The 72,089-nt window shown below is 45.2% G+C and overlaps 3 protein-coding genes and 1 long non-coding RNA gene across 4 annotated transcripts in view; all 4 read right to left on the bottom strand.

The window, feature by feature from the left end:
• Positions 1-37,414: 37,414 nt before the first annotated feature.
• On the bottom strand, positions 37,415-39,826 carry LOC123164805 (G-type lectin S-receptor-like serine/threonine-protein kinase At2g19130). The gene has a single exon (XM_044582382.1). It carries the CDS (start codon positions 39,824-39,826, stop codon positions 37,415-37,417), a length of 2,412 nt encoding a protein of 803 aa, XP_044438317.1.
• An 11,257-nt stretch (positions 39,827-51,083) lies between these two features.
• LOC123165223 (S-locus-specific glycoprotein S6-like) lies at positions 51,084-51,561 on the bottom strand. Its single transcript, XM_044582856.1, has one exon. It carries the CDS (start codon positions 51,559-51,561, stop codon positions 51,145-51,147), a length of 417 nt encoding a protein of 138 aa, XP_044438791.1. The 3' UTR covers positions 51,084-51,144.
• A 7,481-nt stretch (positions 51,562-59,042) lies between these two features.
• On the bottom strand, positions 59,043-65,034 carry LOC123167551 (uncharacterized). The gene is made up of 3 exons (XR_006483962.1): positions 63,574-65,034; positions 61,271-61,405; positions 59,043-59,924 (listed from the first exon to the last, which is right to left on the bottom strand). It is a non-coding gene; the product is annotated as an uncharacterized lncRNA (long non-coding RNA).
• Positions 65,035-68,734: 3,700 nt separating this feature from the next.
• LOC123171301 (uncharacterized) overlaps positions 68,735-72,089 on the bottom strand; it is a 7,939-nt gene continuing 4,584 nt past the window's right edge. The window contains exons 3-10 of the mRNA XM_044588863.1: positions 71,982-72,021; positions 71,364-71,591; positions 70,433-70,590; positions 70,146-70,352; positions 69,908-70,070; positions 69,776-69,837; positions 69,352-69,688; positions 68,735-68,821 (exon numbers count right to left, since the gene is read on the bottom strand). Of these exons, the coding sequence (XP_044444798.1) occupies positions 69,604-69,688; positions 69,776-69,837; positions 69,908-70,070; positions 70,146-70,352; positions 70,433-70,590; positions 71,364-71,591; positions 71,982-72,021 (943 nt within the window). The 3' untranslated portion in view covers positions 68,735-68,821; positions 69,352-69,603. The remainder of the gene's footprint in view (positions 68,822-69,351; positions 69,689-69,775; positions 69,838-69,907; positions 70,071-70,145; positions 70,353-70,432; positions 70,591-71,363; positions 71,592-71,981; positions 72,022-72,089) is intronic.

Raw genomic sequence — 72,089 nt, 5'->3', positions numbered from 1 at the left:
AGTGTTGTCCACGTACCCTCGTAGACCGAAAGCGGAAGCATTAACACAACGCGGTTGATGTAGTCATACGTCTTCACGATCCGACCGATCAAGTACCGAACGCACGGCACCTCCGAGTTCAGCACACGTTCAGCTCGATGACGTCCCTCGAACTCCGATCCGGCCGAGTGTTGAGGGAGAGTTTCGTCAGCACGATGGCGTGGTGACAATGATGATGTTCTACCGACGCAGGGCTTCGCCTAAGCACCGCTACGATATTATCGAGGTGTAATATGGTGGAGAGGGGCACCACACACGGCTAAGAGATCAATGATCAATTGTGTGTCTAGAGGTGCCCCCTGCTCCCGTATATAAAGGAGCAAGGGGGGGGGGGGGTTCGGCCGGCCAAGGGGAGAGGCGCGCCAGGAGGAGTCCTACTCCTACCGGGAGTAGGACTCCCCCCTTTTCGATGTTGGACTAGGAGAGAGAGGGGGAAGAGGTGGAGGGGAGGAAGGAAAGGGGGGGGGGGCGCCGCCCCCTTTCCTTGTCCTATTCAGTCTGGGGGGAGGGGCGTGCGGCCCTGCCCTGGCCTCCTCTCCTCTCTTCCACCTAGGCCCACTAAGGCCCATTAAGTTACCGGGGGGTTCCGGTAACCTCCCGATACTCCGGAAAAATCCCGATTTCACCCGGAACACTTCCGATATCCAAACATAGGCTTCCAATATATCAATCTTTATGTCTCGACCATTTCGAGACTCCTCGTCATGTCCGTGACCACATCCGGGACTCCGAACAACCTTCGGTACATCAAAACATATAAACTCATAATATAACTGTCATCGTAACGTTAAGCGTGCGGACCCTACGGGTTCGAGAACTATGTAGACATGACTGATACACCTCTCCGGTCAATAACCAATAGCGGAACCTGGATGCTCATATTGGCTCCCACATATTCTACGAAGATCTTTATCGGTCAGACCGCATAACAACATACGTTGTTCCCTTTGTCATCGGTATGTTACTTGCCCGAGATTCGATCGTCGGTATCTCGATACCTAGTTTAATCTCGTTACCGGCAAGTCTCTTTACTCGTTCCGTAATACTGTTGGGAATCGTAGCATAATTTAAAATTTTCCTACGCTCACCAAGATGCATCTATGGAGTCTACTAGCAACGAGGGGAAAGGAGTGGATCTACATACCCTTGTAGATCGCGAGCGGAAGCGTTCCAATGAACGTGGATGACGGAGTCGTACTCGCCGTGATCCAAATCACCGATGACCGAGTGCCGAACGTACGGCACCTCCGCGTTCAACACACGTACGGTGCAGCGACGTCTCCTCCTTCTTGATCCAGCAAGGGGGGAGGAGAGGTTGATGGAGATCCAACAGCACGACGGCGTGGTGATGGATGTAGCGGGTCTCCGGCAGGGCTTCGCCGAGCTTCTGCGAGAGAGAGAGAGAGAGGTGTTGCAGGGGAGGAGGGAGGCGCCCAAGGCTTAGATGTTGCTGCCCTCCCTTCCCCCACTATATATAGGGCCAAGGGAGAGGGGGGGGGGGCGCAGCCTTGCCCCTTCCTCCAAGGAATGGTGCGGCCAGGGGGGAGTCCTTCCCCCCCAAGGCACCTCGGAGGTGCCTTCCCCCTTTAGGACTCTCCCCTTTTTTCTTATCTCTTGCGCATGGGCCTCTTGGGGCTGGTGCCCTTGGCCCATATAGGCCAAGGCGCACCACTTACAGCCCATGTGGCCCCCCGGGGCTGGTGGACCCCCTTGGTGGACCCCCGGACCCCTTTCGGCACTCCCGGTACAATACCGATAAAGCGCGAAACTTTTCCGGCGACCAAAATAAGACTTCCCATATATAAATCTTTACCTCCGGACCATTCCGGAACCTCTCGTGACGTCCGGGATCTCATCCGGGACTCCGAACAACTTTCGGGTTTCCGCATACATATATCTCTACAACCCTAGCGTCACCGGACCTTAAGTGTGTAGACCCTACGGGTTCGGGAGACATGCAGACATGACCGAGACGCCTCTCCGGTCAATAACCAACAGCGGGATCTGGATACCCATGTTGGCTCCCACATGTTCCACGATGATATCATCGGATGAACCACGGTGTCGAGGATTCAATCAATCCGTATGCAATTCCCTTTGTCAATCGGTATGTTACTTGCCCGAGATTCGATCGTCGGTATCCCAATACCTTGTTCAATCTCGTTACCGGCAAGTCTCTTTACTCGTACCGCAATGCATGATCCCGTGACTAACGCCTTAGTCACATTGAGCTCATTATGATGATGCATTACCGAGTGGGCCCAGAGATACCTCTCCGTCACACGGAGTGACAAATCCCAGTCTCGATCCGTGCCAACCCAACAGACACTTTCGGAGATACCCGTAATGCACCTTTATAGTCACCCAGTTACGTTGTGACGTTTGGCACACCCAAAGCACTCCTACGGTATCCGGGAGTTGCACGATCTCATGGTCTAAGGAAAAGATACTTGACATTGGAAAAGCTCTAGCAAACGAAACTACACGATCTTTTATGCTATGCTTAAGTTGGGTCTTGTCCATCACATCATTCTCCTAATGATGTGATCCCGTTATCAATGACATCCAATGTCCATAGTCAGGAAACCATGACTATCTGTTGATCAACGAGCTAGTCAACTAGAGGCTTACTAGGGACAGGTTGTGGTCTATGTATTCACACATGTATTACGATTTCCGGACAATACAATTATAGCATGAATAATAGACAATTACCATGAACAAAGAAATATAATAATAACCATTTATTATTGCCTCTAGGGCATATTTCCAACAGTCTCCCACTTGCACTAGAGTCAATAATCTAGTTACATTGTGATGAATCGAACACCCATTGCGTCCTGGTGTTGATCATGTTTTGCCCTAGGGAGAGGTTTAGTCAACGGATCTGCTACATTCAGGTCCGTATGTACTTTACAAATATCTATGTCTCCATTTTGAACACTTTCACGAATGGAGTTGAAGCGACGCTTGATATGCCTGGTCTTCCTGTGAAACCTGGGCTCCTTCGCAAGGGCAATAGCTCCAGTGTTGTCACAGAAGAGAGTCATTGGGCCCGACGCATTGGGAATCACCCCTAGGTCGGTAATGAACTCCTTCATCCAGACTGCTTCCTGTGCTGCCTCCGAGGCTGCCATGTACTCCGCTTCACATGTAGATCCCGCCACGACGCTTTGCTTGCAACTGCACCAGCTTACTGCTCCTCCATTCAAAATATACACGTATCCGGTCTGTGACTTCGAGTCATCCAGATCTGTGTCGAAGCTAGCGTCGACGTAACCCTTTACGACGAGCTCTTCGTCACCTCCATAAACGAGAAACATATCCTTAGTCCTCTTCAGGTACTTCAGGATATTCTTGACCGCTGTCCAGTGTTCCTTGCCGGGATTACTTTGGTACCTTCCTACCAAACTTACGGCAAGGTTTACATCAGGTCTGGTACACAGCATGGCATACATAATAGACCCTATGGCCGAGGCATAGGGGATGACACTCATCTCTTCTATATCTTCTGCCGTGGTCGGGCATTGAGCCGTGCTCAATTGCACACCTTGCAATACAGGCAAGAACCCCTTCTTGGACTGATCCATACTGAACTTCTTCAATATCTTGTCAAGGTATGTACTCTGTGAAAGACCAATGAGGCGTCTTGATCTATCTCTATAGATCTTGATGCCTAATATATAAGCAGCTTCTCCAAGGTCCTTCATTGAAAAACACTTATTCAAATAGGCCTTTATACTTTCCAAGAATTCTATATCATTTCCCATCAATAGTATGTCATCCACATATAATATGAGAAATGCTACAGAGCTCCCACTCACTTTCTTGTAAACACAGGCTTCTCCATAAGTCTGTGTAAACCCAAACGCTTTGATCATCTCATCAAAGCGAATGTTCCAACTCCGAGATGCTTGCACCAGCCCATAGATTGAGCGCTGGAGCTTGCATACTTTGTTAGCATTCTTAGGATCGACAAAACCTTCCGGCTGCATCATATACAACTCTTCCTTAAGGAAGCCGTTAAGGAATGCCGTTTTGACGTCCATCTGCCATATCTCATAATCATAGTATGCGGCAATTGCTAACATGATTCGGACGGACTTCAGCTTCGCTACGGGTGAGAAAGTCTCATCGTAGTCAACCCCTTGAACTTGTCGATAACCCTTAGCGACAAGTCGAGCTTTGTAGATGGTCACATTACCATCCGCGTCCGTCTTCTTCTTAAAGATCCATTTGTTTTCTATGGCTCGCCGCTCATCGGGCAAGTCAGTCAAAGTCCATACTTTGTTTTCATACATGGATTCTATCTCGGATTTCATGGCTTCTAGCCATTTGTCGGAATCCGGGCCCGCCATCGCTTCTTCATAGTTCGAAGGTTCACCGTTGTCTAACAACATGATTTCCAGGACAGGGTTGCCGTACCACTCTGGTGCGGAACGTGTCCTTGTGGACCTACGAAGTTCAGTAACTTGATCCGAAGCTTCATGATCATCATCATTAACTTCCTCCCCAGTCGGTGTAGGCACCACAGGAACATTTTCCCGCGCTGCGCTACTTTCCGGTTCGGAAGGGGTGACTATCACCTCATCAAGTTCCACTTTCCTCCCACTCAATTCTTTCGAGAGAAACTCCTTCTCTAGAAAGGACCCGTTCTTGGCAACGAAGATCTTGCCTTCGGATCTGAGGTAGAAGGTATACCCAACAGTTTCCTTAGGGTATCCTATGAAGACGCATTTTTCCGATTTGGGTTCGAGCTTTTCAGGTTGAAGTTTCTTGACATAAGCATCGCATCCCCAAACTTTTAGAAACGACAGCTTAGGTTTCTTCCCAAACCATAATTCATACGGTGTCGTCTCAACGGATTTCGACGGAGCCCTATTTAAAGTGAATGCGGCAGTCTCTAAAGCATAACCCCAAAATGAGAGCGGTAAATCGGTAAGAGACATCATAGATCGCACCATATCCAATAGAGTGCGATTACGACGTTCGGACACACCATTTCTCTGAGGTGTTCCAGGCGGCGTGAGTTGTGAAACTATTCCACATTTCCTTAAGTGTGCACCAAACTCGTGACTTAAATATTCTCCACCACGATCTGATCGTAGGAATTTTATTCTCCTGTCACGTTGATTCTCAACTTCACTCTGAAATTCCTTGAACTTTTCAAAGGTTTCAGACTTGTGTTTCATTAGGTAGACATATCCATATCTACTTAAATCATCAGTGAGAGTGAGAACATAACGATATCCTCCGCGAGCCTCAACACTCATTGGACCACACACATCGGTATGTATGATTTCCAATAAGTTGGTTGCTCGCTCCATTGTTCCGGAGAACGGAGTCTTGGTCATCTTACCCATGAGGCATGGTTCGCACGTGTCAAATGATTCGTAATCAAGAGACTCCAAAAGTCCATCTGCATGGAGCTTCTTCATGCGCTTGACACCAATGTGACCAAGGCGGCAGTGCCACAAGTATGTGGGACTATCGTTATCAACTTTACATCTTTTGGTATTCACACTATGAACATGTGTAACATCACGTTCGAGATTCATCAAAAATAAACCATTGACCAGCGGGGCATGACCATAAAACATCTCTCTCAAATAAATAGAACAACCATTATTCTCGGATTTAAATGAGTAGCCATCTCGAATTAAACGAGATCCAGACACAATGTTCATGCTCAAAGCTGGCACTAAATAACAATTATTGAGGTTTAAAACTAATCCCGTGGGTAGATGCAGAGGTAGCGTGCCGACGGCGATCACATCGACCTTGGAACCATTCCCGACGCGCATCGTCACCTCGTCCTTTGCCAGTCTCCGTTTATTCCGTAGTTCCTGCTTTGAGTTACAAATATGAGCAACCGCACCGGTATCAAATACCCAGGAGCTACTACGAGTACTGGTAAGGTACACATCAATTACTTGTATATCACATATACCTTGGGTGTTGCCGGCCTTCTTCTTGTCCGCTAAATATTTGGGGCAGTTCCGCTTCCAGTGACCACTTCCCTTGCAATAAAAGCACTCAGTCCCGGGCTTGGGTCCATTCTTTGACTTCTTCCAGTAACTGGTTTACCGGGCGCGGCAACTCCCTTGCCGTCCTTCTTGAAGTTCTTCTTACCCTTGCCCTTCTTGAACTTGGTGGTTTTATTCACCATCAACACTTGATGTTCTTTTCTGATCTCCCCTTCCGCTGATTTCAGCATTGAATATACCTCGGGAATGGTCTTTTCCATCCCCTGCATATTGTAGTTCATCACAAAGCTCTTGTAGCTTGGTGGAAGCGACTGGAGGATTCTGTCAATGACCGCGTCATCCGGGAGATTAACTCCCAGCTGAGACAAGCGGTTGTGCAACCCAGACATTCTGAGTATGTGCTCACTAACAGAACTGTTCTCCTCCATTTTACAGCTGAAGAACTTGTCGGAGACATCATATCTCTCGACCCGGGCATGAGCTTGGAAAACTAGTTTCAGCTCCTCGAACATCTCATATGCTCCATGTTTCTCAAAACGCTTTTGGAGACCCGGTTCTAAGCTGTAAAGCATGCCGCACTGAACGAGGGAGTAATCATCAGCACGTGATTGCCAAGCGTTCATAACGTCTTGGTTCTGTGGGATTGGTGCATCACCTAGCGGTGCTTCTAAGACATAATCTTTCTTGGCTACTATGAGGATGAGCCTCAGGTTCCGGACCCAGTCCGTATAGTTGCTGCCATCATCTTTCAGCTTGGTTTTCTCTAGGAACGCGTTGAAATTGAGGACAACGTTGGCCATTTGATCTACAAGACATAGTGTAAAGATTTTAGACTAAGTTCATGATAATTGAGTTCATCTAATCAAATTATTTAATGAACTCCCACTCAGATAGACATCCCTCTAGTCATCTAAGTGAAACATGATCCGAGTTCAACTAGGCCGTGTCCGATCATCACGTGAGACGGACTAGTCAAGATCGGTGAACATCTCCATGTTGATCGTATCTTCTATACGACTCATGCTCGACCTTTCGGTCCTCCGTGTTCCGAGGCCATGTCTGTACATGCTAGGCTCGTCAAGTCAACCTAAGTGTATTGCGTGTGTTCCGAGGCCATGTCTGTACATGCTAGGCTCGTCAACACCCGTTGTATTCGAACGTAAGAATCTATCACACCCGATCATCACGTGGTGCTTCGAAACGACGAACCTTCGCAACGGTGCACAGTTAGGGTGAACACTTTCTTGAAATTATTATAAGGGATCATCCTACTTGCTACCGTCGTTCTAAGCAAATAAGATGCAAAAACATGATAAACATCACATGCAATCAAATAGTGACATGATATGGCCAATATCATCATGCTCCTTTGATCTCCATCTTCGGGGCACCATGATCATCTTTGTCACCGGCATGACACCATGATCTCCATCATCATGATCTCCATCATTGTGTCTTCATGAAGTTGTCACGCCAACGATTACTTCTACTTCTATGGCTAACGCGTTTAGCAACAAAGTAAAGTAATTTACATGGCGTTATTCAATGACACGCAGGTCATACAAAATAATAAAGACAACTCCTATGGCTCCTGCCGGTTGTCATACTCATCGACATGCAAGTCGTGATTCCTATTACAAGAATATGATCAATCTCATACATCACATATATCATTCATCACATCTTCTGGCCATATCACATCACATAGCACTTGCTGCAAAAACAAGTTAGACGTCCTCTAATTGTTGTTGCAAGTTTTTACGTGGTTTGTAGGTTTCTAGCAAGAACGTTTCTTACCTACGTATGACCACAACGTGATTTGCCAATTTCTATTTACCCTTCATAAGGACCCTTTTCATCGAATCCGTTCCGACTAAAGTAGGAGAGACAGACACCCGCTAGCCACCTTATGCAACTAGTGCATGTCAGTCGGTGGAACCTGTCTCACGTAAGTGTACGTGTAAGGTCGGTCCGGGCCGCTTCATCCTACAATGCCGCCGAAACAAGAAAAGACTAGTAGCGGCAAGAAGAATTGGCAAACTCAATGCCCACAACTTCTTTGTGTTCTACTCGTGCATAGTAACTACGCATAGACCTGGCTCATGATGCCACTGTTGGGAATCGTAGCATAATTTAAAATTTTCCTACGCTCACCAAGATGCATCTATGGAGTCTACTAGCAACGAGGGGAAAGGAGTGGATCTACATACCCTTGTAGATCGCGAGCGGAAGCGTTCCAATGAACGTGGATGATGGAGTCGTACTCGCCGTGATCCAAATCACCGATGACCGAGTGCCGAACGTACGGCACCTCCGCGTTCAACACACATACGGTGCAGCGACGTCTCCTCCTTCTTGATCCAGAAAGGGGGGAGGAGAGGTTGATGGAGATCCAACAGCACGACGACGTGGTGATGGATGTAGCGGGTCTCCGGCAGGGCTTCGCCGAGCTTCTGCGAGAGAGAGAGAGGTGTTGCAGGGGAGGAGGGAGGCGCCCAAGGCTTAGATGTTGCTGCCCTCCCTTCCCCCCACTATATATAGGGCCAAGGGAGAGGGGGGGGCGCAGCCTTGCCCCTTCCTCCAAGGAAGGGTGCGGCCAGGGGAGAATCCTTCCCCCCCAAGGCACCTCGGAGGTGCCTTCCCCCTTTAGGACTCTCCCCTTTTTTTCTTATCTCTTGCGCATGGGCCTCTTGGGGCTGGTGCCCTTGGCCCATATAGGCCAAGGCACACCCCTTACAGCCCATGTGGCCCCCCGGGGCTGGTGGACCCCCGGACCCCTTTCGGCACTCCCGGTACAATACCGATAAAGCGCGAAACTTTTCCGGCGACCAAAATAAGACTTCCCATATATAAATCTTTACCTCCGGACCATTCCGGAACCTCTCGTGACGTCCGGGATCTCATCCGGGACTCCGAACAACTTTCGGGTTTCCGCATACATATATCTCTACAACCCTAGCATCACCGGACCTTAAGTGTGTAGACCCTACGGGTTCGGGAGACATGCAGACATGACCGAGACGCCTCTCCGGTCAATAACCAACAGCGGGATCTGGATACCCATGTTGGCTCCCACATGTTCCACGATGATATCATCGGATGAACCACGGTGTCGAGGATTCAATCAATCCGTATGCAATTCCCTTTGTCAATCGGTATGTTACTTGCCCGAGATTCGATCGTCGGTATCCCAATACCTTGTTCAATCTCGTTACCGGCAAGTCTCTTTACTCGTACCGCAATGCATGATCCCGTGACTAACGCCTTAGTCACATTGAGCTCATTATGATGATGCATTACCGAGTGGGCCCAGAGATACCTCTCCGTCACACGGAGTGACAAATCCCAGTCTCGATCCGTGCCAACCCAACAGACACTTTCGGAGATACCCGTAATGCACCTTTACAGTCACCCAGTTACGTTGTGACGTTTGGCACACCCAAAGCACTCCTACGGTATCCGGGAGTTGCACGATCTCATGGTCTAAGGAAAAGATACTTGACATTGGAAAAGCTCTAGCAAACGAAACTACACGATCTTTTATGCTATGCTTAAGTTGGGTCTTGTCCATCACATCATTCTCCTAATGATGTGATCCCGTTATCAATGACATCCAATGTCCATAGTCAGGAAACCATGACTATCTGTTGATCAACGAGCTAGTCAACTAGAGGCTTACTAGGGACAGGTTGTGGTCTATGTATTCACACATGTATTACGATTTCGGGACAATACAATTATAGCATGAATAATAGACAATTACCATGAACAAAGAAATATAATAATAACCATTTATTATTGCCTCTAGGGCATATTTCCAACAAATACATAATCCTGCAACTAACTCATTAATTACAATGCTTGCAAGGCTTATAGTGATGTGTATTACTGAGTGGGCCCAGAGATACCTCTCCGACAATCGGAGTGACAAATCCTAATCTCGAAATACGCCAACCCAACAAGTACCTTTGGAGACACCTGTAGTGCACCTTTATAATCACCCAGTTACGTTGTGACGTTTGGTAGCACACAAAGTGTTCCTCCGGTAAATGGGAGTTGCATAATCTCATAGTCATAGGAACATGTATAAGTCATGAAGAAAGCAATAGCAACATACTAAATGATCGAGTGCTAAGCTAACGGAATGGGTCAAGTCAATGACATCATTCTCCTAATGATGTGATCCCGTTAATCAAATGACAACTCATGTCTATGGCTAGGAAACATAACCATCTTTGATCAACGAGCTAGTCAAGTAGAGGCATACTAGTGACACTCTGTTTGTCTATGTATTCACACATGTATTATGTTTCCGGTTAATACAATTCTAGCATGAATAATAAACATTTATCATGATATAAGGAAATAAATAATAACTTTATTATTTCCTCTAGGGCATATTTCCTTCATATGCATCAATAGATGCATGCGGCCATCATTATTTATTATTCCATCAAGGTCTAACAAAAACATACATCAAGCCACCCGATGCCACCATTCACACCTACAAAACTCGATAATGTGGAGTGCTCTCACTCCCCATATCTAAACCGGCGTCGTCGCCGATCCTTCCACATAACGTATCGGAACGAATTAACAGGTGCAGCAGACCTAAAGCGTACACCACATGCACATCATTTTAGACGCCGCCGTCATCTGTGGACCGCTGACCCATCTTCAGTAGAGAGATCTGCGTCATCCTTGCCAGTCCGTCCATCCGTCGACGCCACCACAGCGCCCAACGGCGCCACCACCCGCGCTCGTTCATGCAGACGTGAAGATTCTGGTAGATCTGTCATGCGTAGCACCTGCCGACCAGGCATGACACAGCGTAGCACCTGTCGGCCAGGCATGACTTGACATCTCCACCGAAGCTCCGTTCAAGACGAAGCCGCTCCACCTCCTGCCTCAATCTTCCAGCGTTGCTCCACAAACGATGCTCCCAATGAGAAATGACACTGTACTACCGCCATCGTTCGATCTGGAAGACCAGATCCTAGGCGTTTCCTGGGCCTACTGTTCTGGGGGGCGCTACTCTAAGAGAAAAATCGTTGGTTTCTGGTTGATTGGGCAAAAGGAACCGGCCCATCAGGAAGCATAGTAGAGCTTTGTGCGGTTCCCGTGGGCAGGTGATGGTTTGTGTCCCGACGACTTATGGGGCCATCTTACATGAGATCAGGGAGCATAGCAATTTCTTTTACCACATGTAATATTGTCCATGAGTTTAGGAGCTCGAATTTCGAGGCTCACAATTTAGAGAAGCATGTTTTAAATTTAGGGGTGGCCCGCCATGTTTGGCCGGTATCCTCCATTTCGTTCATGTAAACATTGGCTCAAGTTAAGTAAGGGTCAATAGCTCCTGTGCGACATCTTTGAGGTGCAATGGAAGGAGTGCGACGTAGTTGACGAAAATGGCTGTAGTACTACGTTTCAGAGGCCCAAATAGCCAAGGCTCACTCGGGAGATTAAACTGGTCGTCAACGGGAGTGAGGTTATGTTTAAGACATGTGGGTCCCACTTGGCAGTGCATCTAGTTGCGGGCCCCACTTGGCAGTGCATCAGGTGAAACGTATCCCCGTGCCTGTCTGAACGTGTACCCCTCCCACCCCCCTCCTCTTTGTTCTCGGCGATGAGCCGGCGTCGGCGCCGGAGATTTTGTTCTTGGTGATAGCAGCGCGGAGGACCTTTTGCTCTCGGCGGCAATGGCTGTGGTGAGTGAATCCGGAACCCTGTCCCGTTCCCCTCCGTGCTTAGCTAGATCTCACCGCATCGCCTCTGTTTCCCTCTGTTTTGGTGTTTTTGGTCGATTTGATCCAGATTTGGGTGGGTGGGAGGGGGGCTGACCGCGATGGAGCCGCCAGAGACAACAACATCGACTAGGTAATCCCTTAATGTGCATCCTTTCCAAGCTATGCGATTTGTGCCTCGTCTGCTTCCGCTAGCTCACGTCACACTGCCCCGAAGCAGGGGGGATGTTGCTCGAACGTTCGAAATCACTGTGGAGTTCCTTCCTTCTAAGGCGAAGCTAGGTGATGGTAGCATGCGGGACATAGAAAGAGATACAACTGTGAAGTGGGAGATTGATTTTGCAGAGATTGATCCACAAGAGCTACAGAGCATGGATGAGAAGGCTGTGAAGAATGTGGTGGAAAAAATGGGGAGAGCATTTTTTTGGGTCTAGAGCAAGAGGTAGCTTTGTTACGGTTTGATAATTGGAAAGGAGAGTATGTGAGAATTGAGGATGGTGAAGACATGGTTGATGAAATCGATCGACAAGATGGCTGGACAACCAAACAGACTATGTTTCGTGCAGAGCTTGTTGATCTGAAATCAGATTCTAAGGTTGGATATGTGCCCTCAAAGTTAGCTTCACAAATGGTAGATGATGATTGGGCTTCAGAGAGGCAGATCACTAGTAGAAAAAGGGTCAAATGTCAAGCACATTATTGCCGGTTTGCTTTTGAGCCGGCACTAATGTGTGCATTAGTGCCGGTTCGAACGGCTATGCATTAATGTCAGTTCGTGTTGAACCTTTAATACCGGTTCGTGCCACGAATCGGTACTAAAGGGGTGGTGGCAGGCTGGCGTCAGGCCGGGGCCCCACGATCACCTTTAGTACCGGTTCGTGGCACAAACCGGTACTAAAGGGCTAACCTTTAGTACCGGTTCGTGCCATGAACCGGGACTAAAGGGGTCTGACCTATAGTCCCGGTTGGAGAGACAAACCGGGACAATAGGGCAATTTTCAAACTCTACCCCCCTGTGGACCGCCTTTTCAGTTTTAGAAAAAACAAAAGAAATTGATGGAAATGTCAAAAAAATAAAATAAAATAAGTTTCCTATGTGATATGTGGTCTAGTTGTTGGGAAAATTTACAAATATGAATTTCGACTTTATTTGCAAAATCTCTCTGGAATTTGTAAAATGGGCATAACTTTTGCACACGAACTCGGATTAAAAAGTTTTTTATATGAAAAATCATCAACTCGAAAAGTTACATCCGAATTTAACGGGGGAACCCAGTTAAACATTTTCAAAATCCTCAAAAACCTAACAGAAAAAAGTTACGGGGCTTTTAAGATCTAGAGTGGAAAAATGGAAAAATTTCAAACTTGGTCAAATCTGGTCAAACTGTGGTCAAACAGATTATTCTAGAATATTAGTGTTACTAAATAATTATTTCAGTTTTTTTGAATTTTGGTCAAATCTGGTCAAACTGTGGTCAAACTGTGCTCAAACAATGGTCAAACTAATTATTCAAGAAATATTAGTGTTACTAAATAATTATAGTTTTTTAAAACAATAGTTTCAAACTCAAACAGTGAAATGTGTGACTTCATGCTCAAGCTAAATTCCTGAGGGTTAATAGGATTGACATCTTACTATTGTCAGGAAAACAACAAGTGCAGACTTGGAAAGTATAGGGAATAGAACTTCGAAGTTAAGCGTGCTCAGGCTAGGGGAGTGAGAGGATGGGTGACCGGCCGGGAAGTTAGACGATTTGGAATGAGGGATCCACACTTGAGTAGTTAAGAGGGGTGATTAGAGACTAAATCATCAAATAATTCAGAAAATTGAAAATCGAAAAAAAATCAAAATTTTTTTTTCCAAAATTTTCAGAATTTTTTTTCAAAAAAAACCTTTAGTACCGGTTGGTGTTACCAACCGGTACTAAAGGTCCCCCATACCACAGCACGAGCTCACGCCACGTGGTGGGCCTTTAGTCTCCACTCCATAGTGCCGGTTGCTGAACCGGCACTAAAGGCCCTTACGAACCGGTGATAAAGGCCTGTTCTGCACTAGTGGATAATGCCCATGTGTACAGGTGAAGTGACAGTATTACCTGAGGGGGGTGATGCAGAAGAGGGCTCTCATGGTGTTGGAAGGGTTGTTTCTGTTGATTGGAATTCAGTAGAATTAAATGACCCGACTGATTTAGTCATTGCACCAATGGATGACACTGAGATGGCCAAAAAATTTGGCATTCCAGAGCTGATGAAGATAAGGAGGAGAAGGATGGTGAATCTAGTATGCCTACTGATACTGATGCTAACAGAGATAGAACTGAAGATGTGGATGGACAGCTGATGGAAGATGCTGCAGATGATGCACATGATGATGAGTTGGTAAATCTGCATGACAAGGAAAACCCTGTTATTGCAATGGGGAAGTTCTTCCCAAACATGGATGAGTTTAGGATGTGTTTCAAGACTTCTGCAGTCAAACATGAGTTTGATGCCAAGACTAAGTGGACTGATAGAAAGAGGTTCTATGCAAGATGTAGAGGTTTTGATGGAAGTGTCAAGCCTTGCAAGTGGTACATTTCTGCTAGACGCCAACCTGATGGAAGTACCATTAGGGTGAATCAAATCCCTCACCAACATACTTGTATTACAGGTTCACAGAGAGTATCAACCATGACATCATAGCTTTGGATTGCAGAAAAGATCACTCCTATTCTAGCCAAGAAACCAAACACTACTGCAAAGAAACTTAAAGTAGACTTGGAAAAGCAGTACCCCATTAAGGTGAAGTATAACACGGTGTGGAAGGCAAAAAAAAGGGCAATGAAACAATTATATGGTGACTGGGCAAATACTTTTAGGATGCTTTATAATTTCAAAGCAGAGGTGGAGAAGAGGTCACCTGGCAGTGTTGTGGAGATAGATACTAAGGTAACAGAGGATGGAAGAGTCATTTTCTCTAAGTTTTTTATGGCTTTAAAGCCTTGCATTGATGGCTTCAAGGCAGGGTGTCGTCCATATTTGAGCATAGACTCATCATTTTTGACTGGCAAGTGGAATGGTCAATTGGCAGCTTGCAATGCTTTGGATGGACACAACTGGATATTCCCTGTTGCTATTGGCTTATTTCAGTCAGAGACAGAGGTCTCGTGGACATGGTTCATGATGCAGTTGAAAAGATGCATAGGGCGAGTGTCACCTTTGGCAGTCCACACATATGCATGCAAAGGGCTAGAAAACGCAATGAAGAATGTTTTCCCCCATTGTGAGCAACGGGAGTGATTCAGCCATATGTGGATGAATTTAATCAAAAAATCAGAGGGGGAGAATTTGGTCGCATGTGGCCAGCAGCAAGATTTTACACTAAACAGACACATTCATATCATCTTGGTAAGATAATGACAGCATGCCCTGAGTTTGGTCCATGTGCGAACACCTACCATTCTCTATTATGGTATAGGTCAGGATTTAACACTGCCATCAAGTGTGATCATATCAACAACAACTTGCAGAAAGTTTTAACAACAAGGTGAAGCAGTTAAAAAATTTGCCTGTGCATGACATGGTTGACCAAATCAGGATCATGATCATGCGTTTGTGGGAATTGAGAAGAAGGATTGGTGATTGTCTACAAGGGGATAAGCTTCCTAAAGTGGTACAACAGGTGGTCAACAGGAGCAGAAATCTTACACATTTATCTGTTGAAAAATCTTCTATGTGGGGTGCTGAAGTTAGAGATACCAAAACTGGTAGAAGGCATGTTGTTAACACGGAAATGCATGATTGCACTTGTTTGGAGTGGAAGCACACTGGGAAACCATGTGATCATGCCATACTTTTCTTGGCCTCCCGACCGAAGATAAACATGCACCCATATTTGCACGAATATTACTCAGTAGCAAGATTCAAGGCTGCATATGCAACTCCAATTCCAGCACTTACAGATCAATCTCGGTGGCCTGAAGTGGAAATTGAATTTTTCATGTGTCCTCCATTAACAAAAAGAAAGGTTGGCAAGCCTAAAGAAAGTAGATTCAAGGCATGGTTTGAGAAAGGTGGGACTAGTAAAAAGGGCAAGGGAAAGAAGGATGCAAAGCCAAAAAGGTCCCAAAAGGTAACAAAAATAGATGCAAGTTGTGCCAGGAACTTGGGCACCGAGTTGGATCTCCCAAATGTTGTTACACTCCTGAAAGGCCAAAGTATGTGGGCATGTGTTTGCATTGTTTACTATTTTGTTGCATTTTCCAATTACTAACCAGTGGACATGCTTTATCTTTTAAGGAGGAAGCGTGCAGGTGAGCCCCTTGTTGTTGAAGAGTGCTGGCCAAAAAAAAGCAAGAGGCAATGGCTCTAGAAGAAAGAGAAGTTTTGGTGAAACAATACACATCAACCAGACTTGGATGGTGTAGTGCAAAATGAGCAAGACTTGGATGTGCTGCTGCAAGATGAGCAAGATTTTTATCTGGTGCCAACTGAAGATATGGGTACCTCTAAAGATATTCCAGGTGATGTTGTGCAAGCTGAGCCTATGTTGGAAGTTGAGTTGCCAACTGAAGATATTCCAGCTGATGTGGTGCCAACTAAGCCTATATTGGAAGTTGTGTTGCCAACTGGTGACATTGGGTCCGATGATACTTCAACTGATGTGGTGCGAAATGAAGCTTGTGTTCTAGGCAGTCCAGTGAACAAAATCAAGATCTTGAGTGAACTGGGTGTTGTACAACCAAAAACAAGCATTGGTAAAAAGAAGAAGAAGAAATCGAGTGGTAGGAAGAAGCAGAAGTGAAAATTTGCCGAAACTTGTGTATTGCTACTATGTTGTAGTAATAACACCTTGCCTAAATTTGTGTAATGGTATTTTTACTTTGATATAATGTGTATTTGTGTAATACTATTCAAGTTTGAGACAAAATTCAAATTTGAGACAAATTCAAATTTGAAGTTATTTGGTCTGTGGTATTGGCGTTACAATGATTTCTGGACTAATGCATGTTAGTTGATTAATCGGAGCAACTTTATTATGTGAAACTCTGGACATGAAAAATGTGCTCCACATGACCTCCAAAATCCTTCCAAAGCTAGGGAAAACAGACCCATTTGTAAGCAAGTTTTTTCGACCTTCTCTAAATGAGCCCAAAAAGGAAACTTGACATCTAGTGTGTGTATATAAGAGTCCTTCCTGATATTGAATCGTTTCGATCAAGTATGACATGTTTAACACTAAACCCTAGCTCACTTCTCTTCAAAACCCTACAACCTCGTTCATGATAGCCATCTTTTGTGAAGGTTTTTTCATGAAAATATCCGTAGTACAAGTTTCTTATTTTCCCTAGATACGTAGTTACATAGAACGATGATCGGCACAAGTTATATATATATATATATATATATATATTTTGAATTAGTTATGCTCAACCCTAACCATTTAAAACCTCTCAAAAGCCCTCAAAACCCCATCGAAACCCCGCACTTCTCTGGGCCATTGGATCGCTGTGAATGGACGGTCTAGATCAGGCACTAGGGCTACGTCAGCAATCCGCGGGCTGCACTCTGATTGGCTGATTCGAAGATGCTGAATATTATAACACGTAGCATTCTCGACCATTGGATGGATGTGAACATAAGCAACGATCTGGATCAGGAGCCACGTCACAGATCCGCGTGCTGCGCTTTCATTGCCTGGTCGCTTTAGCCCATTTTTAACGTTGTAAGGCTGAGCAGGCCTGCCATGTGTTGTTGGGCTTAATTAAAGCAGCCCACTCGTTGGACCGATGGACATGACGCGGCATTCGGCCTGAAAAGCATGCACGTGTGCGCAGCCCTGCTGTGGCCGCCCTCGCAGCGTTCGACGCTGCATGCATGGCATCGTGGGCGAGCACGCCTGCTGACACCCTTGTCGGTGTCAAAACCGGCGGATCTCGGGTAGGGGGTTCCGAACTGTGCGTCTAGGATCGATAGTTACAGGAGACAGGGGACACGATGTTTACCCAGGTTCGGGCCCTCTCTATGGAGGTAATACCCTACTTCCTGCTTGATTGATCTTGATGAATATGAGTGTTACAAGAGTTGATCTACCACGAGATTGTAATGGCTAAACCCTAGAAGTCTAGCCTGTATGACTGTGAGTAATGAGTATATCCTTTCCGGACTACACCCTCCGGATTATATAGACACCGGGGGAATCTAGGGTTACATAGAGTCGGTTACATAGGATGGAATCTTCATAGTTGACCGCCAGGCTTGCCTTCCACGCCAAGGAGAGCCCTATCCGGACACGGGTACAGTCTTCGGCCTTCACGTCTTCACAGCCCATCAGTCCGGCCCATGGATAACAGGCTGAACGCCCGAGGACCCCTTAGTCCAGGACTCCCTCAGTAGCCCCTGAACCTGGCTTCCATGACGAGGAGTCCGGCGCGCAGATTGTCTTTGGCATTGCAACGCGGGTTCCTTTCTATCCGAACTCCAAGATAGTCTTCGGACGCGATGATAGTATCCGGACCTGTCACAACCACAGAGAGAATATAATTTTGCACGAGTCCAATCTGCTGACAAATTTTAGTAGCATGACATCGCGTCCGACCGGTCATAACTCCGGACCATTTAGTGTCCGACGTTCCACGTCCCGAGACGCGGTTTCCATTGGCACGTCTTGTCGAAGCAGAGATCGTGCCCCCTTATAGTGGGATTCTCACCAATGTGGGCATGGGTAATCCGACCGCACCGTTTATACCGCCCTTGGGAATAGGCGAATTCTAAGGCGAGTGGGGAGGCGTTCAATATTTACTGCCTTTATAAGGGGATACGGATTCCCTCTCGCGTTCCCACGCCTTCTCTCCATCTTTGCCCTCCCAATCTCAAGCTCCAGCGCCCAAGTTCTTATCTCCTTCCCACTCGAGCTAGCACTCAACCATGTCCGGATCCGGAGGTCAGGGCAAGTGGATGGTTTCCTCCGTCAAGGAGGACATTACTGAGCTTCGGGCGGCCGGATATTTGGCGAAGGGAATCGCCCATCGTCTGCCGGCCGAGGGACAAGTCGTCCCCACGCCGGAGCCCAACGAGAGGGTGGTATTCCTCCCTCATTTCTTCCGCGGACTAGGGTTCCCACTCCACCCTTTCGTCCGCGGGCTGATGTATTATTACGGGATAGATTTCCACAATCTGTCCCTGAACTCCTTCCTCAACATCTCGGCGTTTATCGTTGTGTGTGAGGCCTTCCTCCGCATCCAACCCCACTTCGGGCTATAGCTCAAAGTCTTCAATGTGAAGCCGAAGGTGGTGGATGGCCAGCGCGCGGAGTGCGGGGGAGCCATGGTGAGTAAGCTGTCAAAACGTCTCCTGGCTGAAAGGTACTTTCGTGTAGACAGTAAAGGAGTGGCAGAAACGATGGTTCTACATCACAGAACCCCGCGGCACCACCTGGGCCGCAGCTGCCGAATTCCGCTCCGGTGCTCCCATGCGACTCGCCTCCTGGGTCGAGAAGAGTCCGAACTGGTGCTCGCCCGATGAGCTGATAGCGCTGCAAACACGCGTTCAAAGTATGATAGCCACAAACGTCAAGCTTATCGATGTAATCCAGGTGATGCTAGTTCGCCGGATCCTCCCGTGCCAGCGTAGAAGTCGCCTTCTGTGGGAGTTTAATCCGAAGAAGCACCGAACTCTAGAGAGGCTCTTCGAAACCACTCACGAAGGTGCCTGGAAGTTGCTCTTTAAGGGCAACGAGAAACCGCCGGCCACAGATTCAGATCGTGGGCACGATTGCAAACACCTCGCCAGCGAGGTATGTTATTTTTGACGTATCCCCTACTTAATTGTTTCGAGGATGATGTCTGAGTTTATTATTGCTTTTTCAAGATTGGATCAAGAGGGCGAAGCGGATCCAGTGTCCGGCTCTGCTGCCTGAAGAGCCGGTCATCCCGCACCTGGCGAAGATGCTGGTGTCGGCGCCATATAAGGCGCTGGAGAAGAAGGCCAAGAAGAAGGCCAAGGGGGCCAAAAGTGGCCCCCGTCGCCAGGGCACTTCGGACGTGACGTCCGAAGACGAGGAAGCCCATTCCTCCGTCCCCGAGGACAACGACGAGGAAGAGGAGGAGGAGGAGGAGGAGAAGAAGAACCCTCCCCCTAAGGAGGGAAAGAAGAAGAGGGGGCCTCCACGAATCTGGAGGCGGCAACGCCCAAGAAGGGGAAGGGCGCCCCTGTGGTCAACACCGCGTGGGACGTTGACAGCAGTCCGGAACGACGCCTCCACACTAAGCCTCGGGTTGCATCGTAAGTATTATGACTCACGTATACAAGTGTACCTGGCCTCTCCTTTTTACTGTTTTGACATGGTTAATTGTTCCATTGTAGTCCGGCCCGCGGCAGCATCCAGGGATCCTCATCTGGAGGTTCGTTGGATCCGGCGGAAATGGCCAGTATGTCGCCGCCGCCCGCTTATTCCCCCGAGGCCAAGGACGACACCAAAGTGTTGTCTCAAAGGACTGCACCGAGCCAGGGACGGGCCCAGGACGCTGTCCAGGAGGTGCCGCAAGGCGAGACCTCTGCTGCCGGACACGTGGGGAGCAGATCCCCATGGAGACTGGTGAGAAGGGACGTATTCAGTTCGGCCCTCAGCCGAATACGATTCTGGGGACCGATACGGCCACGGAATCCGGCGCGCGGCTTCCTTCGAAGGAGGGGGGTGCGCCAATTCCACCGATGGCCCCTGTCCAACCAGGGGCGCCGGATAACCTGATGGAGGCACTAAGAGGCGCCTCCATTGTGGACGAGCACCATGTCCTTATGGGTACGGTGATCGAGAAGGTTCAGTCCATCAAGAGCGGACTAAACGAGGCCTGCCGCAATCTGTTGAATGTTTTGAGGTAAGTCACGTAGAAAGAGAACACCCCATGCTGACAGTAGCCCCTGAGACACTGTCCGGTATTCGGAAAGAAAGGCTGGACAGAGAATCAACCCTTTGTAGGAGACTAATTTGATATTTATGAATAAGGAGGCGTCGCTGTTGGCCGCGACCTCGCATGCTGCCGAAGTCTCTGAACTGAAGCAGAGGTTGGAGCGGACCGAGAACGAGCTCGGCGAGGTGAAGATTCAGCTCCGCGAGAAGCATGGTGAGTAACGATTTGCTGTGTATTCGAGAAGAGTGAGTAGTGAGTATTGATAGGACTGTCATAATATGTGTAGGGGCGGCGACCGAGGTCGAGGCCCTGAAAAATGCCTTGACCGAAGCCGAAGGGAAGGCTGTCCAGCAGCAAGCCGCCCGTAAGAAGCTCAAGGCCCGGGTCGGCGATATCCAGCAGGAGCTCCATAACGCGGTGAAAAAGTGTGAGGCTTTGGAGCGCGAAGCGTCGGTTCGAGAGACCAAACTTGCCAAAGCTCGCTAGAGCGCAGAGGCCGCATAGAATGAAGCCCGGGGCACTCTCCAGGAGATCCAGGAGGCCAAGAAGATCGCAGCGGGTAAGGCTTTTAACATGCAAAGCAAGTATGCGGAGAAGAAGTACCTTTTACTAACCCGGGTTCGGAGTTGCCCAGGGGCCTTTGCGGATCTGCCGCGCAGCGTGTCCGATGCTGCGGAGTTCTTCCGAGCCGGAGAAGGGAATTCGACGGAGAAGCTATTCTGGTTGCAGTATGCTGTGCCAGAACATCCGGTGCCCTTTGCCGATCAGCTGAAACAGTTGGTCGAGCTGCACAGGGTGGCCGAACTGGCCATGAAGGATCTAATAATCCGGCTTTGGCCAGCCGAAGCTATACCTAGCAGTTATTTTGGCCTCGTGAAGCGGGTGATGGAGGCTTGTTTGCGGCTAGACATCGTCAAGCGATCAGTCTGCATCGAAGGTGCCCGCATGGCCTTCGCTCGTTGCAAGATGTGGTGGGCGAAGATGGACGCTGTCGAGGTGGCCAAGGGGCCGCCGGAGGGCAAGGAGCACCGCACACCCAAGCGATATTTTGCGGATGTCCTGGAGGGCTCTCGACTTGCAGCAGCGCAGTGTGGGCAGGACATTATTTTTGAATGAAGACATTCGTTTTTTGTTTTTTCCTTGGTTTGTAATATAATGTTTGTTATGTTTTGATTGTTTCCTCCGTGCAGCCGTGTTGTATGGAATCAGAGGGTTGACCAGTCGTCGGCTTCTGCCCTCATGTAGGTAGTACGGAGGTGTTCGGGATGGAATCTAAACAATCTTGATCCAATTATATGGTCCTTGAAGGAGTTGTTTAGCGCAACGAACCAGGCAATCAGACTATGCAGCTTAAACGCCCTCACCTAGCCATAGGAGTTTTATAATAAAACATAGGCGCAGCCCCTGGCATACGAACCAGAGTGTTGTCAGCGTCTGACCGGGAAGTACCGATCCTTCACGAGATGCGGAAAAAAAATCTCCAATGATTTGTGACCTCCAAACAGCTGACCAGCTCTCACTGCATCATGACAGTCAGTTTTCGGCTTTCTCTACTGAGGTGCTCATCCGGTTTAGACTAGGGCATCGCAGTTGTTCTCCCTTTACTACGTACCCTAGCCGATGCAGCGGAACGTAGGGTAGCAAGCACAGGAGCTGGGCAACCCAACTATTGACCAAAGACATGATTCGGAGCCAATGCATATAATGCTAAATTCGGGGTGCCGAACTTATCTTGAAGAAGTGTTCGGACTTTGTTGCCGTATTATGGGGCGATGGGAAGCCCCTGGCGAATGTGGAACGTACCAAAGTGCACGGGTGCAAGAGTATAAGTAATTAATGGCAAAGGAAAACAGAAAGAGAGCAGGGGTAGTATCTGGGGCCCCTTGACTTGGGCCGTAAACTGCTTCCATTATGGTTGGGTTAATGCGTCAAAGCGCATTTATACAAATAATGCGATAAGCGACCGGCTATTTAACATGCCAGAACCAGGGGGGCTGCATTTGGGTACTGAAAGACAGGTAGAGTAGTCGTTGGATTGTCCTCTAGGGCTTCCCCTGTATGCCTATGCTCTGCGCCAATCTGGTGTACTTGTCCTTTGACAGGACCGGTAGTTAGGCCATCGGAGGAGGCCTGTATAAAAGATACCTGAAAAAGAGGGGAAAAGAAAAAAAGAAAATAGTAGAGATAACAATGAGTCCGGGATCGGTGTAGCCAAACTACAAGCTAGATGTGCCTCCGTCGATGCCCATGGGATATTGAGTGCGTAATTATGTACGCGTGGTGTGGATGCGGCTACCTCATCAGGACCGGGACGGAGGCCGAATTGCTGGTCGAGCTCTTGATGAGCCGAACCGTCCTGTTGAAGTGTGGTCCGGACTCTCTTAGTGATGTCCAGGGGCTCGGCAGCCGGATTACGGTTCTGCTTGAAAAGGCCGCTCTGTACCTCTGCTGCTAGGGCGGCTGTGCGCTCCTCTGTTCGGAGGGAGCGTTCAGTATTTCCATTGACCGTTATGACGCCGCGTGGACCGGGCATCTTGAGCTTGAGATAAGCATAGTGTGGCACTGCGTTGAATCTAGCAAACGCAGTTCATCCAAGCAGTGCGTGGTAGCCGCTGCGGAAGGGGACGATATCGAAGATTAACTCTTCGCTTCGGAAGTTGTCCGAAGAACCGAAGACCACTTCCAGCGTGATTGATCCCGTACAATGGGCCTCTATGCCTGGTATGACTCCTTTAAAGGTAGTCTTTGTGGGCTTGATTCGTGAGGGATTAATGCCCATTTTGCGCACTGTATCCTGATAGAGCAGGTTGAGGCTGCTACCACCGTCCATTAGGACTCGTGTTAGGTGAAATCCGTCGATGATTGGATCGAGGACCGATGCGGCCGAACTGCCATGGCGGATACTAGTTGGATGATCTCGATGATCGAAGGTGATCGGGAATGACGACCACGGATTGAATGTTGGGGCGACTGGCTCTACCGCGTAGACGTCCCTGAGTGCTCGCTTGCGCTCCCTTTTGGGGATGTGTGTAGCGTATATCATGTTCACCGTTTTGACTTGAGGGGGAAATTTCTTCTGCCCCCCAGTGTTCGGCTGCCAGGGCTCTTCGTCCTCGTCCTTGCTTTGTGATCCCTTTTCCTTGTTCTCGACATTTAACTTGCCAGCCTGTTTAAAAACCCAACAATCTCTGTTGGTATGATTGGCTTGTTTGTCTGGGGTGCCATGTATCTGGCACAGACGGTTGAGTATGCGGTCCAAGCTGGATGGTCCCTCATTGTTCCTTTTGTAGGGCTTTTTCCGCTGGCCGGACTTGGAGCCGCTGAATCCGGCGTTAACTGTAGTGTCATCGGTATTATCGCCATTGCTTCGACGTTTGTGTCTATTGCGCCGGAGCTTGCCGGTGCTGTTCTTGGCCTCGGAGGGGCCTGCCTCGTTGGCTGTGTTCTTGCTATGAGCCAGCCAGTTGTCCTCTCCCGCGCAGAAGCGGGTCATAAGTGCCGCGAGGGCTACCATGGATTTCGGCTTTTCTTGGCCGAGGTGGCGGGCAAGCCATTCGTCGCGGATGCTGTGTTTGAAGGCCGCTAGGGCTTCGGCATCCGGACAGTCAACGATCTGGTCTTTTTGGTTAGGAACCTAGTCCAGAATTTTTTGGCTGATTCTCCAGGTTGTTGAACTATATGACTTAAGTCATCAGCGTCTGGTGGCCGGACATAAGTACCTTGGAAGTTGTCAAGAAAAGCTTCTTCCAAGTCCTCTCAACTGCCGATGGAATTTTCGCGCAGGCTATTTAACCAGTGTCTAGCTGGCCCTTTTAGTTTTAGTGGGAGGTATTTGATGGCGTGGAGGTCGTCTCCTCGGGCCATATGAATGTGTAGAATAAAATCCTCGATCCATACTGCAGGATCGGTTGTTCCGTCGTATGATTTGATATTGACGGACTTGAACCCCTCGGGGAATTCGTGATCCAGTACTTCATCTATGAAACAGAGGGGGTTTGCGGCGCCTCTATATCGGGCCGCGTCACGGCGCACCTCCGATGAAGTCCGTCTGCGGTTATCGGCCCGGGCGTGAATAGGTTTGTCACGTCCGAGTAGGTAGCCGTCATCCCGAGTCGGGAAGCGTCCTCGCGGTCCGTAGATTTATCTGGTGTGTCCTGCTCTACTGTCCAGGTCCTGCCGAAGGTCGTATGTATGGTCCCGAGCTGTTCTCTCTGTTTTCACGAGGCGGTGGGGCGGGCTGTTGTTCGGCCTGAATTGCCGTTTTATCCCGACCGCGGGGTGGTCGGTCCGCCGCGCTATCCCGACCACATGGTGGTCGTTCCGCATTGCGCGAGGGAGGTACGGGATCTGGTGCCTCCTCATCGAACTGAGCTAGCAGTCTACGCTTCGGGTAACTCTTGGCTGGGCGCTTGAGGCCGTATTCTTCGGCTGCCAGGACATCGGTCCATCTGTCAATGAGTAGGTCTTGATCGGCTTGGAGATGCTGCTGCTTTTTCTTCAGGCTTCTAGCAGTAGCTATTAGCTGGGGCTTGAAGCGCTCCTACTCGAGGGGTGCCTCAGGCACGATGAAATCCTCGCTGCCGAGGCTCTCCTCATCCTCGGAGACTGGACGATAACTATCGTCATCCAGGTCATTGGGCATGGCCTGTTTATCAGGGTTAACTTGCCCGTTGTCTTGTTCCTCCTGTTCGGATGCTACTCCAACAGGGTCTTCATTGTTTTCGGCGTCGCCCGAAGTACTATTTTCTCCGGTGCCAGTGTTGCCATTTTTTGAGCGACGAGGCTTAGAACGGCGTTTAGGGCACCGGCGCTTGGACTGTGTCTCAGAAGGTTTGTTCGCAACTGGATCCTCTTTGTCATTGTCGCTAGTTTTTTTAGGCGTGTCAACCATGTACACATCGTACGAAGAGGTGGCCGTCCAACGTCCAGTGAATGGCGGGTCTTGGCCTTGCTCCTTGTCGGCATCGTCGTCCATACCGTCGATGTCTTTGGAGCCATAATCAAGCATGTCGGTTAAGTCATCGACAGTGGCTATGAAGTGGGTGGCGGGTGGGAAGCAAAAATCCCCATCGTCAGCCTCTAGCTCGAACCGAACATAGTTCGTCTGTGAGTCCTTCTCCAAGGAAAGATTCTTTAAAGAGTTTAGCACGTCACCCAAAGGTGAGTGCTGGAAGATGTCTGCGGCGTTGAATTCGAAAATCGATAACCGATCCAGCTCGGTGTCCCCAGGCGTACATGGTCTGGAACTTATAGCCGGAGACGAGTCCGGAGTTCCGTTGACGCAAATATTGCAGGGTGTCGAGTCTGTGTGCGGCTCCAACGCCGCGGACTCTATGGCCTCGGATGGCGCAATCTGCTCCGGTTCTAAGGCCGTTGCAGCAACAGGAACCATCTCCTGGATGTGATCCGATGACATATTTAGGTCATGTTCATCGGGGCGAGGGGGAGCGATCGTCGCGGTCTCGAATCCGTCGAAGATCAAGTCTCCGCGGACGTCCGCGACGTAGTTCAAGCTTCCGAATCTGACCTGATGGCCAGGGGCGTAGCTATCGATCTGCTCCAGATGGCCAAGCGAGTTGGCCCGCAGTACGAAGCCGCCGAACACGAAGATCTGTCCGGGGAGGAAGGTTTCCCCTTGGACGGTGTCACTATCGACGATTGAAGGGGCCATCGAACCTTTCATCGACGGCACAGCGGAACTCTCAATGAAAGCACCAATGTCGGTGTCAAAACCGCGGATCTCGGGTAGGGGGTTCTGAACTGTGCGTCTAGGATCGATAGTTACAGGAGACAGGGGACACGATGTTTACCCAGATTCGGGCCCTCTCTATGGAGGTAATACCCTACTTCCTGCTTGATTGATCTTGATGAATATGAGTGTTACAAGAGTTGATCTACCACGAGATCGTAATGGCTAAACCCTAGAAGTCTAGCCTATATGACCATGAGTAATGAGTATATCCTTTCCGGACTACACCCTCTGGTTTATATAGACACCGGGGGAATCTAGGTTTACATAGAGTCGGTTACATAGGATGGAATCTTCATAGTTGATCGCCAAGCTTGCCTTCAAGGCCAAGGAGAGCCCTATCCGGACACGGGTACAGTCTTCGGCCTTCACGTCTTCACAGCCCATCAGTCCGGCCCATGGATAACAGGCCGAACGCCCGAGGACCCCTAAGTCCAGGACTCCCTCAACCCTCGTCGCACTATGGCTATTTACCCCTACGCGAGTCTAGATGCCCGACCATCGCTAACCGCTGCATGCATGGCATCGAGCTCATCTCTTGACGCGATATTAATTGCTAGAGTGCTACGCGGGTCGTTGGCATTACTACCACACTGCATGCGCGTGTACACACGGGTTGGCTCGGGCGACGATGCCACATTGCTCGTTTCCCATGCCATTACGAGGGAGAGGAAAACAAAACGTTAAAATGGTGCACCTCGGCTATTTAAGCACACCCAAGCCTACATCTTCCTCTACACCCATCTTCCTCTCACTCTCCTTCATCTCCTTCATCTCCCATCTTCCCCACAAGTCGTCCCAAGATCCACTCAGCAAGCAAGATGCAGTTCACCGGGGCTACCTACCGTGTGCCGCCCACCTTCCCCGAGAGGCTCTACCCTGCCGGAGTCCGGGTGGAGAACACCCTACGGGTGTGGGCGTTCTCAAGGTGGAGGGGGGCAAGGGGGCTGACCAAGTTCTTCCTCTCCGTCGGCTACCGCCACCTCCCGAGGGGCTCTCCGGCCATGTTCCGTGTGGAAGAGGTCAGTAACAATGGCCATCCTATCGGGCTCATCGTGAGGTTCACCAACCCCTTCGACGCTTACTAACTCCTCAGCCGTGTTTTTTTTGGTGTGGATGCGAGTTCATCGCATTCACCATGTACAACATCTTCACCGACTTCGACAGCCCCTTCCCCGCCGATGAGCGCATGCACACCCTCCCGTACCCCACTGACGACGACAAGTGAAGGAGTTGGCCATAGAGGAGAGGAGTTGGCCTTGGAGCAAGCAAGCAAACCGGTGGTGTTTTATCCGTTTTATTATTCTCGTGTTGGGTTCAAGTATGAACTATCTATGTTGCAATGGTACTATATATGTCGTGCTACCCTTATCTATGCAATGCTACTATGTTCTATCTGTTTTTTTATCTAGTTGATATTGGTTAGTTGATATATATCGTGCTTGATGTTCTATGGGTATCCATGTTCTATCTAGTTGATCGGGCCCCTATTTGATCTATGTCTTACTAATAAAAGGTAGATTCCACTACAGACATGCAAGTGTATGGGTACCCAACATTTTTTGCAATTTTTTTTCATATCTTGCTGTGCTGCATGTGTGCGTGCATGTATCTAGGCCCTGGCTAGTAGGTGTACGGTGCATTTTTTTGTGCAACCATGGACATGCAACTAATTTAATTCATGCAAATAGGGTCATACAGTGCAAAGTTTTTTGCAACCATGGACATGCAACTAATTTTGTTCATGCAAACAATTATTGGATTAACTCAAATGCACAAAAGAAATATTTATGTGCTCCTAAAAATATTGGTTTGAATTTTACCTCTGGCCGATATTTTGTGCAACCGTGGACAAGCAACAAATATGTAAAGAAGTATATGTTTGTTAAAGGTTTATTTGCCCAAGCAACATTTTATTTTGAGTTTTTAGTCGAACATTTTTTTTCTAAACATGGGTGCCTCTATGCTATAAAACAGGGCTGGTACCCCTACGCGGGTGGGCTTGTCTCTATTTGGTCCTCGTTATTTTTTCACGGCCCAACATCTATTCGGCAGCAAGATTTTTTTACTAGAAACTGAATTTGGGGGTGTGCACTCTGTTAACTGAAGAACAAGAACAGAGCATGAACATTGAATATTTCTGTTTCGATTCAGTTACATGAACTTGGCATGACGCACAGATCGCATCATCTGCCCTGACAGACCTAAATGCCCCCTCTAATGATGGATGAGCATCAAGTAAAACAAAAATAGAGCAATGACACAACAATAGAACCCCCCTGCCATGATATTTGCTTGCTTCTGCAAATCGATCATCTCCATTTGATTTTTCTTGATCTTCTTCAGTTCCTCGGTTAGTTTAGACTCCAAGTGCAGTTCAGCATTGTGCGCATACCTCGCCATCGGCATGACTCTGCCCGCCCCTCTGTCCGAGCTCGACCCCAAATTCTCCATTTGCGGCACCCCATCCCCCAAATTGAGCTCCCAGGTTGCGGCCCCGCTCAAATCAATGTAGCCCTCGAACTGAATCCTCTCAACATAATCATCCGTCCACTCGAAATGTGTGCATTTCTTCAGGATCTGAAAACAACAACATGAATCCTAAATTCCAAGTTCGAGGGAAAAAACAAAATACGGAGAAATCAGAGCAAACGGCAGTGAAAGAACCGGCTAAGAACTGAGACCTAACCTTGCCATCCCTTCCTACCATTGTTTTGCTCAAGCACTTCACAAATTCCCGCCCAAGATTTCCATTCTCATCAGTCCTACTGACCCACCGTTTCAGAGGCTCTGGGCGTGGGCCGTCAGGGCACCTTGTGAGCGGCACTGGACCATACTGACGCCATTTTGAGTGCGTGGCGGAGGAGGTGGACATCTGCACTAGCTCGCCGGAGAAGAGGAAGAATGGGGAAAGGGGAAGCAATGGGCGGCGGCGGGCGGATGGGCACGGGCGGTCGTCTCTTCTAGCTGCGAAGAGGTGGGTCCCGCGCTTACTGAACAAGTGGTGGGTCCCGCGCTTACCTGGATAAGTTGTGGGTCCATCCCATAACAGCTAATGAGGGCATCAGTCAGCTTAAGGACCATGTTGTGTCTGGGCTATTTTCTCGCTCAATAGTATCACCCCATAGCCATTTTTGTCAACAACATCGCACTCCGTCCAATTCCCACGAAAGATGTCGCACATGAACTATTGACCCCTTAAATAAAGCTTCGCGAGATTGTCTTTAAAAAAAAAGAGGTAACGGTTCGTGAGTCGGCTCCCCTTCCTCATGCTCCCCTAAGCGGCCGTATCATCATACCATCCCTTCTCGACCCGGGAGATGAACCTGTGGCACCGCCACCATCTCCGCTGATCCCCTCATTTTTCAAGTATGTTCCCGACTCCCCGTCGCCTTTTGTCCTCCTTGCTGCTGCAGAGCTTCTCTTCTCTCCTCGGTTTGTCCTCTCTATCGATCTGGCGATGCGAAGGGGACGAACCCTGGTTGCGCCGCCGCCATGGGTGGGATCCCGCCTTTCCATCCGCCGCTGCCTGCACTTCCCGCCCCCAACACATCATGCCCACCTTCCCGCGCAACACACCATCCCCTGATCGCGAGCTATGGTGAAACCTTGATGCATCGGCACTGCTTTTTTCGTTGCCTCCGAGGTCCGTCTTGACGCTCCAGTTTGATCGACGGCGGCGCCATCATGATTGGCGTCCAAAGGCGGCTACCATCCAAGTGGGGGCTGAACACACTCCATGCAAGTCGGCCTGCCTTATGGGTAAAGACGATTTCTTTCTTCTTTGGATGCTCAGTTTTAATTTCGATTCTTTTGGGGGCGTTTCTTGGTAGTTGAAGGATGATGAGCGACTATAAACTCCTAAATGTTAAACAATAGGATGCAAGAGCTGTTCGTTGAATTTCTGAGGTCTACTAAAAGTATATCATTTTTCAATCATGTCTCTTGGGTTTATGAACTGCATTCTTGTTCCATATTTCTGATCTAGATGTAGTGTAAAGCAACTCTGCCGGAATTTGTGAATCCCCATATCATCTTCAATCTAGCTCACCCAGCCTGCATTTGTGGATTTGCCCATCGATGAGTTATTTATGTGTTTCTCCTCAATTTCGATGATTTAGTTTTGAGGCTTACTAGGTATGCAAGCAGCTATATTTGATCTGTAGTATATCGAGATGAGAAGGCATGCTAATTTGATGGCTGCAGAAAAAAAAGGAGTAATTGATCATTAAAGTTCATGATATCATGAGTTCATGACCCAAATAATGGTTGGCGAAACTGCTGGCAACCGAAGGAGGTAAGTAGTCCGTCTAATCAATAGTGGTCTCTGTAGTCCATACTCGTTCTTTCAATGGGCAAGAAAGATTTAGTTTGGCAAGTTACGTAAAGGTTTGTAGTAGGTCTACCATTTTCGCTCTAGCCATTGGCAGCATTAATGGAGATTGACGAGCATCCAGCGGTTTGTCCATCGACCAGCATCTCGGAGATATCAGTCATCACATTTTCAGCAACCACTCCTCTTTACAGGCCTTGCGCCATACATCTGCCAGACAAAGCTCGAAACGTGGAACTTTTACTATCAATGTTTGAGCAAATGTCAAGCCTTAAAATTAATCCAATAAAAGTGAATTGTTCTGCTTTGGAAAAACTGAGGCGGCGGCTGATTATAGGGACCTGTTTGGTTGTTCGCACGACTATTTCCCACTTAAATATTTTGGAATTCTGATCATCATCGGTGTCTCACTAATGCGGTGTGAAAACATGTAGAGGAGTGCTTAGAGATAGGTTGAGCAGTTGGAAAGGCAAGTTTCTCTCTTGGAGGACAACTGATCACCAATTCTGTTCTCACAAATACGGTTTTCTATATGCTTTCTTTTTTCCAACTTCCAAAAGGGCTCTTGAAAAGACTGTATTATTTCAGAACTAGGTTCTCTTGGCAAGGAGACAATGAGAGGAAACAGTGCAGGCTGACCAAATGGAGCGTGGTTTGTAGACCGAAAGACCAAGGTGGCCTTGGCATTCATGACCTGCAAGTCAAGAATGATGGCTTACTTAGTAAATAGTTGTTCAAACTACTTACCGAGGATGGTGTGTGGAAAACCTTGTTGCGCAATAACTATCTAGGCCAAAAGGTTGTGTCACAGGCATGTTGGAAACCAGGTGACTCATACTTTTGGACTGGTCTAATGGCATTAAAGAAACACCTTTTCTCTTTGAATTCTTGGCGATAAAAGATGAGTCGGAGATTCGTTTTTGGGAGGATAAGTGGCTAGGCAATGTGAGCCTCCGATAAAAATATCCAGCCTAGTACCACATTGTTCACGATAAGAATGGTACTCTTGCGCAGGTGCTCAATTCAATCCCGCTGGATATTTATTACAAGCAGTATTTGATTGGTCTCTGTCTTATGTCATGGCAACATTTGTTATCCCGATTGGATTGGACTAACCTGACACATAGACAGGATTTGTTTCGCTAGAATCTGACTACATCGGTGTCCTTCATAGTAGACTCTATGTGCGTGCGCTCGCGCATTTAGAGGTCCCAGTAGATAATAACAAAAAAAATTGGAAGTCGGAGATTCCACTAAAAGTTAAAATCTTCACGTGGTATCTTTCAAGGGGAGTTGTGCTAACAAAAGGCAATCTGGCCCCGTCGCAATTGGCTAGGAAGCAAGAAGTGTATCTTCTGTTCTCATGATGAGACAAACAAACACCTCTTTTTCCAGTGCAAGTTTGCGCGTTCTACATGGTGCGTCTTCCAAATAGCATCCAATTTGTATCCGCCCATAAATGTTGCCAATATTTTTTGTCATTGACCGGACGATATTCCAAATAGATTCATAATGCTAATAAGTGTTGAAGCGTATGTCTTATTATGGTCGCTCTGTCTATTTAGAAATGATTTTGATTTTAGTGGAAGAAACTCTTCTCCATTGCGGGTTATTTTTGTTGTACGCTCTTGTTTCATAGACAGTCTATGCTATACCGAACAGAATATCAATCACTGTTTAAGGCGGTGTGTATGCGGTTGTCGCGGGTGGTCAGGGAGATTTTTACCCAACATGGGTTGGAGCATACTCTAAGGATCGGTCCACCACCTCCTTCGACATAGGCATAGCGTCAGTCCAATATGACTCTACTATTGTTGATATGTCTATTTTTTTATTTCATGTTCTGAGACTACTAGGTTTTAGCTATGTGCATCTTAGTTATGCGGAAGTTTGGTGTTTGCTCGTCTTGCTTTGTAACCTCTTGATGCTACATTTTGATTTAACTAGCGGAGTGACCCGCGCATTTGCACGGCTACATTTTTGACAGATTAATATAGATGATATTTTAGATTTTTATAGGGTCTTCAAATAAAAGTTCTGGTCATTATTATTGTCATATGAACATGCTATATAGAATTATGGGAGTATTTTAAGTAAATCATTGATAAGTTCATACTACTTTCAGTGGCCAACCAGAATAATATTAATATATTAGCAGCCATAGTTATAAAATTGGCAGCACATTCTTTTTTATCAATTACTGTTCTTAAAGGCACCAAGGAGGCATAACTCTCTTATGATATCTCAAAAATAAATAAATAAATTTGAAGCAGGAACTGAATCTATATTTCTATGCCTTATATGTGAACCTGATTTTCTCTTCCTCCGCCGCCTTCATTAGAATTGTGATTGCTCTATGATTCGTACATATACATTAATTATTACCTACTTATGCTTAGTATTTTTTTTCAGTAATTTGTCGTATTATGCTAGTTGTTATTTTTTTTGTATTTAATATTCCAAGGAAAGATGTTAGTTGGATTGAAAGGAACGTAATTGGCCTTAGTTTGAAATACTTACTATAAAATTATTACAGTCTATTCCACGTGGTACAGTTTGCTGTCTCAATTTTTCGGTCTAATTCTTACTTCCATTTTTATGTGTTCACCAAAACTTTTGGAGGGAATTGTGTTCTCTAAATACATGATTTGAAGGAATTTTGCACCAAGAATTAAATTCAAGCATATTAAATACACCCACTTTTCCTAAATATAAGACGTGTTGGCAGTTCAATTTAAACTGTGAAAACATCTTGTATTTAGCAACAAAGGTAGTTTTTGACATGATTTTTTGCTGCGCATCATCCCTAATCAATCCTCTAATCATTGCTATGGCCTATGGGACCCCTTGACTACCGTTTAAGTGCGCTCATTTTCTTGTGTAAATTTCTCTATATACACCCCCGCCTTCACTGTCAATTTGGGGGACTGTGTATTTCGCTAAAACTTCCCATTCCTCAAATCTTTGGTAGAGTGCATGTTTGTTTGGCGGATTCCAAAAGAAAAGAAATATAGCTGCATACAATTCTTTGGGTTGACTTTTGTAAATAGTGAATCCACGATGGTGGGTTGGGCTCTACATCGAGTGCGGATGTTCTATTTTTTTGGCCCACTCCGTATACCTCTCGAGCTGGGACTCTTTTTAATTACATGGTAATACGTGTCTCATTTATATCATAAGGATTATAGTACAAGCCACGTACATACCGACCTGACAAAACTGGAAAGACAGCAGAACGCTAGCCTTTGCACACAGAAACACCAGCCAAGAAGTAAAACTGAAGAATTCTCTGAGCTTGACACCAACGCCCGTCACCTGCCTCTGGCACCACCATAGCAGCCACCAAAGAAGAAAATGAAGGATCACCTCCACACCCGAGCTCGACACGGCTCCATCGCTGATATGCAGCTCTGCGGACCTCCAAGGTGGCTCGCCAATAAAAGCGAAGCCATTGCCGTTGAACGAATCAGACCGGAGCAACACCCCAGACACGCCATCGAACTCCAGATCTGGCACCCCCGCCCAACTAAGACGTTGAAGGAGGAAACCATACTATCTTTCAGATGCCGTCGATGCAGACCACAATCTGCATCCGCTCCTGGACTACCTCCCAAGCTCCACGCCAGCGCTGGAGCAAATGCCGTCGCAACGGCGGAGCCCGAGGACACAAGTCCACTGCGAGGATGCCGCCGCCGCCACACCATCCTTGCTTGAACAGTCTGGTTTCTAAATCCACCCCAAAAGCGGATCGCCTCGTTGGGGAAGGATCTGAAGATTTATTGGTCGGCGCCGCCATCCCACCGCCGAAATCATGACGATGAACAACCCAAAATTCTAAGAAACTAATGCCTAAAACAATCCACACGCATGGATCGGTGACCCCCAATCGATGACCGAGGTCATCAGCGGAGGGGAGCCGCCGGAGGACGGCGGCGAACGAAGGCGCCCTGGCGGCAAGAGGCGAGATCGCCTTTCTTTCTTCTCCTGGAAGAAAGAAAGCGACCCGTCTTTCCTGCCTGCCTCTAAGGATCAATTCCTCGAGCTGGGACTCCACTTCCCCCTTTTTCCTGTAGCTCTTAGGCACGTACTACATATTTGTACGTCACGGTGATTTTTTGCCTCCTGCGTCCAAGTCTCTTGTGTGCTTTTTTTAAAGAAACCCAAGTCTTTCATGTGATGATGATGATGATACGTGTCAACAGTACATGGACTGCACCATAATCACGTAACCTGACCCTGATCAAACGGGGTAGATAATTTAACCTGTAGGGCTCCTAAAAGAACCTATAGAGACGAACAGTTTTTTACAACGTCATGCACTGACTTCTGAAAAGGAGATGTATATTTTTTTGCCGGGAAAAGGAGATGTATATTTCATATATAATTTTAATAATCTGGCACGTTCAGCAGTCACATGTATTAATGACTGACACCAATCTGGTATTATTACTTTTCTTTCTTACAAAATAGAGTTTTTTCAAAATATATTATTCTAGGTTTGTCGTGATACTGCTCAGGTACTATTAGTTTTCTCTCTGACAAAATAGTATCAAGTATTAACTGAAGCTGAGTTGGATTTGGTTTGTACATGCATGCATTAGTTGGTAGGCCTGCATTGCTGCCCTTATGTAAATTAGACGGTGAATCGATCGGCTCAAACGTTCAATATAATGGCCTTTTTTACTATATATGTACTCCAAATCACGGAGGAGGCCCTCGCAATTTCCGGGGTGGTCGCCAAAGCATCTGCTGGCTGGCAGAAGCACGCCGCGCTAGAGCCGCTGGCACCCGTCACCACGATGATGAGGATCAACTGTTCAGCGTTTACTTTGTAATGACGCACGAGCGTTATGCCATTGTATGATGACAAGCACATCACTTTAGATTGATCATGTTCGCCGTGAATAGGTGGACAATATGGGTGCATCGGCAATGGTGACACAGAGGAGAAAATTGCACAATCATAGAATGGGTGGCTAGGGCCGTGCGAGAATTTGTTTCTCCCGTTGCAACGCACGGGCACATTTCCTAGTAATAGATAAATGCGCCCTTTATCAAAAAAAATTGCCAGACAAATTAAGCATGGATGGTTACCAAAACATAAACATTGTTACATTAAACATGAGCCTAATAATTCCTTAGGTTTGAAAGGAAGCTGTGCTTACTGGCTTGTAAGATTTCGACAAAACCACGTCCGGCGCGGCATTGCTTGCAGATACAGAGATGCCCTTGCTAGCTACGATGGCAACAATGCTCTTCATCTGGATTTTCACAATCCCCCTCAGATTGTCGCGCGACAGTGGCTCAAATATCATAATCTCACTCACCCTGTTGCGAAACTCGGGTGTGAAGTCTTTTTAAACCTGGAAGTACAAATGTACATGGCATTAAGCATGTGCATACTGGCGGCTTCACAACAACAGTCCCTTGTATACACAAACCTGATGCCCGACAAGGTCCCGTGAACCTTCCACATTGTGATTTTCCCAGCCATTCCTGCTATTAGGTGCTCCACTCCTAAATTTGAGCTCATATGGTTCGGCCTTTCCCATCCGTCAACATGCCATCATCTAGAAGTTGAATAAAATGGTTAAAAACCGGTGGATGTGCCTTCTCCACTTCATCAGATCTGCCTTCTCCATCTCATAAAAAAGGATAAAACTGTATGTATGCCTTCTCCACTTCATAAGATCTGCCTTTCATTGTAATGTTAAAAATATTTGTATTGTTTAGATTATACAAAAACATTTAATTCATAAATATTATTTAAAATAGCAATATATGAACATTTTTAAAATAATACGTGAACAATTATGAAAAGTAAGCTGTTCGGTCCGTATAATATTTATACGACACGGATAACTAAACGTTATTTTTATTACTAAGGTTAGAATTTACATTCTTTTACAATTTTCTAAAGAAAATAGGTGCAAATGGGCTGCACTGACCGCAGTGCATTTGAGCTCCAAGAGCGTGTTTATTTTGTTATATTAAGCGTAGTTATCCACGTTTTACGTTAGGAGTTGAATGGTCGAGTGGTTTGGACTGAGTGTGTGCTAGGTATGGTCGTGGGTTGGAGACATGGATACTTCATTTTTCGTTAGTCTTTGCACTTTATTGACAGATGGGACCCACTTCTCATAGATGCAAAAAAATGAAATGCCAACTCTCCAACGTTGACAGGGGCTTCCGTGTGAAAAAAGGGGGGTTTTGCAAAAAAAAAGGCCACACGCCCTCCTGTGAGCCTTCCGGTCACTGACGGGGGGGGGGGGGGGGGGGGGGATGCCATGCTAGCATGACAAGTCATCGTCGATTTTGTATCGAAATGCGATTTGCATCATATCTGCATGCCTATGCCTATTTTTTGCACCAGTTGAATGTGTGCCGCAAGTTCTAGCGTCAATGTGACCATTTGCATTAAGTTCAAACACCATTGATATAATTGACTGTTTATTAAGTAACCACAAAGCAACAGAACCGCCGTCATCCTAATCCGAGAACAAATGCACCCGTTTGGATTAGAGTAACACTTTCAAGATCCGCCACAGGTGCTGTGACAGTAGTACATACGATGATTGGAACGCCCACCCAGTACAAATGAAAAACAAAAGGCCAGTAGCCAGATGTGTACGCTTGTACAATTGTTCTAATATTGATTCGCGCTAATGAGCTCATGTGACGAGCTGTTGCAACACTCGCGGCACAGGCGGTGCCTGGACGTGGATGGTGCCCTCCAGGGCCTGCACGACCTGCGCCATGGTCGGGCGCTGCCCCTCCTGGTCCTGGATACACCAGCACGCCACCGTGCACGCCCGCTTCAGCTCCTCCAGCACCACCTCGCCATTCAGCCGCGGGTCTGCCAAGGCACTTACGTCCCCTTCCAAGACCTTTCCCGCGGCCCACACAGGGAAGAAGATCCACGACTCACTACTCTCACTCCCTGCAGCCTCCACCTCACTGTACCCCTCGGAGTTTCGTCGTCCCGAGATGAGCTCGAATAGCACCATTCCGAAGCTATACACGTCGGTCTTGCTGCTGACGGGGTGCCCCGAGATCCACTCCGGCGCCAGGTACCCAACGGTGCCCCTCATCGTCGTAAGAGCGCAGCTGAAGTCCCTTCCCACCAGCTTCGCCATCCCAAAGTCGGCGATCCTTGGGGACATGTCCTCGTCCAGTAGGATGTTCCCCGGCTTGATGTCACAGTGTATGATACACTCGTGGCAGCCGTCGTGCAGGTAGGTCAGCCCTCTCGCCACGCCGACCATGATGCAGTACCTTTCTCGCCAGCTCAGGCACGCACCTACACGGAAAAGATAGCCGTCGAGGGAGCCTCTGGCCATGTACTCGTAGACGAGCATCTTTTTGTTGCCCGACGAGCAGAACCCGAGGAGCCTGACGAGGTTAACGTGCTGGATGCAGCCCAGTGTGCTCACCTCCGTCCGAAATTGTTTGTCTCCCTGGCAAAGGCTTTCCAGCTTCTTGACTGCCACCTGAACTTGGGCCGTGTTGTCTCCCATTTGCTGCTTCAGGACGCCATGGTACACTGAGCCAAAGCCACCGCCGCCCAGCCGCTCTGAAAAGTTCTTTGTGGCGGCACGGATGTCGTTGTAGCTGTACACGGCCAAGGAGGATCCATTCACGTTTGCAATGCTGACCAGTCTCCTCGTCCGGGCAGAAACAATCCTCCAAGTTAGTATGACCGACGTGGCCAGTGCTGCAACGCTGGCCAGTGTGATGCCAAGGACAAGCCATAACTTTCTCCCACCTTTCTTCCTGTCTACGCTTTGAAGATCTTGCAATCCTCTTTTTGAAAGCCGTAGATACAGTTCTGAGCCTGTGATGTCGGAGTCCGCAAGGTTCTTGAGCTCTCCATGCCAGACGGTGCACACCCCGGCGGAGAATGCGTAGGCCTGGCAAGAGCAGTTATTTTGGCAAGCGGATTCGCACTCTGCGTTGCTTTGGGCAGCGCCCACGACGAGTGAGTCGTCGGGGAGCTTCACGTCCTGCAGTGCTAGGAACCCATCCGTCGTCAACCCGCTACGCGAGCACATGAGCGGCGAGCTCCGGCGACACCCACCGCTCCAGTTGCTGAGCATCCACTCCGCCTCTGACGCCGGAGTGAACCCGGACGGGCACCGGCACGGCAGCTGGCTCCTCTGGTTGCATACGCCGAATGCGCCACAGAGAGCATACACGTCGCACTGCATGGTGGGCCCGACCCAGAATAATTGCCAGGTCTGCCTCGCGGGCACCCAGACGTACCGCTTCGCCTGCCCGGTGAGATCAAGCACCATGCGCGCGATGGACTCGTTGTGGTATAGCACGTAGGTGACGCCCCGGTACACCGGCGTGTCGACGTACGTCTGGTTGAGGAGGAGATTTCTCGTCCCCTCAGGGTACCTCGCGAAGAAGCGTCCCGTCCAGACGCCGGTCCGCCAGTACGTACGGGACTGGTTCCACATCGACAAAAACTCGCTGCTGCCGTTGGGATCCAACGTGTCGGTGAACACTCCCGGCGCGGGGTCTTGGGCATTCCGCCATGATGTCAGTGTTTGGTATTCGCCGGTAAGCTTGTTCTCGCCCAGCCATGCTCCCGGCATGTGTGTGTCTGTCGGGTGGTCGAAGCTCTGCCACAGCACATTGGAGGAGTTGCTGCCGTCCAGGAGGACCAGGTTGCCGTTGTCGCGAATCTCCGCCGTGTTGTTCGAGCCCGGTGACGACGACGATAGGTTCGATGACCACACGACGACCGGCGAGGCGGAAGCAGCGGTTGGACCGAGGAGCTCGAGGTTGCCGTCGTTGGCAGAGACCCGGAGCTCGGCGGAGGCGATGCCGGACAATGGACTCGCCCGGTTGCCAACCCAGACGATGGTCTGGCCGGGGATGTTCTTGTACCAGATCCCAAGGTAGAACCTGCCGTCGGAGCTGCCAGCGGGGCTGAACAGGCCGAGCTCGAACTTGCCCTGCGCCGAGACCAGCGTGTCGCTGCCCGGCAGCGGACGCCGCGCCGAGATCGTCCCTGCACCCGGAGCAGGGGCGAAGCACAAAGAAAGGGCTGCAAAAGTGGCAATGATGAACGACATGGTGGGGACGCAGAAAGATTTTTCAGGCAGGTGAGACGGATAGAAAGAAGAATCACCTCACGAGCGACACATACTTATATCGGTTCTACTGTTCGTGCATTCGTCTGTCAAACTGAACGCATGCGGAGAAAGAGGGAACGCATACTACGTCGACCTTTTATTTATTTTTGATGAGCTGATACTACGTCTACTACTGATTTGTGATTTGGTTGGTTCGGTTATAGCAGACATCAAAGGAATATAGTATTTAGGAACGGAGGGAGTAGTATTTAGAAAAACAGAAAATAAATTATTGTATGAATCTTCATGCAAGATTAAAGAGAAATATAGCATCGACTGAGACATAACTAAGTCTTAAGTCGACTGAGACTTAGCAAAACCGATAAATTTAAGCCTTCAATGCGCAGTCCAAGGTTGTAAAAAGAAAAGACAATTTGTAGAGGGCGCTCAAAGTCATCGTACGTACTGCCATAGCAGACATCAGAATTTTTGGCATGTCTTGTTGGGACGGTTAGCTGCCGTCCAATTGACACAAGGTCTACGCGATTTTCGCTTGAACATAACTGCAAGTGGTGCTTTCACGGTAGACTTTTTGTGCCGCGCGCTCCATCGCTCACGCATTTGTGATTGTGGTAAGCGATAACAAATGATATACGGATATCGAAGGACTATGCAATGACGGCGTCAGGATTGACTCACGTCCCAGGCAAGCTTCGCTACTACGGTCTAAGAAGTGTTAAATACTTCCTTCGTTCCTAAATATAAGTCTTTTTAGATATTTTAAGGGACTGTCTATTTGACATTTGACTGTTTTCCAATTCGAAAACAATCAAATACCCTCACCAATCAACAACTGGCACCTGTAAATAGCAGAAATGTCAACAGCTAACAAAAAGAACGCCTAAACGGGTTGGGCTAAACATTTGACCCAGTTCGTCCTGGACAACAAACCCCTCCAAAAAATCAGGGGCCAACACCCGCTTGATCACGTCACATGCCCACAGACTTGGAACGCACGCAAAGAGCACACCTCTTCACCTGTTGCATGAACAAATCAAAAAGAAATTGCTTCATCTACAAACAGAGAGATCAACATCAGCTATAATTCTGAAAGAAAAAAACATACAGAGACATCAACAAGGAATTAACATGGGAAAGACAGTAAAAATTTCAGAAAATATAAAGTGTAGGAACCTAGTAATTTCCAGTGTAAATCCCCATGTAACTATAATTGTAAAACACAAATACCTAGAATTTCCAGTGTAAATTCACCATAAATTCAAGTGTAAAATAAACTGTAACTACTGGTAATTACACTGCCAGTAAATCCTAGGAAATTACAGTGCGAATCCTAGAAAATTACATTGCAAAAACCAGTGAAAAATGTAGACAAAAGATGCAATTACACTATAAATACCCAGTAAATTCCAGAGCAAATTAAACTGTAGGTGCCTAGTCTGTAAATCCTAGAAAATGACAGTGTAAATCATAGAGAATTACAGTGCAGAAACTGGTGTAAACAAGACAAACCATTACACTGTAAACCCAGTAAATTCCGGTGTAAATTAAATCCTGTCACCTAGTAAAAATTCCACTGTAAATCCTAGAATATTACAGTGAAATTACACTGCAATTACAGTGTAAATTAAACCCAGTAAATCCTAGAAAATTATAGTGTAAATCAAAGAAAGTTACAGTGCAAAAACCGGTCTAAGCATGGGGACAAAAGACAATTACATTGTAAATACCAAGTAAATTTCAGTGTAAACTAAAGGTAGCTAGTAAAAATTCCATTGTAAATCCTAGAAAATTACATTGAAAACTGGTGTAGTTTACTTTAATTTATAGGGGATTTCCACTGTAAATCCAAGAAAATTACAGTGTAATTACACTGCAATTACAGTGCAAATTAAACCCAGTAAATCCTAGAATATTACAGTGTAAATCATAGAAAGTTACAGTGCAAAAAATGGTGTAAACATGGAGACAAAAGACAACTACACTGTAAACACCCAAATAATTACACTGTAACTCAAGAAAACTGAAGTAATTACACTGTAAGTACCTAGCAATTTCCAAATGTAAAAAACTCAAGAAAACTAAAGTAATTACACTATAAGTACCTAGGAATTACACTGTAAGCGCAAAATACAACCTACAAAATACATTCAAGCATGATTGTGATTATGATAACACTGACATTCTGCTTTCATCAATTTCTATAAGCTTTGCTGCTGATGATTATGCTAGCACTGACATCCTTCTACTAACAGATGATAATTTCCTCTTGAGGTGCTTCACTTTCTGTACAAAACAAATACATAAACATCAAACCAACATCTAAAAGAATAAATATAATCAGAAAAAGATAATCATGAAAAAATAAAATTAGATCAGAAAAATACTTACATTATTCACATAGAAATTGTAAAGTTCTTTATCAAACTCTTCATCCTGAGCCGAGAAATCCTGAAAAAGGAAAAATTCAGACAATAAGCACAACACTTAAGAAAATGAAAAACAGAAAAACACAATGAAAATGAAAAGAAGACAAAGATAGATACCAAAGACATAACATCCTCATCAGCGAAATCATTAGGCACGAAAGGATCTTTTGAAGAATTAGGACTCTCAACTGAAGAAACTTGCGGAACATCCTTGGCTGAGACTTTCCGTAGTCTGCCCATTGAGATACTAGCTGAAAAACAAGAGAGGAAACGGGGCTCAGTTATAGAGAGACTCCAAGTGCAAAACTGTGTAAATTTACAGTAATAATCTAAGAGAAATTTACACTGTAAGAGAACAAACTACACAGTAATTATGGATGAAATTACACTGTAAAAAGGCAACGGGTTGCAGTGTAGAACGCCATCGGATTACAGTGTAAAGTACATAAATTATGGGTACAATTACACTATAAAAAGAGCATCAGATTACACTTTTTACACTGTAATTACACTGTAACTACAATGTACAATTACCCATAATTACACTGTAACTATAAAAAATACAAAGTACAAAGTAATTACACTGTACAATTACCCGTAATTACACTGTAATTATGGGTACATAAATTACACTATAACTATAAAAATACAAAGTACAAAGTAATTATGGGTAAAATTACACTGTAAAAGGGAAACGGGTTACAGTGTAAAACGCCATCGGATTAATTATCGGTACAATTACACTGTAAAAGGGCATAGGATTGCAGTGTAAAAACAGTACAACCTACACAGTAATTATGCATACAAATTACACCAGAAAATGGGCATTCCAAATTGCAGTGAAACTATAGTACAAACTACACAGTAATTATGGGTAAAATAACACTGTAGAAGAATCATCGGGTTACAGTGCAACTACAGAGTAACTATGCGGTAGTTAACGGTAAATTTACACTGTGATAACGCATCAGACTACACTATAAAACAAGGACAATCTATGCAGTAATTAAATACGCATCGGATTCCAGTGAAAAATCAAGACAAACTACACAGGAAAATAAACTGTAATTAAGAGAAAATTACACTCCAACATGCATACATGGGATTACAGTGTAATTAAGAGAAAATTACATGACAAAATACAATGTGAATATACACGGGATTACAATGTAAAAAATACATGACAATATACACAGGACATAAGATGAACAAAACACCTTGCCACCTTCAGAAAAAAGGATGGGAATGTGACCAAAAGGATAGAAAGTGACAAAATTAAGGGGAAACAGGCGTAACTAAAGAACAAGTTAGCCACACAGAAAATTAGGGGGGCAAGTTTCACGGTACTTTACTGCAAGATACAAAATGGGAAATATGGCAAAAACAGGGGGTACAAATATAACTACAGCACAGCTACATAGGGCACATAAGATAGCAGTGAAGCTCTACATTACAAGTTGCAGTGAACATATAGCGCAACTAACAAAGTTAAATATTGAACAGCAGAACTCATGCACATATCTCTGCAAGTCCTTGGTCTAACATGCATGAAATTCAAGAGGGTACACAAAACCTTGGTCTAACAAGTTGCAAAGAAGTTCATTAACCACCAGAATGAACAACATCATGGGACAAAACGTAAACAAACATGAAGAAATTCAGGGACTATAACCACACCTCCACCTTCAGAGACAAGTTACGGGATCCACCACTAAAGCCTACTAAGCTACCTCCACATCGACAGCAGCAGAACTTATTCTCTACACCTACCTACAAATCAACAACGAGAACACAATCGGCCCAGAATTTGGTCTGCGCCCACAACAAAAACAGGAGACTACACAAGACGTACTGCAGGCTCCTCCCAAAACTCACACGAACAACCATGGCACCGTGGCGGACTAGAACACCACAGCATCGACATGCACATCCCGCGGACCACAAAAATCATATGCCGAGGATCCACGAAGCCAAAAAATCACCAGATCTGGAACTACATGGCCACAAAAAAGCATGGGCAAAGCTTGAGAGACAAGGAAAACGAACCAGAGCAGCCCACGGACGAGGAGAAGAAGAGGGAGAAATCAGTATCCTGCGGTGGATGAGCTCGACATCGCCATGAACGCAAGCAATCGCCTCCCCCTCTTCCGCCGCTCGAGCTCTCTCTCTCTGCCTTATCCAAATGCGAAGGGATGAGAAAGGGGAACGACCAGATAGGCAGACACCCCGCTCCCAAATTCAAAAGAGACAAAAACTCAACAGTGCCCGGCCGGGACGGGGCGGGCCGAGGAAAACGGGCAGAAGAAGAAAACGCGCCCGATAACCAAAACCAACCCAAAAAACAGCAGACGGAGCGTATTTGAATGAAAATGAATTGAAAAACAGTTGACTATAAAATAGCAAATCCGTATTTTAATATAAATTACATACAAAGCAAAATGAGTCAATCTACACTTTAAACTACGTCTATATATATTCATATGTAGTCCATCTTGAAATCTCTAGAAAGATTTATATTTAGGAACGGAGGGAGTAGTAGAGACTGTAGCTACAGTCACAAATAATCCTTTGTGGGGTGCCCTAGGCCAAGGCCCTTGTTGGCTGTTAAGGATAGCAATTTTATCCATGGGCATGGGTACACATCATACCCGATCCACATCTATAGAGTATGGGAACATTTTTGTCTATGGGTGGTGCCTGAATCTTATCCAACAAGTCATGGATAGAGCAAGGGTACAATTATGTGCCCCTGGGTATGCCTAAACCAGACCCGGTGATCTTATACATAGATGGGTCACATGCATCATAACTCTAAGCTATCTAGTCTATGTATATAAGTTAGTCCACCTCCATCCTCTACTCAAACCCGCGCAGAAATACCCTGCACCCATCCTCCTCACAATCATCATTTCCACATCCCTAGTTTCATGTTGGTGGCGCCGATGAACCTAGCAACACACAACCACCCTTCAATGATGTGTTGATATACTGGATGTGTACCCATCCGGCGTGTATACCCATTGGGTATGGGCACGGACATTAATTTGTGTCTGATGGGTATGGTATGTGTAAGATTTTACGTCCATAAGAAACTTGGGTATGTGGCTCGCTCTTTGCCGAATTGGCTCGGCTCGTTGGTGCTAAAGTGCCTTGACTTAGGTGTCGACTCGGCTCGGCTCAAGCTTGGTTCAGCTCAAGCAGGCCCGCGAGCCTCTTGCATGATTAGAGTAGTGCAGATCCTTACTACGTTACTAGCTAGAACAGTGGATTGTTTGGGTGTGTTTTACTGTTTTGAAAGCAAGTTAAACCAATATATTGAAAATTTAGCACTTGATATTGTTAAAAATGGAACATATATCATTATATATTGCTATAAATGGTCATAGTGATGAAAAATGACCACGTTTTAGTACTAATAATGTATAAAATGAAGCTATTATCACATAAGAAAAATTTGGGCAACATTTTTTTTGTATTTTTGGACAATTAAGCATTGCAAAATGGACCACAAAACATTGAACTTATGGACAGCCAAACAATGCAATTTTTTATTGCATAAGAGCATGTCCAACAACATGTGTACATTTGGATGTGTATATATCCATATAGACAATGGTCTGTAAAGATTCCCTCGTATACACATTCAGTTTTGCAGCAGAATGTCTATATAAAGATTGTCTATATTATCTCTCATATGTTTAATGTTATCTTGTAACTACCATTTCAACAGTAATTCAAATGATTTATAATTGCAGTGGTTAATCCTAACTGCGAATTTTCAGATGACTATATTTCCAATGGCTCTTTGTCAACGACTACTTTTCCAAGAACACTATTTCAATTTCAATTCTTCCCTTTAGTGGATTTTGCTTTCAAAGATGCTAACCCTTCTAGAGTTGGTGGCATTGGCAACTCTTGCTCCCCAACATGATTATCTGACACTCGTGCTGAGAAACCGGAGCTCCATGTGTCGAGCAAACACACCGGAGCCTTGGAGCTGAGACTGGGACGATAATACCGTTGTACTATCACCATAAGGACAACAACTACTTCTCTTCCGCATGTTGGTATTGGGAGAATGGCGGCTTCCCGTCCAGGCCTCACCGGCATGCTGGACCACGTGTACTGCCGGACCCGGACCACTCTTTCTCTGTCATAAGGACGGCGGCACCCTTGCCGCATCGCTGGATAGGAAGAGCTTACAAGCTACAAGTCAGGGTTTCTGGAGACTCCACAGAAGCAACAACAGCTTAGGATCTACAGAGGAGAGGATGAGAGTGGAGGCAACATGGATGGAGATTTTTCAGGCCAGATGTAGAGAACAGAGAAGAAGTCGTGTGGGAGGTCGTTGGTGAAGAAGAGGAAAGTGAAACAATTAATTGCTTCTGGGAGTGGGACCTCTAGCTATGCCGATACCTCCCATGCCCCAAATATATCTAATTATTTAAAAAGGCAGATGGATGAATTGACACTAGGAATGGATGTTCAAATGTTGCTAGTGCATGGTTGGTGGATGTGCTAATATTGCTGGTTAGAAATTAAAATGAGTTACTTTAGACATTCAATATGTTGATGGTTGGAACGAACGAGTAGGAGGTAGTAGGAAGGAAGCAACAACACTGTATTTGTATTTTCTTGTTGGATGCATCTTACAAGGCTATATATTCTCACAACGAAGTAGAGATGTTTGCATCCAGTGACAGCAGGCAAGAAGGCAAAATAGAAAACTTGAGGATAAGATGAATACTCCAGGTGTCAAATTACACATGGGTCTGGTTAGTGGAGTTAACCAACTGAACTTCTTCCTTATTTGCATGCTCTGATCAGGCAATAAAAAACATGTAAGCTCCACGATTCTAGTCATGTGATATGTGCGTGTTGTTTTGTGCACACACAACCATTTACAATTGTGAAGGAAAAAAATCACAAAAGTACACACCAAAATGTACGCATCCTCTTTACATATATATCAAAAATATACTTCTAAAACTTAGTCATAAGTATAGTATCTCACTGTTATTGGAATATAGTAGGAATTATAGTCAAAATTGCTCATTAATAATTAAGCAAATCACTGGTTGGCTAGAGCGATATGGGTGCATTTAGAGGTGACATATGATGCAGAGGACTGGAGTTTATCCTCCTTTTCATTAAAAAAAATATGCAAATCTTAGGAGCTTCATCGCGTTACTTATGTTAAGTTCTTTAGTTTGGACTTTATGACTTGATAAGTTATTTAACTATTAGGATTTTATTTTGTGTGCCCTTATTAACACTTGAATCATTGGATGTCTATGTGTGGTATGCTAGTCTGTAGTTTTGTAATAATCTTAGCATGATGGTAAAGTTTTTGTAATCAAGTAAGTTGCATATAGAAATTATTCATGTTCCTGATAAAACGCTAATTAATATAATTCCTTGAGTTACAAAAATTGAATGCAAAAAGAGAAAGAGTACAATGTGTCCCTCAAATTATTGCGAAGTGTGGCTTTTCTCCATGAACTTTTTTTGGCGTAAACTTCATCCATCAACTCTTAATACCATGTACATGTAGTCCCAACATTCGTTTTTCTTGGTCAAATATAGTTTGGAATTGATGTGGCATTGCTTTGGCCATATCATCACTCTAATGGCATCGGCCCACATGTCATTGCGAGAATCTCCCCCTCCCACTCTCGCTTTATTTTCCCTCATATCATCGAGTTGGCGGTACTGCTCTGGTAGTGGAAGGACCACCCTCCGTTGCCTACAAGACTCTATCGTGACAATTTTTGTGGATCTCACCAGCAAAGGGGCCGACGTCAATGAGGCTCAACCGAAACCTAGGGTTCACGATGGAAGGGTATTCATGGTGAAGATAGATTGTTCAATGAATCAAATCTAGCATGAGATAGAGATAGGAGCGTGATGGTGTACTCACCTACACCGATATGACCAACGGCAGGCAGGATCCGGTAACAACAGTAGCTCAAAAGAGAGGAATCACAAGTTGAAAGAAGAAAAGAGGAGAAAGTGGATAGTTTGGATGAGAAAGGGAGAGGGAGAGGGAGGCATGGAGGGAGATTTTTCAATGATATGTGGGCCTATACCAACTGGCGGAGCTTCCAGCAAAAGATTGGACGGGCCACAGTGCAAATGAATTCCAATATCCGATTTTTCTGGGCTCATGGGCTGATTTCCATAGAAGGAAATGCTACAAAGCTGGGCGGGCCATGGCCCATGTAGCCTTGCTGTAGCTCCGCCACTGCCTATACCATCTTAGACAGAAGACATCATCCCAATTGGATCTGCCTGACAAGTCTCGTCGGCACTAACAGATATAACCCCTGCACCACCAACTACAGATAACAAGTTCCCCATTTTTACGCATAGGAACCTACTCCTCACATACAATCCCTTTGTCTAGGCAGTTTTAGTGCCTCTCTTTTCATGGCAATGAGCTTATGTACTTTCTAGTCCTCAAATTCCTTAAGCATTTCTTGAACCATCGCATTGGTATAAAAAGAATATCCAACCCTAACAAGCCCTTTCTCTCTTCCGCAACATAATACAAGAAGTCATTTGTACCATAGCCCTCAACATCCATATATAATTGCTGACAAATTCAAGTATGTTATGTCAGAGCTGCACATTGTTCTTTGCAAATTGTCTCGGCCAAAAAATTGAAACTTCACATCCCAAATTTCATCATTGTTAGGTATGTAAGCATAATTGGACAGATTAACTAAAGCCTTATTCAAAGTAACTACAAAGTACTAACACTTAACTGCCACATTGACAAAATAAGCATAACTACCAAACCCTATATCCTAAATTCCAAACTGGAAAGGTTTCAATTACCAACAATTACCAAAAACAATAGGGGTTATCTCACTGCTAGAAACCACTAATCTTATCTTATATATATATTTACTAATTGGAGGCACCTTTCAAGTCACCTCATTAATCCACATCATTAACATTAATTACACCGTTGGATTGTAGAATTTACGCTCAGGATAAAAAAGGAAAACATACGTAACGCAGATGATCCTGACGTCCCTTAAAAGAGGCATGTGACACGTCCAACATTAATTAATAATAAGGAAACAAAAGTAAAAAAAATATCCATCCGTTTCCTAAAAAAAGGGCAAGCTAAGATCCATCCGTTTCCTAAAAAAAAAGGCAAGCCGCCATCTATAAAGACTCCAATCCAAGGAAAATGGGGAAAAATGTACACGATCCTTATGATTGGCCTCAAAAGCCTGCTCCATGGTGACATATTCTGCCGATTACAATAAATTAGTTAAGCCATCAGACTTTTAATTTGCAGCTAGGATGAACCGAGCAAAAGGTATGCCTGGACGTGAAAGATGTGACGATAAATTCGTACGTGGAAAGGCAAAAGAAGGAGACGGCTACAACCTGGACTGCTGAGTCCACTATTTTTTTAAGAGAGAATCCTAATGGTGCACGTTTGGCTGGATAACATAAATTAAACAGAGTTACATCTTAAACAAATAGAACTGAGTATCTACATACCTGCATGCGTGGTGCCTCTATCTAAAAATTAGAGCTTCGTGTAGCTTGGGTATCTATACGTATGTGCGTAGTTATCTAATTTATTTCTTATGCCCTTGCAAAAGAAACTATCACAGAGTGTGTACAAACTCTTATACTACAAGTCACTGGGTACCGGCTACATGCGAGTATCCATATGGGATGTGCTGTGCCGGCAACATCCGACGACACCGTATGCGAGGTGACCTGTCATGCAGTTGGCTAAACTCGCCAGAAGGTTCGAGCGTTTTCCTACAATATGCATGTATATATGGTGCTGATTTTGTCTTGAGTTTATTTATTTACAAGAAGAGTTACGAATATCCAATTCTTGCATGTATACATAGTATGGACTTTAAATGTATTACCCTACCTTTACGTCCAGATTCCATACTGTGTTTCGGAACTAATATTTCTATTATAAAGTGATAGTTCATATTAAAGGTCGCATGTGTTTGGCGTAAATTTTGGTTGAGCTATTTTCTCAGAAATTATCATAATTTTCTTCATGAAACAATGTAAAAAAAGTTGTACATACAGTCATAGATGAACTACTCTACTCCATGAAATAGAATATATCGTTATATCATTATTTTGGTCCAATAAACATTAAATAGAGAAAATATGTGTACACATTATTTTGCCAGTGAAGTAGTCTTGAAAGTGTAATTCTAATATATATTAAGCTCAAATGCTCCTATTTTCAATGTTTTTTTCTTCACGAAATATCTAAAAAATATTCCACATATACCTATGATAGAAAATAAACATAATTTATTTTAAAGGTAGGTTTATAAACAAAATTTTTATGCTCTCTTATGTGTTCTTTTATGAGCAAACTGTAAGTTCAAAATTTGTATTTTTTCATGGCAAAATGACAACATATCCTACTACAGGGTATGTCAATTACGGAGCTTATAGGTTATAACAGAATAAAACATTCACAGGTTACCTATATTCTTAAGATTTAGCTCCAACAGTTCAGATTTGCTATTTGTGACTGACCTATAATATTGCGTCCTTCGTTCTTAGTATGATTATGTGCGTTCTACAAATGCATATTTTAACAAGGTTGCGCTTTAATATTATTATTATGACTATATTCTAAGGTCTCCTGCAATGAAACGAGAATAATTTGTATACATCATTGTGACACATTTGGACATTTAATAAATGATGACAGAAATATTGCATGTCGTGTTTAAGCATCTTATTATTTTCAAAAGATTTGTATCAAACAAAAAAATTCTATGTTCAGAACCCTAGTTACAAATAACCACACATAAATCCTATGTTCAGAACCCTAGATTCCCAATCAGGCTACAGTAGTTGTTAACATAGGAAGTTGTCGCGAAACTCCGCCGTGTTGTTCAAGCCCGGTGACGATGACGACAGGTTCGATGACCACACGACGACCGGCGAGGCAGAGGCAGCGGTGGGACCGATGAGCTCGAGGTTGCCGTCATTGGCAGAGACTCGGAGCTCGGCGGAGGCGACGCCTGACAATGGACTCGCGCGGTTGCCAACCCAGACAACGGTCTGGCCGGGGATGTTCTTGTACCAGACCCCGAGGTAGAACCTGCCGTCGGAGCTGCCAGCGGGGCTGAACAGGCCGAGCTCAAAGTTGCCCTGCGCCGAGACCAGCGTGTCGTTGCCCCGCAGCGGACGCCGCGCCGAGATCGCCGCTGCACCAGGAGCAGGGGCGAAGCACAAAGAAAGGGCTGCAAAAGTGGCAATGATCAACGACATGGTGGGGAAGCAGAAAGAATTTGCAGGCAGGTGAGACGGATAGAAAGAAGAATCACCTCGCGAGCGACACATACTTATATCGGTTCTACTGTTCATGCATTCGTCTGTCAAACCGAACGCATGCGGAGAAAGAGGGAACGCATACTACGTCGACCTTTTATTTATTTTTGATGAGCTGATGATACTACGTCTACTACTGATTTGTGATTTGGTTGGTTCGGCTATAGCAGACATCAATAAATTTAGGGATCGCCTAGAACTCAGCTGACTGAGACGTAATTTGGTCTCAGTCAGCTGACGTCAGCTGACGCGTCCCTCAGCGTTTCCATCGCCGTCTGGGTTGTTTTTCTGGGCTGGGCGACATTCTTGTGGGCTGTCTATGCTTTGTTTTTCTTTCTTTTTTTGGCTGGGTGTGAGTTGATTTGCTGGGCCTCGTAGTACTTGTTGTTTGATGCTGGCTAGCTGCCTAGGCCCGTCTCTCTCTCTCCTTGGCTCGTAGTCTCATGCAGTTTTTTTCTAGTTTCTCAAAAATAAATTATATTTGTTTTTCTTTATAAATCAACGGTGTGTTGTTTTTCTATGGGAAACACCGGTGTTTTTTTTGAGAGAACACCGGTGTTGGGTTGTGACTATGTGTGGAGAGTAGCTAGAGCGCACCTGCGAGTGAATATACTTTCATAAAACGAAACACACAAATAGGCCAAAATAGAAATTAAAATGTTCTATAAAAAGGGGAAATGATAGGAAATCTACATATCTGATGCTAAGATAAAACAAACGGACAAGTAATTGGTCAAACAAAAAAAAGTGTCCTTCTGCTCCCGAGCTCAAATGAGATCGGGTGAACAGTAAATTCGAAAGAAAATGTAAAAAAATCAAAAAATTTGAATTTTTTTGTGATAAACTTTAACAGAGGTTTTAAGAGCCTCCAAATTTTCACATAGAAATAACATTCGTGGAAGTCGCATGAAAAAAAACAAAATTAGCACTTGAAAATGCTTTTGAAAATGGCATTTTTTGGAGAATCGATTTTGTTTTTTTTTCACTTCCACATATGTGATATAAAAATTTGCGAGCACTCGGAAATTTTGTCAATGTTTCGCACAAAAAATTCAGTTTTTTAATTTATTTTTATGATTTTAGTGTTCATGCAGTGTCATTTGAGCTCGAGATGAGAATAGTTGCGTCCACCCGACAACCCCTTCATGCTCCTCATTGCGGTCACTATGCGCGAGTGGATTTGCAATCAGGTAACAACGCATGTAGTTGCATGTCGATGGTTGACATGCAACTGGGACGCTTGACAAAAAGACACACACACCCCCCTAGTTGTGAGTCGATGGTTGACATGTAACTGGGGACCCTTGACAAACACACACATCCTTAGTTGTGAGTCGATGGGCGGCTTACAACTGGGGGCCACGACAAAACACACACACACACACCCCATAGTTGCGAGTCGATGGTCAACTTGTAACCGGGGGTCCTCAACAAACACACACCCCCTAGTTGCGAGTCGATGGTTTACATGCAACTAGGGACCCCTGACAAAAGGACACACACACCCCTAGTTGCGAGTCGGTTATCGACATGCAACTGGGCACCCTCCACACACACACACACATCCTTAGTTGCGAGTCGATGGACGGCTTGCAACTGGGGCCATGACAAAACACACACACACGCACCCCCTAGTTGCGAGTCGATGGTTGACATGCAACTGGGGACCCTTGACAAACACACACATCCTTACTTGCGAGTCGATGGGCAACTTGCAACTGGGGGCCACGACAAAACGTACACCCCCCTAGTTGCGAGTCGATGGTCAACTTGCAACCGGGGGTCCTCAACAAACACACACACACCCACATCCTTAGTTGTGAGTCGATGGTCGACTTGCAACTTGGGCCACGACAAAACACACACACACACACACACACCCTTGTTGTGAGTTGATAGTCAACTTGCAACTGGGGGTCCTCAACAAACACACACACCCTAGTCGCGAGTCGATGGGATTCATGCAACTACGGACCCTCGACACACACACACCCCTAGTTGCGAGTCGGTTATCGACATGCAACTGGGCACCCTCGACACACACACACACACACACACATCCTTAGTTGCGAGTCGATGGGCGGCTTGCAACTGGGGCCACGACAAAACACACACGCACACCCCCTAGTTGTGAGTCGATGGTTGACATGCAACTGGGGACCCTTGACAAACACACACATCCTTACTTGCGAGTCGATGGGCAACTTGCGACTGGGGGCCACGACAAAACTACACCCCCCTACTTGCGAGTCGATGGTCAACTTGCAACCGGGGGTCCTCAACAAACACACACACACATCCTTAGTTGCGAGTCGATGGTCGACTTGCAACTGGGGCCACGACAAAACACACACACACCCTTGTTGTGAGTTGATAGTCAACTTGCAACTAGGGGTCCTCAACAAACACACGCACCCTAGTTGCGAGTCGATGGGCTTCATGCAACTGGGGACCCTCGACACACACACACACACACCCCTAGTTGCGAGTCGGTTATCGACATGCAACTGGGCACCCTCGACACACACACACACACATCCTTAGTTGCGAGTCGATGAGCGGCTTGCAACTGGGGCCACGACAAAACACACACGCGCGCACCCCCTAGTTGCGAGTCGATGATTGACATGCAACCGGGGACCCTTGACAAACACACACATCCTTACTTGCGAGTCGATGGGCAACTTGCAACTGGGGACCATGACAAAACGTACACCCCCTAGTTGCGAGTCGATGGTAAACTTGCAACCGGGGGTCCTCAACAAACACACACACACACACATCCTTAGTTGCGAGTCGATGGTCGACTTGCAACTAGGGCCACAACAAAACACACACAGACACCCTTGTTGTGAGTTGATAGTCAACTTGCAACCGGGGGTCCTCAACAAATACACACACCCTAGTTGCGACTCGATGGGCTTCATGCAACTGGGGACCCTCGACACACACACACACGCGCGCGCGCACACACACACACAGAAACAACAACAACAACAACAACAACAACAACAACAACAACAACAACAACAATGATTGACTTGCAACTGGGGCATAGATGCAAGTCGATGGTTGAGTTGCAACTGAGGCAAAGTACAAGAAAATGAAACGAAAAATAACCTAGTTGCGACTCAATGGTTGACTTGCAACTGGGGCAACTACAAAACTATGACACATCCCAGTTGTGAGTCGATGGTTGACTTGCAACTGGGGCACGGTTGCCAGTCAATGGTTTAGTTGCAACTGAGGCAAACTACAAAAAGCGAAAAATAACCTAGTTGCGAATCAATGGTTGACTTGCAACTGGGGCAACTACAAAACTACAACACATCCTAGTTGAGAGTTGATGTTTGACTTGCAACTGGGCACGATTATCAGACAATGGTTGACTTGCAACTTAGGCGAACTACAAGAAAATAAAAAATAACCTAGTTGTGAGTCAATGGTTGACTTGCTACTGCCCCCCGCCCTCCTAGTTGCAGCCAAAGGTTGACTTGCAACTGGCGCAACTACAAAAAACCTAGTTGGGAGTCGATAGTGGACTCGCAACTGGGCCCGCTAGTTGCAAGTCGATGGTTGACTTGCAACTAGGGCGCCTTCAAACTATGAAAAACTCTATCCTAGTTGTGAGTCGAGGGTTGACTTGCAACTAAGCCGGCTACAAACTATGACCTAACCTTAGTTGTGACACGAAGGTGGACATGCAACTGGAGTACTTACAAAAATTGCCCCAGTTGCGAGTTGAGGGTTGACTGGACACTGGGGGACAATTTTGACTTGATGATTGATTTGCAGCTGGAACAAACTACAACTTTGAAAGAAAAAACTATTCGTGAATCGAGGGTGGATTTGTAAAACTGGGCAACTGAAACTATAAAAAATCCGATTGCTAGATGGCTACTTGCAAATGAGATGACTACAAACTGGAAAAAAAGGGCCAAATTCCGGAGTCAAGGGCTTTACACTTGCATAGACAGTAAAAATTTGATATGGAAAAAGTGCATCAAACAAAAAAGTAAAGGAAAAAAATAAACCGGCTAATAACAAAAAAGGACACTGATGACATGGGCAAAAAAATACATACCTAAAAATGATTAAAAGAAAAAAAGTAAATGGTGAAATATATCTAGACAACTTCTTCTGAAAAATGACATGAACATTAGCGATTGCAATATCAAAAAAAAAAAAAACTCACAACCATTGGCCATTGTGCAAACTTCCTTCACTTCCGTATGCACAAGACTGAGCCTGTGACGACGTGAGCGAGGCTACTAGCTCAATCTCATAACATTGCCCAAAACAAAGCCCAACACTTAGAGCTCAAAACAAACAAAGGCCGGCCCAACAAAAAAAAACAGGAACCAGCCCGCCCCGCTGTAGCCCTCCGTCCCGACGTAACAACGCGACACCCACGATCACGAGTCGAGCGGATCGCTCGTGCACGAAATTAAAGACACAGAGATCCGATGGTTAAATACTTAGATGCGAGATTACTAAAAAACATCTAGATGTGAGTTAGCCATTCCGTTAAAAAAAATCCCATCTGACTAGACTTAGTTACAAGTATTTACATACAAGGATTTTTTTAGCAAAAAGTAAAGAAAAGGTTAAAAATGAAAAATCAAATGATAACACAACAAAAAATACAAAAAATAGGACAAAAGATAAGTCACATGAATCAAGATCGGCAGGGTAGCTTTCCCTATTAATCTGCAGACATGAAAAAAAGCAAACAAAAAACATGAGTATGGACTGTGGTAGCTGGCGCCTAGTAATGCGCTGGTGCATGCCGCTATAGCGTGGGCAAACAGGCCGACAAAACAAAACAATTGGGCTGCCGCACCCGCGTCCCTGCACATAAAAAAAAACAGCACGCATCTCTGCATCTTTAGATTGGATGGCTAGAGATGTGAATGAGACCAATTTATTTCTCAGCTATCTGAGTTTTAGCAAACCCGATAAATTTAAGCTTTCAATGCGCAGTCCGTGGTTGTAAAAATAAAAGACAATTTGGACAGGGCTCAAAGTCATCGTATGTACTGCCATACTAGCAGACATCAGAATTTTTGGCATGTCTGCTTGTTGGGAAGGTTAGCTGCCGTCCAATTGACACAAGGTCTAGACGATTTTCGCTTGAACATAACTGCAAGTGGTGCTTTCATGATAGACTTTTTGTACCGTGCGCTCCGTCGCTCACGCATTCGTGATTCAACGGATATCGTCATATCGAAGGACTCTATGCAACGATGGCGCCAGGATTGATTCACCTCCCAGGCAAGCTTCGCTGCGACAAAAGAAGTGTTAAATACTCCCTTGCCGCATCGCTGGATCGGAAGAGCTCGCTGGCTACAACTCGGGGTTGCTCGAGACTCCACTAAGCAACAACTACCCCAGATCTACAAGGGAGAGGATGAGAGTGGAGGCAACATGAATGGTGATACCACTTCTTAGGTTATACGATGCTCCGACTCATCCTGTAGCGTTAGATCCTGCTGGAATGGATATGATGAATGCACACGTATGGGCAGCTCCTCCACCGTGAAATATACCGAACACACCCTAGATCATGTCTTAATTGAGCGTTAGGCCGTTTTCGCACTAGTACTAGTCTGCCAGCCTCAATTTCGCTGATCGTAAAAAAAAAAGGGCTCATTGTCACTATGCGGCCAAATTTCGTGTTTTGACCCTTTTGCGAGTTTAGTCGGATTTGACCCCGGTTACAAAAAAATTCAGGATCTGACTCTTTTTGCTACTGTCATAGTATCTGGCGGTAGGGTATAACTGCCTACCGCCACGAGCCTTGACGGTAGGATTTAACTGTGCCGTCACGGCCGTTCGATGTGGAAGATATCCTACCGTCAGAAATTTTGAGGGTAGCCTATTATAACCTACCGTCATGGTCTTTGGCGGTAGGTATCCGCACCGCACTGTATACCACATGCGCAATGCAGACAAGTTGGCGAGCAAGGCTCGAGAACGCACTCTCGAACCTGTGAGCAAGGCTGCATGGTTCCTCGAGCAGGTGTGCCAGGGAGACACTTTGTAACCTACGGTGCACTACTTCACAACACATAGAGTTGCTTCCTCTGAAAGTGTGTATCCAAGTTCGTACCTACCTCTTGAAACAATCAGGGTGCTGGTTGTCACAAAATTATTTCAGACTAGTACCACTACATCTATTGCGTGAAGAATGTATATCCTCATACCTCACCTCCACAAGTGCGATACATGGGTTGCGTCGGTCACCAAGTATACATCTAGATGCACATATCAGTTGCTGATGGTGGGAAGGAGACCAGGAAGAGATAGCAACACTAGGACTTTTATGTTAGCTAGATATACTTCTCGTGTGCGTCTTGTAGTCGCGAAAAGAGCATATTAGCTAGCTATATACACCCTTTCAAACGTCCATGTGACTTGAAGGGAGAAGAGAACCAATTACTAATCGATATATGGGTGTGTAAAGTCTAAGGACAGAGCAGCTCAAGGTGTGTAGACGTGAGAAGAGTAAATGGCAGAGTTGATGAGACAGCCGAAGAAGAGCAAAAGCGAGTGTTATAAACAAAACTTTCATCATGTATAAAAAATGGTCATCACGTAATTTTTAAAAATCATCTTGTATTAAAATTTCACCACTGCCTTTTTTAATTGTGTATTTTCAAAAATAATTAAATGATTTTAAGAAAAAGAAGTAGGGAAAGGTTAAAATAATATGAAAACTGGAAAGAAAAAAGGAAACTACCGGAAAAGAATAAGGAACTAGAAAACCGGAAAAATTAATCAAAAACAAAACTAGAAAGGAAAGAAGAGAAAATCATAAAAAGAAACATAGTAAAACAAGAAAAGAAAACAGTTTTATTGGCCGTGGAGCGTTCTGGGAGAGCGAGACACAATTGGTGGCTACTAGTGGTTGGGGCGCGCCCTCACGCGCCTCTTGAGGCGTTCATGTGCGCTCCTATCTTTTCTAAGCACATTGGGCTTCCTTATTTGATTCTCAGTTTCGATCCAGAATGATTGGAGTTAGAAATGTTAGTTTAGATATATAACATCAGAATATGTTAATAGCTTAGATCGATCAACCCAGAAACAAAGATAAGGCCATCTGCATATGTTACAAGAGTGTACGAACTGAATTTTTCTTAGCGTAGTTTAAAATCTTACAGAGATTCATTTGACCTCTTCTCACTTCTAGCAACAAGTCACAAGTGTACCACATAATAAGATTCACTAAAATAAGTTTCTGATCTTGTGCAACAACGTTCCAATGAAGCCTACAAAAATCCCTCTATTTTGATACAAACATCTAGTTGAATCATCTAACCTCATCCATGTCGCTGAAGAGGATGAAAAAAACAAAGGGGGGGGGGGGGGGGGGGGGGGAGGCAGAAGAATATTTACAGGGTACAATTAGAGTGCTTAGTTATAGAACTCGCCATAAAAGACAATGGTCAACCTCCTTGGATTCAAAAACTCGCGATTACCCTTCTTGAGTGCATTGTGTTGCAAACCAAAAAATGGAAAACCTTAAATGATTACTTCCCTTGAGGTTGTTCGCCTCTGTCCATGTAAAAATGATAATTTAGAACATAATGATCCATAAACATGTATGTGATTTCAAATATAATGCTCCTTGACATTGTAATGGCACCATATATGTGATATATTACTTATGAATGGTTTCAACCATAGGATAACCGACAGTACAACCATCACTAGTCCTCACCACAATTACATAAAGCTCGTACATGAAAATGATAAATAACATAAATGAGCATGTAAAACACCAAAGATTGTAATAATCAACTAAAACCCATGACAATATGGTAGGTATTTAAGTAACATGTTCTGTTACATTACGCACTCTATCATGCTATTCTATAATAAATTTTACAAAAAAATATCTTGAAATAAACTTGCAGAACTTATCATGTATTCATCTGAGATTGCACATATGACACTGCCAGATGCGGTAGCAGAAAGAATAAATATTAGTATGAGCATGCAACCAAAAATTACAAAATCTGGACTACACGATATGTGACTGACTACCAAGAATCATTTGCCAAAAATAAGAGATCAAAACTACAGTACATGGTAACTAAAACATTCAATTTACATCTGGATGATATCACCTCATTCTTACAATCTTAGTATCATTTACTTCAGACTCAGACCTTCACCTTCCTTACATATGTTGCACAACTCCATTAGGCCATCAGGCATGGCAAAGAGATCTGATGTCCTGGGATTATCGAAATCTCAACATGAAACTCTATATACTGAAGAACCGTTGTAGTGGCCAGCTGCATGAAATAATAAACGGATTATGTACCAGTTCAAGTCTACTGGATCATGCATATTAGCCCTCACCCAAACAACATACAACCATAAACATGTTATTTTCTCTTTACAACATAGATCGATAGATGTAGTTCAGCACTTATGGACATGAGATGAAAATTGTTTTACTGAAGTAGGACTTGTAGTAATAAAATCAAAGTAACGAACAGTTGGTTTATGAGGGAGCGAAGAAAACACTGCTGACATGAGAAAATTTTCAGAAGTGCATGATGTGCACGTCAGCACGTGAGACTATGATAAGTAAAATTCAATGTATGTGTGATTGGATCGTTTTTAGATGCTGGACCAAAATTATTTATTTCCAAAAGGGGATTACAGTATCGTTGGATTCAGCAGTGGCCTGTATAATGTACAACGGCTACACATAGTACTGAAGTTATTAGGATGTATCCATATTTAAGTATATGAGGTATAACGGAAGGGTTTGTGATATAGATACGATAGAGTATGGGTAACCTTCAAATGAAGAAACACTTTTCATTGAGCACATTGGCACAATGGGGTAAGTGGTCTATTTGTGGCACACATGCAGTGTTGGCAATCTCATCTCCAAATAAGGAGAGGGAATGTTTTAAAGAGTGACTCAAAGAAGATGATATGCCATCATTACACAGTCAAAAACTGGACAGCATGTGTGAGAAATCCAAACAAGCAGATTTAAGCTATTTCGTGATAAATAAACATTCCGTGAACTTCTACAACCTCAATTAAATTATATAAATATATAAGCAACATGGGAAGCAAAAGTCCATTTGAGTATGATTCATAGAATATACCATGTTCCATGTGCCAAAATCTTGCATGTATAGAAACACCAGCACCTCCGCCCATGACAATTTAAGTAAGTAGAGAAACTACAATTGAATGATGTAGCATTGACGTGCACAACAGTGACAAGAACAATTGCATGGAGAATGAATTTCCAAGGATGCAGCTCACATGTGGTTTGCTATAAGTTGCAATGATATAGTTTAACAAAAATTCAGTACGGAAAAAATCAGCACCCTATTTTGGGGTATCTGATTTCAGAGAACATACACCAAAGTTAATAAAATGCCTTCAGTAATGATAAATATAAATGCTACTCCCTCCATTCCAAAATAAGTGTCGTGGTTTTAGTTCAAATTTGAACTAAAACCACTTATTTTGGAACGGAGGGAGTAAATGCTAATGTCTGAATAAGAGTTAGACAAATAAAGATGACACAAGTCAAAGTAAAAATATGCTGAAGTAATTAGCTTTAGGTAATTAATATCATTGACGTTTTAAGTAATTAGTACCATTATACCTAACAATTAGAGAGGAAGTTTCTTGAAGTTCCACTGGTTGACGGTGGCTTTGATGACAAGTGAACTGAACCTAGTGTGGCCGAGTTAGAAAAGGATAACAATGCAACAAAACCTTCTTGGTCCCAGTTTGGTCCCTGACATTAACCAAACAAGAGTCAGTAAACATCATGACTCCAAAAAAATAGTAGCACCACAATCAATCCACTATACTATTTTAAAGGTCTGTAAGCGACACCAGATACGTTAGCTGTAAGTCACCATGTTGGCATAGCCTGGACAAGGCCTGTATCAAATTAATTAATCATTATGCAAAGTCAATACTTACAATGTTCAAACTAAACAAACAGAGGCCAAGGTACACTAGTAGAAAAAGAGGCTTCCATACGCCCCCATTAGTCCCCAAAATAATCGAACCGCGACCAAAGGGGTCTTTAGTCGCGGTTCGGGAGGAGACCCGCGACCAACTATCTGGGCCCAGCGCGCTCGGTCGACAGCTGGCGGACGGGAGGGGCTTTAGTCCCGGTTGGCCTGGCCAACCGGGACTAAAGGTCCTCAGGCTGGCCCGAAGGCCTTTAGTCGCGGTTGGCCAGACCAACCGGGACTAAAGGTTAGTCCTTTAGTCGCGGTTGGCCAGACCAACCGGGACTAAAGGGCCCATCAAACTCTACCCCCCCCCCCCCCAAAAGAAAATGATGGAAATGTCAAAAAAATAAAATAAAATAAGTTTCTCATGTGATACGTGGTCTAGTTGTTGGGAAAATTAACAAATATGAATTTCGACTTTATTTGCAAAATCTCTCTGGAATTTCTTAAAATGGGCATAACTTTTGCATACGAACTCGGATGAGAAAGTTTTTTATATGAAAAATCATCTACTCGAAAAGTTACATCCGAATTTAACCGGGGGAACCTCGTTAAACATTTTCAAAATCCTCAAAAACCTAACAGAAAAAAAGATACGGGGCTTTTAAGATCTGGAGAGGCAAAAAAATTCAAAAAATTTCAAATTGTGGTCAAACTGTGGTCAAACAATGGTCAAACTAATTATTCTAGAATATTAGTGTTACTAAATAATTATTTCAGTTTTTTTTAAATCTGGTCAAACTGTGGTCAAACAGTGGTCAAACAATGGTCAAACTAATTATTCCAGAAATATTAGTGTTACTAAATAATTATTTCAGTTTTTTTTAAATCTGGTCAAACTATGGTCAAACAGTGGTCAAACAATGGTCAAACTAATTATTCCAGAAATATTAGTGTTACTAAATAATTATTGTTTTTTAAAACAATAGTTTCAAACTCAAACAGTGAAATGTGTCACTTCATGCTCAAGCTAAATTCCTGAGGGTTAATAGAATTGACATCCTACTATTGTCAGGAAAACAACAAGTGCAGACTTGGAAATGAGGGAGAATAGAACCCGGAAGTTAAGCGTGCTCAGGTTGGAGTAGTGAGAGGATGGGTGACCGTCCGGGAAGTTAGATGATTTGGAATGACGAGGGGTGATTAGAGATTAGAGGTTAAATTGAGCAGTGATGAGGGGTGGTGATTAGAGATTAGAGGTTAAAATAATTCAGAAATTTGAAAATAAAAAAATTCGCAAAAAAACCAGGTTTAGGGGGGCTAAAACCCTAAACCTGCGGAGGAGGCTTTTAGTCCCGGTTAGCCACGAGAACCGGGACTAAAGCCTTTAGTCGCGGTTCGTAAGAGGCGCGACTAAAGGGGGGTCTTTAGTCGCGCATATTTAGTCCCGGTTGCACAGCCGGGACTAAAGGCCTTTGCGAACCGGGACTAAAGGCCTTTTTTCTACCAGTGATAATTGCTTTAAGAAAAATAAACTACTCATATTTGTTTTACCTAAGAGGGTTAAGTTACTTTCAAAGACCTACAACACATTAATAAAAAAATGAAACAAATTCCAAGAAACAATTGGTGCAAAGTTGTCATAGCTATAATATAAGGTATAACATCACAGTGCTTTTGTAAGATTAAATTACAAAGAAATAACGTCATGTGCTCTTCTCTATACTTACTCACAATTAGACCCCATCATCCAGCACAAGAGGATGGATCCATATCCATAATTGCTGGTCTAATGAACTGCAGCTTCATTCATTAAATCTAGTCTGAGAATTGGACAAATATGCGTATTTAGCCTTTAATTTTGTACACTGTTATGCTGACACCATGACTCTCATTGTGTACAACAGAGAGAGAGGGCCAGGGAAGAGAGATAGGGTAAGGGAGAGGGCGTCGAGGGGAGCAAGGGAGTAAGTGTGTGTGGAGGGAAGACTGGCCTCACCGGCATCCACCCGTGGTGGTGAGGAGGAACTTTCAGAGGAGCACGTGGAAGATGGCTGCCTCGAGCAGAAGAACGACACCGATGACGTATCTAACAGCCTCTCGCAGCAGTTGCCAACACCAACCTCGCCGTCCCCGCCAGGCGGCCCCATCGTTATTCACCAGCGTCGGGTGGCCGCGCCGGGCGGTGGACGACATCCTGCTCCCCCCTCCTCGTCGTGCGGGGCGACATCCCTCGTTTGTCTCCTCTGCGGTCGAATTGGCAAACAAGTGATATGCTCTAGAAGGCGGCTTTCGATTTCAAGCAAAAGAAAGTAAAAGGAAATTCCACTAGGCGGCAACCGAGTGAAACTCGAAGCCTGAACCGAGCAGGCTGGCCATGGACCTAACCAGGATATTGATGAACTAAAGAAATGCATACAAATTGAATCTTGTTGAAGGAAGATGATTCTTGACCTGAGAATTAAGAAGTCTAGTGGGGTTCTACACAAGAATCATACCTTCCACAGGACCAAAAATAATAATTCTTGCATAGCTTTGTTCCCAATCTTTTGCCAGAAGTCACTTGTGATCATAAGAAAATAGCCATGAAACAAAGAAAATCCAAAATAAATTAGCACAAAAAATGACACCACAAGCAAAAAGGAATTACTCATACAGAAAACATTTAATACCATGATCCTCACAAGTTCATGAAAGTATGCATGTACACTGGAACATAGCAGTACGAGTAGAGACTACGCTACACTACACCGCCGAGCAGCGAAACGTTTAGCCGCAACAACACGATCAGCGCAGGATTGGTTCCATTCATATCATGTGCACACGCACAATAGACAACAGTCGGTCAAACTAATAAATTTGATGTATTCTAATAATGAAAGTAAACTGCAGTGAACAAATTATGAGCATACGAACGAAAGCTGGCGTATATACATGCCAGATGCACGAACAAGCATACCTGAAGTGTAGAGGAGACGCATCATGAAGCAGAGCACTTTGAAGGCAAAAGGGGGGAAATCAGACCAACAATACAAGATGCATACACAGCCATACAACGATGCAGCGTAACAACGAATAGGCGAAGAGCATGGGATTGGCGCAAAATGAAGTAAGAAAACACAGCCACATGAATCAAAGAAACTACTCATAGATGCGAACCTTCTGCCGCCGTGTACGGCAAAGAGGGGTGGGGAAAGAGGAGGCCGAGAGGGAGGAACCGATTGTGCGGCGACGAAGCGAGGAAGGCGAGCCGAAGGAGCAGGAGTCGGCGCCGACGTCCATGAGGCGTCCGTGCGACACATGCTTTCATCCACCGCGCTGCGCTCTCTCCTCATCAGCAGTCGGTCGCGACCTCTCCTCTTTCTGGTGCCTCCCAGCGTGGCCTCTAAGGTCGATCTCCACGGATCCGGATTCGTTATTGAGAGGCGAAATCGTAGGAGACGAGGCGAGGGAGAGAGGATTTGGCTGTGAGAGAAGACGAGCGGAGGACCTTGGCGTGCCGGTAGATGTGGAGCTGGCTTGGTAGCCAAGGAAACAAGGACGAGGAAGTTTCCTTGAAATTCATTGGCCACAATCTGACCAATCGCTGCATTTTTTTTTTCTCTCGCCGGCACAGTGCAGGCTGCCGACGTGGACACGGCGAGCGAGCGCACATTGCGCGACTCTTTTTTTTTTTTTGCATACACACATTGCGCGACTCTAAATGGGTTCGATTCTTTACACTAGGCCAGGATAGTCTTTGTGTTTTTGAGGCGTTTCGGCATGAGTCTCTGGATTCATAAATTGTTAAATCCGGGTTTTGGTATGTGTGGACTATGTTTATTGTGATGAGCCGTACCAAAGTAGTTGTTCCATCGAGAACAAACACATCGCAATTGTAAACAACGGCTACCCTTCTTTTACAGTGCCTCTCACATCAACATGCATGGTCGGCTCAAATTAAGATCTATACTACTCCCAGAATGAAGAGCATGTCAATGAATCACACATATGCATGTGTAACATTTATGCTCATACGGCCACCGCTGTCTCAAACAACAAACGTTAGAGTTCCGTCCACCGCAAGAAGGAACGGACCCATGCTGAGAGCAGGCAGACAAGGTAAGCCAGAGAACTCGACAACACTCCCGGACCAGCGAGAGCAGGTGCCCCGTACCCCCAGCCCATTGCGTGATGGAGGCCTATGACCTATGGAGGTACAAAGAGTTGCTATGCATCCAAGGTCGTACCAGTCACCTCAAAGTATCAAGTTGGTGGTTGCGACAAATGCTTGTCAGCCAACATGTTTGTTGCGGCAAATTGACCATCAACACCTATGCATATCCTGATACCTCCCCTTCCAAAATGTAGTATATCGATCAATTGCCTTGGTCAGACTATATCTTGTGCAGATATATCAATTTTTTTTGCGGGTTGTGCACATATATCATTAGCTTATGATGGGAAGGAAAGGAAGATGGGCAGGAGCACCAAGACTAGATAGCAGCTAGGTTTAACTCTCGCATCTTTTAGCTTATAAAAGGTTCATATGCATGACCAACACTTCCATTGAAAATTCAAATGTATATATGACTTGGAGCCAGAGAGGGAGGACATAAAAGTGTCTGATAAGTGAATGTGTAAAAACTAGATATGTGGCAGTTCAAGAATATAGTCATTAGGAGTAAATTGTTGAGTACTAGACAAGATAACCAGAGGAGAGTACTCTAATAAAAGATAATAAATTTGATGGAACTTCACGCCTGTACTCTAATAAAGCAACTGGGCCAACTGACTACATCAACAAAGGGGGCACCTGAAGGGGGAAACATTGGTGTTATTTTATATAGAGAAGGCGATCGCCCAACTTTATCAGTAAACCCAAACATAGCACATAAGGTTCAGACGCCAACAAGGCAAAAAAAAAAGGAACGGATGCCTCATCTAACAACTAGGGATGGTAAAATAAGGAGAGTGGTTTTCTGTAGGCTGAGTAAGAGTCACTAGTCCGGTGCTGAATACAAAGAGCTGGCGGTGGTGTGTATATTGGAGATCATAAATTCCATGTTGTCAGCGTCAAGCACCTTAGCAAGCGGCCACCATTGTTGTAAGATGAAAATCGGTTTAAAATAGCAGTCATATGGCTTAGCCAGAAAATAAGCTCAATGGTAAATTTGTTGCGGGTAGCTAGTCCATAAGGACAAAGTTATAGCAGCAAATGCTACCCAACAGATGCGTCTAGAATGTGCAGAGAGAGGAGTGAGGTAATCTTGGAGCTAGGAGCATTTTTTGGGTCCCAAGCAAAGTTTTGTGTCCCGAGAGAAGCATTTTGCGGACGCTTCTCCTAGATGATACAGCCATTATAGCGGAAAATGGCGGACGCTAAGGCATTTAGCTGAAATTAGAAATATCCATACTGAATCAGCAAATACACTAGAGGGTGGTTCAATGACAGCAAACACACCGAGTACTAGAGCTTCTGAATCTGCAAACGGACAGAGATGAACTTACTAGTACCTGTTGGTGGTACTTGTTTCATACTGTCTGGGAGTTATAACCTAAGTGCCATAGAGGATGAGTGAGGGTTAACGAGCAGAGGGATCGGATCGGTAGGGGAGCAGGGGCCGCAACAGAGGCCCAAACAAATCTAATACAAAATCAAAGGAAATTCCGGCTGAGATTTGTGTGGGCTTCAGTTCTGGCCTGCTGAAATTAAATCTCAGCCATTCCAGTGAAATTTGCAGTGACCTCTAAGCCATTTTATTAGTGTTATATTAGTCTTGTTTCGCCCAGTGATCGTGGCCACAACACTAGATTGCGGGAAAATAGTTATTGCGCTGCGGGGAGGCTCTCCAGCTGCAATAGCGCTAGTTTCACCTGTGATTATAATACTAGATGACTCGTTGCGCCGATGGCGCAAAGAGCGAGTTCAAACCAAGCACTGATAGAGTGAGCATAAAAATATGTAGATACCCATTAGAGCATATGAATTTTTTTGCATCATGGAAGTTTTCAGTCATGTAGCGAAGTCCACCAGCGTAAGATGATGGCATTACATTTTTCTTAGCGGTCTCGGTTCCATCAAGCTTACCAAGGCCAACAGCAGCAACAATAAGCTGGAGTTTTTCAACGCACATGTCATCCTGAGGTTCTTTGGAAAGGGTTCTCATTGAATAGCGAGAAGATTATGAGCCAACAGGTCACCAGAGCTACCAGAGGAATAGCCAAATAGCAAGCAGAAGATGACAGGACAGCAACCAAATGCTCTTCTAAAAAAATACATAGCAGAGAGAACTTATTTGCGGTTCATCTTACAGAGGAATGTTGTTATAATGAAAACTATGTAATCACACTTTGTTATTTTTTTCGGATCTTTAAAGTGCACAGTGGTTCTGTGTTACTCTTATATAAACCATGAGCAAGGTATAGGCCATTTAAAAATCCGGGGAAGACACCTGAACAGTATACGAATTATGCAGACTGACAGTAAAAGCTAAACATAGGTAGGACATAAAGAGGAGCTCATGAAATGCATTTGGTTACTGTGCATGAAGTAGGCAGAATGATGGTTAATTTTAGCAGCTAATTTATGAGCAGTCAGTTGACACGGCAGAATATAATGATTATCCTGTCAGATAAATTAGGCAAGCAGGGTCCATAAAGCAGCAGGCCTAGGACTCAGCAGAAGACACAAGAAGGCATACAAAGGGCAACGACATTTACAAGCAGTAGATTAAGTACCATGGCCCAACGGCATTTACAATGAGTAGAAATTGTCATAGGGAGGGAGATAAGATAGAAAGGGCCAACGTGATATTTACAACGCATAGCAGATGGTCTGTTTGAGCGCCTAAATAGAGGAATTGTCATGACAAGGGCTTGACATAGCTCCACAGATGCCAAAGTCGTGTCTTAGAAAGGTGCACAAAATACATCAGATGCATAACCAAAAGTGTGCCGGGCTGGCGATCTTCACACCCGACAGCGAGACCGCTGCTACGATGCAGTAGAGCTGAGAAGCTCTCTTGACCAGCATATCCATCTAGCGGCTAACTTAGCTTGATAAGAAAGCAGAACATAGAAGATACCCTGAGGAAGGAGATGAACCATTAGTCAATCTACGGCGACAGGTCATGTATGCCGGATGCACCATGAACAGAATTCAAGAAGGGATTGTCGTACCATATGTACACGGCGAGCCTAGCCTATTGAAGAACTACTGCTTTGCTTTCTTTGGAACGCTGGCGCCCTTGGCCACTGCATTTACCCTGAGTTGCAAGTAGTGCGAAAAACAAGAGGCATGTCAGGAAAGCTAGCACCGGCATATATAACAAGAAGCATAGAATGTAATAAGAAGAAAAGCACAAACACCAAATGTAATAGATGTAGGCCAGCATAATTTAGTAGCAGGCTAACTAGGCCCAAAAAACACAGCTGATTCAGTTACATGGTTAATTTAGTTATATATATGAAGTATGTTATCTACTATGCAACAGCAAGTATCGCTTGCACAAGCATCAGAAATGAAACAGGAGCATCACACAATACTAAGCAGAACAAATGTTGCATCCTGAAGCTATAAAGCTGTTTTACTGGGTATTTGGTAAGCTCTAATCTAACAGTGAAAAAAAAGGTTCAATGAAACTCCATCACATGCATCGGTTAAGAAGAAAACAATTTGTAAATCATATAGAATGAAGCTTTGCATTTTTAAAACGACACGACCAAGGAAGAATAGCAATCATCAGGATACACCCTGCACTGAACTGGGAAAATGTAATGGACTAAGAGCCTTTACCTCTTGTTTTTAGTCAGCTCAGGAATAACATTCGGTGCATCTTCAGCAGCTGCGGTTTCAGTCTCTTGACCAACTTCTTTAGTTTCCTGCTACAAAACATTGGTGTGGATCAAGCATGGTTTGTGCATAAGGGGAAGGTAGTTACATGTGAAAGAGGCACAAACATTTGGCATGGGTACAACTTCAACTGTATCTCCAGTAGAAGCACTCTTTTCAGCTTTGGCAATAACAAAGGCAGTAGAAGCAGGTAGGTCAGCCCCCTTTAACTTCAGCGGCGGTGATCTTCAAAGGTGTAGTGAAAAGCTTGCGCCGAGAATTTTTTGGGCACGGTGATTTGCTGCTTCCCAAGACAAAAAATACATTAGCCGCAGGCAAAGAAAAAGAATTTTGAAACTTCATGATAGCATAAAGGGAGGGTTGATACCTAGGCGTTTTAGGCATAGTGGCCTGCCCTTTGCTTTTGAACGCAGAGATAGGAGTGTTCATCTGGAAAAGAAACAATATAAGAGCCAATCGATGGAAAGAGTTTGAAAGGGGGAATGACCAGTAGATATACCTCATCTAGAGGGAGTGCAGTAAGTGTAGCCGATCCTGTAGGGAAAGACTCGAGAATGGGCAACGCTGCACCAGAGTTCTCAGCAGAAGACGACGTTCCAGATGCGCCTGATGCACCACCAAATCCCAAGGGTGGAAGTTCAGGCTTAAAGGTTTGATCGATCCTGCTAACTTGGAAGAACAGCTGAGTGCTTGTAGGCTGGAAGCTCTTGGTGGAGATAGAAACAACAAGCACATACTTCTGAGCAACAATGCGGGAAATTTCAGTAGGCATTGCCACATCGCCACCTCCTATCTGGGCAAGATCATGCACACTTGTAAAACCTGGGTATTTGCGTTCAATTAGAGGCAGGACTGGCTTGCCAACAACACTCCTTGCAGCTTTATCAAACCACATGAATTCTGCTTCAGCTCCACCATCACTTCCAAAGGTGCACACGCAGTATCTACATACCACAAACCAAATGGACTAAGAAGCAAGCGAATATACAGATGGAACAAAGCCTCATGCGGGAAATGCACTCACGAGGGATCTGCATTAACGGAAGGGCAAGTGGGATCCGAGCAACGGAAATGCCTTCCAAAAACATAGGTTGTTTTATGACATTCCTGGCATGACAGGAACCACCAGCAATTGTCATAGCCCAGCCTTGTAATAATAACCTTCACCAATAACTGTTTCTTCTGCATTTGATCAGCAACACAATTACAATGAGAAGGAAGGCAAGTTGAAAACAGGGATAGAACAAAAGAATTTTTTGCTCCGATGGATGTAAAAGCAAACAAGCAATTGTACTCGGTATTTTCGTAAGGAATCTTAGGCTCCGCGGCGGCCCTTTATAATCAAGCAGGGGTTCTAAAAACTGAGGTGGTTTCTTAAAGGGATCAACAAATACTTTTCCAGCCTTACAAGAATTGTTGTATATAACACGCCTTTTTGTGATAGCAAACTATGACTTTACCCTCTCACGCCACCAAAAGCTAGCCCCGCAGTGGTTGCATCGGTAGTCGGGAGCTTCGTAGTATGACCTCTTTGGTTAGAAAGCTATAGGAGTTTTAAGAGCGATAAGAACGCAGAACATCGGGAAGGGGAAAACAACATGGTTAATAATAACAAAGAGATACCTTTAAGGATCTCGACTTCGTCAGGAGAAAAACCAACCCAACCAGGTTCCAGAGGAGATGCTAGGGTATGCTCTGCGAGAGCCAGAACAAGAAGGCACCAACATGACATAGAGAACGCAAGGAAGCAGCACTACAATCGATCAAGGAGAACATGAACTAACCATTCTTGTTGTGGGAGCAGAGCCTGTCCAACAAGAACCTGCACCTTTTACGGTTGTGGGAAGTCTCAGCAGAAGAAAGAGATACGAAACACAAAACATGCTAAGGGAGAAAGCCCTATTTATCAACGGATGCCAAGAGCTGGCGTAACTAAAAAGGTGTAAAGAACATACGTTTCCTCTTTCAAACAACAAGGGGAACGGCAGGCGTGGCCGACACAGGAGGCAAAAGAGCTGCAGCACGAGCAGCACGGCGCAGGAGAACAGCACGGTGCACAACAGGAGAACGGGCTGAAGGAACAACCGGTCTGGCAGGAACAGCTGCCCGGGCAGGAACAACACGGCGCGGAGGCATACCGCAACCAGAGAAACTAAAAGCACGAAAAGATACACACCTTGGTACTGCAAGAAACAAGCAAACAAGCGGAAACTAAGCTCTAAAATTGCTTCGGTGCAGGTTAAAGGATAATCAAATAAGAATAGCACAATTTTCCAAGGGTATCAACACAGTCATTGAAAGACACGTCATATAAGGTAACAAGAATAAACAACATAAGAAGAAAAGAGCATGAAACTGAATTCATTCATTACACACAAATAAATATAATCATGGAACAATAGAAGTACCCTGTATAAAAGCTAAATAGAGTACAAAGACGCCAAAAGGCTTGAGTACAGCAATGCCAGGTTAGGCGGTGGCTGTGAGCGAGTACAAAAGGCACTAATGGGTGTGGCTACAGAGGCCGAGCGCGTGCAAGCAAGGGCCCTCTCTAAGTAAGCCGCATAACGAACAGCCGACGCGGCGACAGCGACAGCAGCATTCCCTGAATTCCTATAGCAAACCACACACTCATAGCTGTAATCCTTAACTATAAAACCATACATCCCTTGCAAAAACCT

This window comes from Triticum aestivum, chromosome 7D (assembly GCF_018294505.1).
Source record: "Triticum aestivum cultivar Chinese Spring chromosome 7D, IWGSC CS RefSeq v2.1, whole genome shotgun sequence".
Lineage (NCBI taxonomy): Eukaryota > Viridiplantae > Streptophyta > Magnoliopsida > Poales > Poaceae > Triticum > Triticum aestivum.
The sequence above is the reverse complement of the archived record's forward strand: the minus strand, read 5'-3'. Positions and strand labels throughout refer to the sequence as shown.

Excerpts from the sequence above, each read along its gene's own strand:
- LOC123164805 (XM_044582382.1), bottom strand. The coding sequence starts at position 39,826 with ATGTCGTTCATCATTGCCACTTTTGCAGCCCTTTCTTTGTGCTTCGCC.
- LOC123165223 (XM_044582856.1), bottom strand. The coding sequence starts at position 51,561 with ATGTCGTTGATCATTGCCACTTTTGCAGCCCTTTCTTTGTGCTTCGCC.